The 61,656-nt window shown below is 42.4% G+C and overlaps 1 protein-coding gene across 6 annotated transcripts; it reads right to left on the reverse strand.

The window, feature by feature from the left end:
* Positions 1-4,907: 4,907 nt before the first annotated feature.
* On the reverse strand, positions 4,908-45,538 carry LOC135216898 (zinc finger protein 62 homolog). Of its 6 annotated transcripts, none has more exons than XR_010314957.1 (3): positions 45,272-45,538; positions 7,317-10,262; positions 4,908-7,285 (listed from the first exon to the last, which is right to left on the reverse strand). XR_010314957.1 is itself a non-coding variant. In XM_064252435.1 (2 exons), exon 2 carries the CDS (start codon positions 10,222-10,224, stop codon positions 8,356-8,358), a length of 1,869 nt encoding a protein of 622 aa, XP_064108505.1. In that variant the 5' UTR covers positions 10,225-10,262; positions 45,281-45,538; the 3' UTR covers positions 4,908-8,355. The 6 variants fall into 6 exon arrangements, 4 of the variants coding, with proteins under 4 accessions (XP_064108505.1, XP_064108502.1, XP_064108504.1 ...); XR_010314956.1 differs by having other exon boundaries at positions 4,908-6,048; positions 6,114-10,262; XM_064252435.1 differs by having other exon boundaries at positions 4,908-10,262; positions 45,281-45,538.
* Between the last annotated feature and the right edge of the window lie 16,118 nt (positions 45,539-61,656).

Here is a 61,656-nt window from a genome sequence, read left to right on the forward strand (position 1 = left end):
TCAGGATCTTGATGTGCCTTGCGTCTGCCATAGCAGAACTTCCCTCGCAAGGAGAAAAAGGGGGATCTGGAGTGAGTTCCTCCCTGATTCTTTAGATATGCAAGGGCTGTGGTACTGTCTGAGTTGACTTGAACGACCTTGCCTGACAGTTTGTCTTCGAAGAACTGCAGCGACAGGAATATCGCTGCCAGTTCCTTTACATTGATGTGCCAGGCTACCTGTTCCCCTCTCCAGGAGCCTGACACTTCCTCCCCCCCCTAGTGTTGCTCCCCAACCGGAAATGGAAGCATCTGAGAACAACACTAGGTCGGGGCTCAGAAGATTTAGGGAGAAGCCCTCTCGCAACTTCTGAGGGTCGAGCCACCATCTTAAGTGGTCTTTTTACTTTGTTTGAGATCCTTAGGATCGCATTCAGGTCCTCCTTCGACTTCCATTCTTCCGCAAGGAAAAAATTGAAGAGGCCTGAGGTGCAGTCTCCCAGCGAGACAAACTTTTCTAGCGAGGAAATGGTGCCCAGCAGACTCATCCACTCCCTCACCGAACAAGCTTCTCTCTCTAGGAAGGCTGCGACTTTCTCTAAACCCAGCCGCTGACGTTCCTGGGATGGAAACGCCCGAAAAGCCACTGAATCCATCTGAATCCCAGATACACGATGGACTGCTGTCAGGGTCAGATGCGACTTTTCGGAGTTGACCAAAAGACCCAGAGACTTTGCTAGGGCTAACGTCAACTGAAGGTCCTTCAGACATTTCCGCCTCGACGATGCTCTGATCAGCCAATCGTCGAGGTAGAGGGATATCCTGATCCCTGAAGAATGGAGCCACTTCGCTACATTCCTCATTATCATTGTAAAAACCATCGAGGCCGTGCTGAGACCGAAACAAAGGGCTCTGAATGCCAAACCCTATGTTGTCTAAGACAAATCTCAGGTACTTCCTTGAAAGAGGGTGGACGGGGACGTGAAAGTACGCGTCCTGCAGGTCCAGAGACACCATCCAGTCGCCAGGTCTCAAGGCTCCTAGCACCGACTGAGGAGTCCCCATTTTGAACTTGATCTTTTCCACAAAAAAGATTGAGCCTGCTCACATCCAGGACTGGGCGCCAACCCGACAGACTGCTTCGGCACCAGGAAAATCCTGTTGTAGAAGCCCCGGCGTGACCCCAGGTCCAAGACTTGCTCCACCGCTCTTTTTTCGACCATCTGGTCTAAAAGATCAAAAAGGATACTTTTTCTCTCTCCCTGATAAGACGGAGAGAAGGTCTCTTGGGAGTTGATGTTAAAGGAGGAGGATGTAAAAAGGGGATCTTGTACCCCTGCTCTACGATCTTGAAAGTCCAAGGATCCGCCCCTCTCTGCCTCCATGCCTCCGCAAAGAACTTCAGCCTGGCCCCGACTGGCGTCTGAAGGACAAGATCTTCATTTGGTGGATTTCGGTTTAAATGAAGCTCTTCCTCTCGAAAAACCTCTCCCTCGAGGAGCTGCTCTCAGTGGGGGGGTTGCCCCGCGAAAGGGTTTGACTTTCTTCTGGGGGTTTACTGAATGAAGATGTGAAGGGAACTGCTGGGCGTCTTGAAGACTGTACCAAGAGGTCCTGGGTCACCTTCCTCCTGCAAACTCGTTGCAAGATCCTTTACCATAGCCTGGGGGAAGAGATGGTCCGAAAGAGGCGCAAAGAGCAATTCCGCTTTCTGAGCGAGAAAACCGACTTCGCGGTAAAATTACATAAAAGAGCTCTTTTCTTTAGGAAAGCCGTTCCAAAATGAGAAACTAGCTCGTCCGAACCATCCCTGACGGCCTCCTGTCCATACATGACAACACGCTGGACAGCTCCCCCAGACTGAGAGAATCAGGACTTCTAGACTGAAGGTCCAAAACTCCCAAGCACCAGTCTAAGAAATTAAAGACACTCAAAGTGCGAAGCAGTCCCTTCAAGTGGTGGTCCGTCTCCACAGGAGTCCAGGACCACCTTAGCAGACGATAAGAGGGACCTCCTCTGAGCGTCCACTAAACTGGAGAGAAGTCCCCAAGAGCGGACGAAGGAACCTTTACTCCCACGTCCTCCTTGGTTTCATACCAAATTCCTCCTTTCCCGGAGAGTCTAGAGGGAGGAAGGGCGAAAGTGGTCTTGCCCTGGTCCTTCCTTCGAGACATAAAATCTTGTAGCTTCTTGAAAGCCCTCTTGTCGAAAGCGACGTCTTCTTTCGACGAACTCAGGGTCTTAACAGACTTAGAAGACGAAAGTTGAGAGGGAGGAGACCTAGGGGCTGCCGGCCTGAAAACTTATCCCGAAGGATGAACGTAACAGCATTCACAAGAACCTTATAGGTCCGAGGACAGCTGAAGCTACAGGAGGTTCTTCTTCGACTGAACTCCCTGGACTACTAAGTTCCCTTCCTCCTAAGAGGAACTGGAGAACGTCATCCGGAGAGGGCGTAACGTCCAGCAGTCTCAGGCCTGAACAAAGACTTCCGTTGATTGGAAGTACCCGCTTCAGGTACGGAATCGCCCTTACGACGATCCTTTGAAGGACGGACATCCTGCGAACGTAGCGCGTCCTTTGAAGCAACGGGAACTGTCTTACCAGACACGTCCCTACGAGAGGAAGCGCGAGCTTCCTGACGAGAGGCGCCAAAAGCGTCCTGCTTAGCCAAGCAAGCGTCCTGCTGAGCGTCCTGCCTCGTTCGAAAAGCGTCCTGCTTCGAACGGCGAGCATCCTGCCGAGCGTCCTCAAAAGCGTCCTGCCGAGAACGCAAAGCGTCCTGCCGAGCGTCCTCAAAAGCACCCTGCCGAGAGCGCAAAGCGTCCTGCTTCGAACGCCGAGCGTCCTCCACAGCGTGAGCGAAAGATCTACTCGGAGAACGAGAACAGTGACGATCCGGAGGTGGAGAGAGAGACGAATGAGACCAGAGAGAATGAGACTGCTTTGTCCTCTTGAGGGGCAGCCTAACGTCCTTTCTACGCTTAGGCTCGACTGCTGCTGGGCGAGTCCTTTGAGCCATAAGAGACGTAATCTGGTCCTGAAGGGAAACAAGGATATCCTTCGTAGGTGACGAAGGAGCAGAAGAAGGAGCAGGACTGACCCTGCGAGAAGGCGAGGGGCGAGGGGACGCCTCCTTCCTTCTAGCAGGTACAGCTACCTGCATCTCAGGTGAACACGCCTGTGCCCGGAAACCAACGTCCTCGTCGGTAGAGACACTACCTCTCTTCTGAGGAGGAAAAGCGTCATACGCGTCCTCTGACGAAAGTGGCGACATAGCACGGGAAGCGTCCTCAAAACGAAGTCCTTTTCAACGGACGCGAGTCTCTCCGAGCGCTCCACCCCTTGCGCGGGGAGGACGCTTCGGAGGACGAAAAGCAATCCTTCAGGATGCGCGCTCCTTGGCAGCCTGGGACTTAGCAACAAGGCCTGCCGAAGGGACGCCAGATCGGTGGGGAGCCCCCGTAACCCTCTTGCGGCTTTCGACATACCCACTCCCTGAGTCCTGGGAGTCCGATAGAGGTCTAGGCCTAGAGGCACTATCACAAACTTTCACAGGGCCAGTTTCTAAGGCCAACACTTTCGATTCAAGAGCGCGAATAGACTCAAGAATCAGAGAAAGGGTGTTACCTTCTCCAGACACAGCACTGGGGCCCGAAGGCAACAAAACAGGATTAGGTTGAACAAAATCTACCGGTGTTAGAGGAGGAGAAATGTTACATTCCTTACCTTTTGTAGAACTGCTCTTGGAGGAAGACCTCCTGACTCTATCGCGCTCCAATTTATGTCGATAGGTCTCATACATCTTCCATTTATCATCTGACAAATCCTTGCATTCATTGCACCGATCATCAACCAAGCAAACATGCCCCCTGCATTCCATACAAACTGTGTGAGGATCAACTGAAGGTTTAAGAAGCCTCACCTTACATTCACTCTTCACACACACTCTGAAACTCCCTGTACTTGATCCCGACATCATGTACACAGAAAAGCCAATCCAAAATCAAAAACCAATCCACTATTACGCGTGCCAATCCAACAATCCAGAAGTCGATACCAAAAGTCAATCCAGATAATTTAAAGCGAGATAAATCAAAAATCCTAGACGGAGGTACTGTAAACAGTTGTTTCCAGCACCGGCGACAGAAAAAATATGAACAGAAAATGGGAATGGTTCCTGATATCCGCCTCCCAGCGGCGGGAATGGGTACTACCACCTGGCCGCCCACTACGTGTGCCGCGAGTTTTGAAATTCTGTCGGACGTCAGAAAATACAGCTATATATATATATCTGACAGGTAAGTTTCATGAACAAATCTTGTTTTTTAGAGCAGTGCATAACTATAAACTTGAGAGCCTTTATTTTCCTATTCAACTGAACAAATTATCTACATACTCTGAAATGCAGGTAAATGTGGGTTGTTTAATGATTAAAGCTAGTAAATAAAATCTTTACAATACTGTGGATTATATAACATGCAAAAAAAATTCAACTACAAAAACGAAAGAATTTTTGTAGGTCAATAAGTAATCATTCAGGTGAACAATGTTAGAATACCCAAATTTTTGGAAACTAAAACCAATTTACGCTGAGGTTAACCTAACCACATCAATAAGGGAGGAGTGGATTCTGGACTCAATTTACAAAATATTATCAGATGAATTGATGTGTTGATCATAACCACTTTTGCTATTTTCTTGGATTCTTCTGAATTTTTAGAACCAAGCAGTCATATCATGACAAATAGTGCTATTGAAAGTTTTCATAGATGACAACTGCACACACACAAAAATGCCAAGCACACTTTAAAGTGCATGTTATTGTATATTTACAAAAAATATCTATTCCACAAGTGGTACAGAATATCTTTTATTAAAAATATCAAAGCAAACAATGTGAACATAAAAGTAAAAAAAATACAATGCTGTACATAAATATTTATTTTACACAATTATCCAAAATACAAAATTATAAAATATATTACACAGTAGAGAAACCATTTCTAACAATAAGCAATCTTCCCACACCATACACACAAAAAATTACTGTAGAATACCTCTCAAGTCTCATAAAACTTCTCTTTTGCATCTTTCAGTTATAACAAAACTGTTCCTTGGGAGAGTAAGAAGCCACTTCTACCAAGTACACAAATACTTGGTGAGAACAGGAGCCTGTTGAATGAATACACTCCACAAAATAAAGGCATTGTGTTCATATAACAGCCATACCATTCCATTACTCAAACTAGTGCTATTGTTCCAGTCAAGAATTTCTATACTAAATCACAACTTCAAAAGGAGTGGGGCAAGAATTTTAACCTTAAAAATTCTGAAAATTTCATTCTCAATAGGTATTATTGAAAGTACGTAATAACAAACAACAAAAAGGATTTCACATTCCCTTCTGTTTTACAATTGATTAACCTGCTGAAACCCTTCATACAATAGCATAACACACTTCACCTCAACAGTGTTGTTCTTCATCAACCAAAAAAAAGCATGGAAGAAACTGAATGCCTTGGTGCATTGAATAACATTGTGGTGCTACCAATTTAACAAATGGGCAAATCTGACACTTAACTAAACTATGAAAACCCCACAAAATGGAATGATGATATTATGGGGTGCACTGAAAACCACGTAGCATAGAAAAATACTTCTAGTAAACAAAATTTTTGGAAACTTTTAAGGCAAATCTCTAAACAAACATACCCTACAGCGTAACTGCACAAAAAGTTTCTCTGAAGACCCATGAATCACAAGGTTGCATTAGAGGATTAATTCCAAGATCTTAATGCTTGTTAACTGTAACAATGAGATCACTGAACAAATAATCTTCAGTGTCCGTAAATTAATGATTCCATTTCCAAAAAATTATTCAACTTAATATATAATGATTACATCACCATAGAAGTTGCTACCTTTCCTATACAACACTTTACAGTCATCAAGATGGTTAGAAAGTATCAAAGAACCACAAATGTCATGATCCTATGGTAACCTACTGAGCCATAGTTCAATTAACTTAATATTTCCTCAGAGAACAGACTAAACCTTTCCATTGCACCTAAGTCAGTACTTTTTAGCATTCCTGGAGAGGAGCAACTTTAATTAAAAACCTTTTCATTGCACCTAAGTCAGTACTTTTTAGCATTCCTGGAGAGGAGCAACTTTAATTAAAAGGGAAATTAGAGACCTTCAAAGTGAGATATTCACCAATTTACTCACTTCTCACTACTGTGGACAGGTCTGATCCTAGTCATAAGGGCAAGCCAACAAGAAACTTATTTAATGCAAAGGTTTATACTCAACAATGCTTTTTAATTTCCATAAAGCTTCTTTAAGCTTGAATGAAAATAGACGTTAGTAAGCAAACCAAGGGTGTAAGATTGCACAAGTGTACTACATGCTTACAGATACTAATATTGCCCTGGCCCTATTTCTGAAGCTGGCAGAAATGCCACACCTGCCAAGTTAATCTGCCTCAGCATTGCAAAGTATAGCTAGAATTAGGCTCTTTTAAGTACTACTATTAACTTGGATGGCATCATCTTTGCAAAACTAATTTGGATGACGTGAGGAAAACAAAGTAGTACTGTGCTGTACTGAATCTGAATCAGTCATGGATGATTATCTTGCTTTTATTTAAATGACAGCGAATTACTGAATCACCAGTTACATCTTGGAATCTAGTCCCTATTCTCACAGGGCTTATGCAAAGGACATATTCTTAAATGAAATTTAAGCTGGGACTGATGTTGAATAAATATCAGAAAGCTTTATAGCTGGAGACCAAAGGGATGCTGCAAAGAACAGCATGCCCTTTAGGGCTCCCTGTGGTTGAAGTCAGTGAGCACAACCAATGAAGAGCTGCAGCCCATGAAACTTGAACCATGGCTCAGTGGTGGCCTGTCCTGTTTTTGCCACACACACAATCACAGCTAACTTTTAACCTTAGATTAAAAGAAAAACTATTGAAGCTAGAGGGGTGCGATGGTGTTTGATGATTGGAGTCTGGATGACCAACATTCCAATATTCAGCCCTCTAGTTTCAGTAGTGTTTAAGATCTGTGGGCTGACATACAGTGGGCAGAAAAAATCTGGACAGCCAAAGCCCTCACAAGTTCTCTTTTTACAGAAAACTAAAATTGATAAAGGTATACTACTACTAGTGAGTGAGATGTATACAATAGCAAGCTTAACTGGAGCGACCCGGACAGTCCCGGTTGATGTGAGAACTTTCATTTTTTAATTTACTGACAGTGAAGTTTTTCAACGGGACTGAAATATTAATCTTGTAATACCTTTACAAAAAACTTATTAATCTTGTAATACCTTTACAAAAAAAAAAAAAAAAAAAACTTGTCTGTCTGAGACACTGGCAACAAGGTTTTGCAGATTAAATGTACACATGAAGCTGATGTATATCCCTAAACAGAGGACCTGGATTGAATGCAGTATGGCTTTCCTAAGCTGTCTTAAAATACTTTACACCAGGAGAGCAAGATGGTTCACTAATGGTAACAAAGCAGGATAGTACCAGTGCTTTTTGAGAAGCATTGAAGGCCAACAGGCCAAGAAGCTCCCTCCTTCATGAACCAAAGGACTGCAGATATTGTGTCTGTGTACTTCATTTTAAATGCAGATAGGTAACCAACATACACCTATATGTCAGATCCAAATTGCCTACTGTACTCAAAACCACCAGCACTAACAGATCTTTTCACAGGTTCAAGGTAGAATTGAGGAAGTCTTCATGAAACATCATAAGGTGAGAAAAGGTGGTGACCTTTGTAAGAACTTCTATATGTAATGGTGTCAAATTATTTTTTTGTCCAACACAGTTCCTAATGTTATAACTGTCATGAGAATGGAGATACATCAAAATTTAGAAGAGAATATAAAGGAGAATAAATCCAAAAGTGGAATGCAGCCTATGGATTAAGGTTTTCAATCTGATATAAATAGATTACTGCTCCATTTAATGCTAAAAATGAGGTAAAAGTGGCACTTTTTTGTGAAGCAGATTCTGCAAGAAAAATTATGCTACTGTCAAAAAAGACAGACAAACCTTGCAAATCTTAACGATTAAGGGTAGGTCACTAAAGGGAAACCAAACTAGACTTGCATTTTATGCTATGCTTGCTCAAAGAAGCTTCAAGTAAGAGAAACCAAGAATTAAACTCTTTTGGATAAGAGGATCAAAGGCCATACAGCCTATAAATTCAACTATAATTGACACTCAAATTTTTACATTACCTTTATGCTGCCCATTAAACTATTATGTGCACCAAAATATTTATATTACCTCTACGCTACAAATTATTGAACTACAATACTGTATAAAAAAAATTATGTGTTCTCAATAGCAATATCAATCTATAGTTACTACAGGGGCAACAGAGGTTGGTCGTAATGTCCCAAATCCTTTTTCCTTGTTTTCTCTTATTTTACTACTATTGTGCATATTCTTTGTCCGATCTGTTTCTAAAACAACAACATCCAAGTCTAAAGAATTTATTATATCTACATCACTGCATCTCTCAGGAACATTATTCATTGGATAACTTTTTCTGAGAAATGACCCTGCCTGAGAATTTTTTCCTTCAACAGCTGTGCTACCCAAATCCTGGTTAGATTTCTCTAATGTTCTTGAGTTAACATTCTCCTTTTGTTCATTTCCAACCAGACTAACATCAGTTTTTGGGCATACATCATTGTCATCTACTTGCACATTACACTCATCCCTTTTACTTTCAGAAACTTCAACACCTATGCCCCATTTCTCTGTATTTTCAATAGATGACCCATCTAAATTCTTCTCTTTAGGCATGTGGGACTTTTGAATGTGGCGATTCAAATGGCTCTGAGTTAAATATGACTTCTTACACAATTCACAAGAGTATGGCCTATCTTGATGTAAACTTAAATGAATTTTTACATAGTCTTTAGCAAGTTTCTTGAAGCAGATTGGACAGGAATACGGACTCTTTGAGTTATTGTCCTGGTCAGGTAAAGGGCAATTTTTTGTTACCGAAACATTTTCAGAGGCTGTTGAAGAACTCTGCAAGGTAATGGGCCTAGGGTTCATATTACTGCACACTGATAAGTTGACACTACTGCAGTCCACATTATTTCTGAAAGCTACTTTTTCTCCTGTGCCACTTGCACACTTTGTAAAATCACTAGGTAAAAGGCTTGACTTATTTCTTACTGACTCTTCTCTTTGAATGTTTGATACGACTTGTCCACAATCTACTTGGCTACCGACTAAGTTTCCAGCATCTTCTGATGCATTTTCCTTTATTTCACTGCCAGATGAGTTACACTTGCTTTTGAATCCTTGCTGCCCGTGCAACTTTTCAATGTGTCGCTTCAAATTACCACGTAATTTGAATATTTTGCTGCAAATTTCACATTTATGGAATTTTTCTGCTTCTTTAGAATTTGAATGCTTTGTTCGATTTCCCTTTGCTTCTTTAGAATTTGAATGCTTTGTCCAATTTCCCTTTGCTTCTTTAGAATTTGAATGCTTTGTCCGATTTCCCTTTGAAGTCACTTGTGAATCTACAGGATTTGAACTTTTCAAAGGTATCGTATGTTTGGCATCTGAAATCTGCTGTCCACTACCAATCACCAAAAATGCTATAAAATTACCTGAACTTTTCAATGGATTTCCATATAAATCCCTACCCGTAACTGAGCATCTAACAGCACTACCTGATGATACTAAAGTATTTGAATTAGGAGGAAAACAAGAATCTTGTTGGCTTAAAGTCTTGCTCACCATCAACTGTGAATCAGCAACTTCATTTTCTAAATCTCTATGTTCTAAATCTCTATGTTTACTTATTGTATTAGAATGATTTAACAGATGTACCCTCAAAAGATCATTATTCTCAAGGACTTTTCCACACTCATAGCACATATATGAAGGCTTTCCTGAAAACGCTGTCATTATGTTTTCATTCACTTTCTCTTTTGGAACGTCCGTACATTCCACACCACCATGCCTTGAGTTTCTGGGGAATTTATTTTTACTTAAAGATTTTTTATCACAAGTACTGTTCTCTTTTCTTTTCAAATTGGTTTTATCCCTGAATCTTGCATTATCCTTATTTTTCTTAAATATTTCCAATCCATCTTGATCCACTGTTGTGGATGAGGGGAGAATTTCAGTAAGCTTCTCTTCCAAAACAAGTACATCGCATTCTTCCGATTCTCCTCTATTACTAAGCTGCATAATTATATCCTGCCTCAAATGCTCAACTTCATGGGAATCTGAAAATTTAAAGTTTACTGTTAAAAGTACTCTAATACAAGCCATATAACTAAAATGTAGACTGATACATATACCTTTTGAAATAATGTACAAAGTTTACTGAATTTGTCTTAGAACTTTTAAGCAGTTTTCCAGAGTATACAAACCACTAATATGATGTGTTGTATCTGGAGACACAACCTGCATATAAAAAATGACAAATTTTCTAAGACAGTTTGTATTTTTCATAGCTACAAACCTGAGGTCTTAACAATAGGATAATTTCTAGCGCCTAGCTGAATCCGGTAAAGAAGTAGATGAAAGCAAGGAATCTTGTGGTATCTGGCAACGCATGCGTAGATCAGGTGAAGAGTGGTCAAACGCCGAACATCTACGCCAGTCTTCCCAACTCAGGATGACTTAACAAAAAGAGGGGTGGCTAGAGGCAGGCAGTATAACTTTAAGACCTCAGGTTTGTAGCTATGAAAAATACAAATTGTCGAAGAAAATTTGTAATTTGTTCATACGCGAACAAACCCTCAGTCTTAACAATAGGATAGACTCATACTTGGAGGGAGGTATAAGACATCCTAGACCGGCTGGGGGCCTACCCGCCAGTCCAGCTCTCAAAAGAAATAGTTCTTAGAGGGACTGAAGCCCGTTGAGCTAGATACACTAAAATCTAACCACTCAGAACCTGAGAGACATACAATGATATATGGGATAACCATTGTATAAGGAACCAAAGAAAAACTGTCTGTCCAAAAAACAAACCAGGGCACTAGGGTTTGTAGTACTCCCAACTCCTCCTTGCCCAGGAGCGGAGCCTATGCTACTAAATAGTGGGTAAGATATTGAATACTGCACGACCACACTACCAGTATGACTACCCCACTCACCTGTATCAGACCAGTCCAGCAAATGACGTGTCAATTCCTTAAACCGCCCGAAGGAAGAAAGAAAGGAACAAGAGAAAGAAGGAGGCCAGCCAACTCACTCATTCTCTCATCCACACAATCATCTTAGGTAAGATACAAAGGTGCCCCGTTAAGGGCAACTATGAGTTACACAACCTGTTGGGCAGCCACCACAGGACCCAGAGAAAATGTGTCCATAGATCTGTGGGCAACATCCTCAAGATAGAAAGAGGTGAACGTGGACTGGCTTAACCAAGTACCAGCGCTCAGCACTCTATGTACAGCCAAGTTCTTTTTGAAAGCCAGAGAGGGACCAATACCCCTAACGTCATGTGCTCTAGCCTGCAAAGACGTGGCGATGGAATCATCAAGCGTCAAGTATGCCTGTCTGATGACTTCCCGTATCCAAAAAGAGATAGTATTCTTAGACCCCTCTTTCTTCGTACGGCCTGTACTGACAAAGAGCCTGCGGCAGCCTGGTCTAAGGTGCTGAGTCCTTTAAGATAGTAACGCAGGGCCCGGACCGGGCACAACAAAAGCTCTTGAGCATCACCACCCACAAAGTCAGTCAGTGATGGAATGGAAAACGAAGCAAACCTGTCATCATGCACCGAGGGATTTTGGGTCTTGGCCACGAACTCTGGGAAAAATTCGAAGGACACTGACTTCCAACCCCTGGTGTGCTTCACCTCATAACTCAGACCGTGGAGCTCTCCTATCCTTTTGGAAGATGCCAAAGCCAAAAGGAAAACTGTCTTAAGCGTCAGGTTCCTGTCAGATGAGCGGTGCAAGGGCTCATATGGGCTCTTAGTCAAGCTCTTAAGCACCAAGGAAACATCCCACGTTGGGGGCTTGAGCTCTTTAGAAGACGACTGCTCAAACCCCTTAACTAGCAGGGAAAGTTCCAAGGAAGAGGAGACGTCGATACCCTTCAGGCGTAACACCAAACTCTGAGCCGCCCCGTAGCCTCTCATAGCAGACACAGACAATCGTTTTTCGTCTCTGAGGAAGGTTAAAAAGTCTGCTATTCGCTGAATAGAGGTCGCGAGTGGAGAAAAATTATATTGTTATAATACAATAAAGCTTTGTACATACTTACCCAGCAGATATATACTTAGCTATACGTAGTCTCCGACGTCCCGACAGAATTCAAAACTCGCGGCACACGCGACAGGTAGGTCAGGTGATCAGTCCATTCCCGCCGCTGGGTGGCGGGACTAGGAACCATTCCCGTTTTCTGATCAGATTTTCTCTTCCACCTGTCTCCTAAGGGGAGGCTGGGCGGGCCATTAATCGTATATATCTGCCGGGTAAGTATGTACAAAACTTTATTGTATTATAACAATATCATTTTTGTACATGCAACTTCCCCGGCAGATATATACATAGCTGATTGGCACCCTTGGAGGAGGGCAAGAGACAGCTACATACTCAATAAATATAAATATAAAAAACAGGAAAACAACATATGTTGTAGGTATAATAATAAACAACCTTGGTTCCTACCTGAGAGGGCAGAAGACTTCATGGATACTGTCTATGAGTCTGCTTGCCTCAAGAGCTTCAGAGAGGATGAGACCTGTGACAGATAGCCCTTTTGGATCATGCCAATGGGGGCTTGCCCACTTACTTGACAGAACCTTGTCTTGGATCGTGCCAATGGGGGCTGACCCACTTACATGGCAGAGCCTTCACCTGTATCGTATCAACGGGGGCTAACCCTCTTACATGACAGAGCTTAGGCACTTAAGATACTACAAGGAGCACAACAACCAATCCCGACCACCTGACCACACTGACCATGTTAGAAACTACGATTTGAAAGGGGTCCACCTCCAGTACCCTCTTCCAATCGACCTAAAAAACACATCACAAACCATTAAAAACCCAACATTACTATACTAAAAAGGATTGGCTTCAGCTCCCTGTCCCAGCAACGAATCCGCAGATATGTACGCTCCAATTGAGAAACATTTATCATAAGTTACTCGAATGTCTCTTAAATGTGATGCAAAAACCGAGTTGCATCTCCAATAAGTTGACTCGACGAGAGTTTGTCGAGACAAATTCTTGTGGAAAGCCAACAAGGTAGCGATGGCTCTCACCTCATGAGCTTTAACTCTTAGGAGCTCAAGGTGCTCTTCCTCACAGGCTAAGTGGGCTTTTTTGATCACATCCTAGATAAAAAAAAAAAAGCCTGAGCATTTTTAGAGATGGATCTTTTAGGATCTCTAACAGAGCACCATAAACTTTCCTTATTACCCCCCAGTTTTCTCTTCCTCTCCAGGTAAAACTTAAGGATCCTGACTGGACACAGAGTCCTCTCTTGTTCTCTTCCTGTCAGTGAAGACAGTCCCTTAACCTCGAAAGTCCTCGGCCAAGGTTTCGAAGGGTTTTCATTCTTCGCAAGAAAAAGGGGCTTGAAGGAACAGAAAGCTGAGTCGTTCCTGAAGCCAACAGTATCTTCTAATGCTTGGAGTTTGCTTATCCTCTTGGCTGAGGCTAAAGCGAAGATAAATAACGACTTCCTTGTCAGATCTCTGAACGAAGCTGTATGTGGAGGTTCAAATCTGGGGGACATCAAATATCTTAGGACCACATCCAGGTTCCAACTGGGTGGCCTAATATTCTTAGTCTTCGAAGTCTCGAAGGACCTAATTAAATCATGGAGATCTTTGTCCTCTGCAATATTTAGGCCTCTATGCCTGAAGACTGAAGAAAGCATGCTTCTAGTATAGCCTTTAATTGTGGAGACGGTCAGGTTACATTTCTCTCTCAAGTAAAGGAGGAAATCGGCTATGTTTGTCACAAAGGTACTGGAAGAGGATATCTTATGAGCTTTGCTCCATCTGTGAAACACCTCCCACTTCGACTGGTAGACTCGAACAGTAGATGGTCTTCTTGCTCTTGCAATTGCCTTTGCAACTCCTCAAGAAAAAACCCTCGCTCTGACAAGTCCTTCGATAGTCTGAAGGCAGTCAGACTGAGAGCGGGGAGGTTTTTGTGGTATCTGTCGAAGTGGGGCTGTTTGAGAAGATCACTCCTGAGTGGGAGCGATCTCGGAAAGTCTGTCATCCATTCCAGTACCTCTGTGTACCAGTTTTGAGCTGGCCAGAACGGGGCGATGAGAATCAGTTTGGCTCCTTCTGCTGCTGCAAACTTTCTCATCACTTCCCCTAGAATCTTGAATGGTGGAAAAGCATACCCGTCTAGTCCGGACCAACTGAGAAGGAGACCGTCTACTGCTACCGCCCTTGGGTCTGAGATTGGGGAGCAGTAGTTTTCCAGCCATGTTCCAATGTGTGGCGAACAGGTCTACGTTTGGTCTTCCCCAGAGGTTCCAAAGTCTGTTGCAGACCTCTGGATGCAGGGTCCATTCCGTAGGAAGTACTTGCTCCTTCCTGCTCAGAAGATCGGCCCTCACATTCCTTTCTCCTTGTATAAACATTGTTAGGAGAGTGATGTTTCACTCTTTGGCCCAAAGCAGTAACACTCTTGCTTTCTCGTAAAGGGAGAACGAGCGAGTTCCTCCCTGCTTCTTGATGTATGCTAAGGCTGTGGTGTTGTCGGAATTGATCTGCAACACCGATCCTGAGATCTGAGCCTCGAAGTGCAGGAGTGCCAGCCAGATGAACTGCTGCCAACTCCTTTAGGTTGATGTGCCAGGACACCTGTTCCCCTTTCCAGGTGCCTGACACTTCTCTCGCGCCCAGAGTGTCTCCCCAGCCCGACTCTGAGGCGTCAGAAAATAACACTAGGCAAGGGCTCGGAGTATGAAGGGACACGCCTTCGTTGAGCCTGTGGAGGTTCAGCCACCAACGTAGATCTTCCTTTATCCTCCCAGAGACAAGGAAGGAGTCTGACAACTTTTGGGACTTCTGATCCCAATTCTCCTTTAGGTAAAATTGCAGAGGCCTTAGATGAAGCCTTACTAGAGAAATGAACTGTTCCATCGAGGAAAGGGTCCCCAGAAGACTCATCCAGTCCCTCACGGAACATTGTTCTTTCTCTAGGAAGGTTGCTACTTTTTCCAAGCAGCGGTCTTGTCTTTCCTGGGACGGAAACACTTGAAAACCCCGAGAATCCTTCCGAATCCCCAGATAGACGATGCTTTACTGGGGAATCATCTGGGATTTCCCGAGGTTTACTAAGAGTCCTAAGGACTGGGTCAACTTCAGGGTCAAAATCAAGTCCTCCAGACAGCGGACTTCCGACTGGGCCCGAATCAGCCAGTCGTCTAGGTACAATGATATCCGAACTCCTTTCAGATGTAGCCAATGCGCTACATTTCTCATCAAACCTGTGAACACTAGCAGGGCTGTTGAAAGCCCGAAGCAGAGAGCCCGAAACTGAAATATTTTCCCTCGAACCACAAACCCCAGGTATTTTCTGGACGAAGGGTGGATTGGCACGTGGAAATAAGCATCCTGAAGGTCCAGGGACACCATCCAGTCCCCTGGACGAAGGACTGCTAAAACAGAGGATGTCGTTTCCATTGTGAACTTTGACACTAACAAGTTCAGAGCGCTCATGTCCAAGACCGGTCTCCACCCTCCTGAGCTTTTTGGTACCAAAAACAGGCGGTTGTAAAACCCCGGGGAATGGAGCTCTTCTACTTCTATTGCCTCTTTGTCCAGCATTTGGCTCACCAGATGTTGAAGGGCTTGGTTCTTGATCGGGTCCTTGTATTTCGCTGTTAACTCCATTGGAGTTGTCGTCAAGGGAGGTTTTTCCCTGAAGGGGATCAGATATCCTTTCTTGAGGATGGAGAGGGACCAGGCATCGGCCCCTTTCTGTGCCCAGACTTTGTGGAACTTTAAAAGTCTGGCAACCACTTTCGTCTGGAGGAATGCTGTTTCACTGGCTCTTAGCGAAAGGTCTTCTTGAAGACCTTCCTCTCTTCTCCAATTGTCTGCTCCTAAGAGAGGATCTAGGGGCGGACCTTCCCCGAAAGGGCTGTTGGAAGGGAGCCTTTTCCCTATTGGTCACCGGGACCGCAGGCTTCAGTCTTTTAGCCGATTGAGCCAGAAGATCTTGCGTGGCTTTCTCGGATAAGGACCTTGAAATATCCTTAACTATTTCTTGCGGAAAGAGGTGACACGACGGGCGAGTATAAAAGAGCGGATCTCTGAAGAGGAGATACAGACTGGTTAAGAAGGAGCTGTACACCGCTCTCTTCTTAAGAATACCGGATCCAAAGAGGGAGGCAATCTCGGTGGACCCATCCATCACTGCTTTGTCTAGACACGACAATACACTGGCCAGTTCCTCCGTGTTGACGAATTCCGGATCCTGTGCCTTCTTGGCTAGAGCTCCTAGAGCCCAATCCATGAAGTTAAATACTTCGAGGGTACGAAAAAGGCCCTTGAGGAGATGGTCCATTTCACACATCCCCCAAGAGGCCTTCGTGGACAGTAGAGAGCGTCTCCTTGAAGAGTCTACCAGAGCGGAGAAATCTGCATCATCAGATGAAGGGAGTCCCAAGCCCATGGGCTCTTTGGTATCGTACCACATGCCTGGTTTTCCAGCAAGCTTAAAGGTGGGCAGGAAAACACCGTCTTTCCTGCTTCTTTCCTGGAAAGAAGCCAGCTCTCTAGACTTTTAATCGCCTTTTTCACGAAGGAGGGGGACTTCGACAGCTTAGTGCTGGACAGCAAAGATCCTGGGGAAGGAGGGTCTGCCGGGCGAAGAGAATCTCAGAATACTTGCAGGAGGAGAGAAGCTAGTCTCTTGTAATCAGAGATCCCCGCGTCCTTAGGGGATTCTTCCTCAGACACTTCTTCCAAAGCCGCTGTTGGAGTGGAGGGCTTCCCAGGAGAAAGACCCTTAGGAGGAGAAAAGCTTTTCCCCCTAACCAAAGTCTTAGCAGGAGAACAGTCTCTTCCCAACAAGAGCTCTGTTAGAAGTCGAACCAGTATCCACTTGTTGGAGATTAGCAGGAGTAAGGCACCTGTTACCATCTTTGGTTCTGAAAGGGTCCTGGCGCTTCTCAGAGTCCTGGCGCTTGCGTCCTTGAAAGTGCGCCTGCCAGGAGTAGGGCGCCCACTGAGATCAGGGCTCATGAACGGCTCCTGGCGCCTGCCAGGAGAGGCACTTGCATCACAGTGGGGGAGCCTAGAAGGCGACATGCGCCTGAAAGGAGAGTGGCGGTCGTCTTGATCTCGGCGCCATGCAGGAGAGGCACTTGCGTCCTTCAGAGGGAGCCTGGAAGGGGAAATGTGCCTGCCAAGATCCTGGCGCCTACTAGGAGAGGCGCTTGAGTCCCTTTTAGGGTGTCTGGAAGGCCTACTCTCTCCTTTATCCCTACTAGGATCGGGGAGCCTCTTAAGACTCTAGGTGCTTGCAAGGAGAGGAGTGTCCGTCCCTTGAAGAGCGTCTGGAAGGAGAACGAAGCCTGCTACTTCCAGAGAAAAGTCGTTCTTGGCGTCTGTACAGAGAGGGGCTCTCGCCTCTCCCAGGTAGTCTGGAAGAAAGAATTCGCTCACTGGAAGCCCGGGAAGCAACAGAGAAAATCTGATTAGAAAACGGGAATGGACTGATCACCTGACCTACCTGTCGCGTGTGCCGCAAGTTTTGAATTCTGTCGGGACGTCGGAGACTATAGCTAAGTATATCTCTGCCGGGGAAGATGCATATACAAAAACCCCGTTTACGACACCAATCACAGTAGATCGCCCATTTGCCTTGGTAAACTGCGGAGGTTGACTTCCTACGACTGCTGGACATGTGCCCAGCTGACTTCTGAGAAAAGCCTAGAAGGTCGCTTAGAGGATGAGATGTGCTTCCGATCAGAAGAGGGCCTGACAGGAGAAGACGTACGTCCATGATGAGCGGAGGCATAAGAAGTAGAAGGTTTTGCTGGTGAAGAATACCTTTCAGGAGAAGGGCGTTTGCTTGAGCTAGAGCGAAGACTAGCAGCCGCTCTCTTAACCGAGCTCTTGATAGGAAGGGAGACATACTTCTTCCGAGAAGTGCCCTTCGAAAGCACACCTACCAGGGCGGACAACTGCTCCTGGAGGCCAACCAGAACTTTCTTCGTCTTCGAAGAAACTCCTTCTGGAGAGGAGTCAGGAGATCTTGGAGCTCTCTTCTTCTGAACAGGTGAATACTCTGGGAAAGGCTCAGGGCTGGAGTCCAACGCGTCTCCTACAGGAGGCTTCCAGGTTCTCTTGAGAGGACGAGACTTGGACAAGGAACTCCACCCACGTCTAGGCGAAGACGAATCTGAGTCCGTAAAGCACTTCCGTAGGACGCTTTTACAATAGCTATCCTTGGCAGCCTGGGAAGAGTCTACAGGTTCTGCCGAAGGGACGCCTGACCGTTGGGGCTCTACATCCCCCTTGCGGCTCTCGACATTCCTCCTCCCCTGGTCATGGGAGTTTGGAAGCGGTCTAGGCCTAGGGCAATGCGGAGTCGGTCAGACGCCCCCTCCACTGCACTGGGGACACTGCCCACATCATTGCACAAATCACTGCTCTTACCTTTGTCCTTCATTGCTTGCAGTTGTGATTGCAAGCTACGAATCGAGGCTCTCATTGCAGCCATCTCCGCAGACGAATCCACGATTTCGCTGCGGGGGGAAGGGGCTGAAACCATACTAGGAGCAGGAGAAATTAAAGAAGAGTTAGGAGCTACTTCCTGCTCAATAGAGCAGGATCTACTAGAGCTTCTGATGGAAGCCTTCCTGACTCTATCTTTCTCCAGCTTTCTGATATATACAGCCAAATTCTTCCATTCTATTTCAGTCAGACTTTCACACTCTACACAGGTGTTAGCTACTGAAAAAACATTCCCCCTACATTTAACACAAACAGTGTGAGGATCTACCGAAGCTTTCGGTAGTCTCACCTTACATTCCTCTTTCACACAAACCCTAAACACAGGTGTAACGTCAGACATTCTTAAGAACAATCCAAATCAAAATCCAAAACCGGTCCACAAAAAGCGTATGCCAAAGCTAAAGATCAAATACGTCACCAAAGGTCAACCAGAGAATCCTCAGCAAGCGAGAAAGAATTTCTATGCAGGAGGAACCAACAACGATGTTGTCGGTACCGGCGACAGAGAAAATCTGATTAGAAAACGGGAATGGTTCCTAGTCCCGCCACCCAGCGGCGGGAGTGGACTGATCACCTGACCTATCTGTCGCGTGTGCCGCGAGTTTTGAATTCTGTCGGGACGTCGGAGACTATAGCTAAGTATATATCTGCCGGGGAAGATGCATGTACAAAAACCCCGTTTACGACACCAATCACAGTAGATCGCCCATTTGCCTTGGTAAACTGCGGAGGTTGACTTCCTAAGACTGCTGGACATGTGCCCAGCTGACTTCTGAGAAAAGCCTCTCTCTCAGAGGAGATAGTTGATAGCCTCCAACCATGAAGAGACAGGGATTCTACTGACTGGTGGAACCTTTCTGCATGGGGCTGACACAGGAGATGCGTCTTCTGCCAATACCAAGGGATCTGGGACCACTGAACAGAACACTTCCAGCTTCCTGTTGTAACGTGTCGCGAAAAGGTCCAGCATGGGTCTCCCACAAATCTGGAAAAGCCTGTCCGCCACCACTTGATGAAAGGACCACTCTGTACCTAAGATCTGATCCCGGCGACTGAGTTTGTCTGTGACCACGTTTCATTTCCCTGGGATATACCTGGCTGAAAGCTCTACCGAATTGCTGATTGCCCACTGGTGAAGCTCGACAGTCAAGGCATGAAGCTGCTGAGAAACTAGGCCTCCCTGTTTGTTCACGTAGGCTACCACCGTGGTGTTGTCTGACATGAGAACGACAGTGACCCTCTACCATCCCCCGAAACTCCTTCAGACCCAGGAAAGCCGCCTTCAACTCCAAGACGTTGATATGCTACTGCTTGTCCTCTAAACCCCAAACACCTGAAGCGATGAGGCCGCCTAAGTGCGCGCCCCAACCTGGAGGGAGGCATCCGAGAACAGAAGGAAGTCCGGAGGGAGAGAGCGCAGAGGGACGCCCTTCAATAGATTCTGGTCGTCCAACCACCAATGCCGGAGACCAGAATTCCCCCAGTCTCCATTGCAGAGACCGAAGATGAAGACGCCCATGAGGGACCAGCTTCTCCAGGGAAGATAGCACTCCCAGAAGAACCTGCCACTGATGAGCTGCACCACAGCCTGCAACTTCTCTAATTTCTGATCTGACGGGAAAGCTCTCGCCACTGTCGTATCGATGACCATGACCAGGTAGAGAATCCTTTGAGTGGGTACTAGGTTTGACTTTTCCTGGTTGACTAAAATGCCCAGGTCCAGGCAGAACTGAAGAAGACGATCCCTGTCTTGCAGCAGCTTTTCCCTGAAAACTGCCAAGACCAACCAATCATCGAGGTACCTCAGCAAACGGATCCCCTGAGCATGGGCCCAACTTGACACGAGAAAGAAGACCCTTGTGAACACTTGAGGGGCTGTGGTCAACCCAAAGCACAAGACTTTGAACTCGAAGATTTTGCTCGCCAGAGAGAAGCGAAGGAACAGGGATGAACAGGGATTTGGAAGTATGCTTCCTTCAAGTCTATCGACAGCATGAAGTTGCCTTCCCTCACAGCTGCCAACACCGAGCGCGAGGTCTCCATCTTGAACCGTGTCTTTCTGATGAAGCGATTCATGGTGGATAAGTCGATCACAGGCCTCCATCCTCCCGATGCCTTGGGCACCAAGATGATGTGACTGTAAAACCCCGGGGATGGACACACTACTTCCGCTATCACATCCTTGTCCAGCATCTTCTGCACCTCCTCCTGAAGAGCCAAGAACTTCAGAGAATCTGGTGGATACGTCTTCCAGAAGTCGAATGGCAACAGGTATCCCGCCCGAAGGACATCTACCACCCACTTCTCTGCCCCGTAACACTGCCACTTGGCCCAATGGCCAGCCAGGCATCCCCCCCCACCCATGGCGCAGGAGAGGGAGAGGCGCCCAACCTACCGACGGCCCCCTTGACCTCTGCTCCTAGGGCCTCTTCTTGGTTTAAAGGAACGAGAGCAAAAGGGGCGTTGGTCCTGAAACTTGGGCAGTAACGAATGGGAAGGCCCCGCCAAACTAGAGGTCCTCAATGGCCTACCAGGGGACGATCTCCTCGATTGCTGCTGGACCGGGGGAGGAGGGTTGGCCAAACTTCTCCGAGGGCAGGGCTCTGATCGAGACACAGCCTGGTGCATCAGACAGTCCTTGGTGTCAGCCCGATGTCGGTCTATCGCATTGTCGAGTTCGGTCTGTGGAAACAAAAATTGCGACAGCCGCGTCCTTCCTAAGCTGAAGAAGATTAGCCCATAAATTGGCACTGAGGTGAGCCAAATAAGAAAACGCCTTGCCCCCGGACTGCAAAAGACTGGCAAGCGAGGCGGCACTCACCAACCCATCAGGGGACCTGTCAGAAGCTATCTTGGCAACCACCACAGACCAGAGGTCCAACCAAGAAACCGTCTGCAACATGGAAGAGAAGAGAATGATGATTAAACCTCGCCCTTCTCGGGAACCGAAAACCTCCCGAAGAAGATGGGGCTACGTTACAAATAATACCCTGGCGACCTCCCGATACTTCCATCGACGAATCAATGGAAGAAAAGGAAGGAGAAGCAAGGGCAATGCTACTATGGGAGTTGACTACTGCGGAAGACAAAACATCGGGAATAGGAGTAAAGCCCTCCCAAGAAGGAAGAGTGGAGACTCTTCGACGTTCCCTCTTACCATAAAACTTCCTCCACTGCTCCAAAGGCCATGCCCGACATTCCGTACAAGGATTCGTAATCGTACAAAAATTGGAACGGCACCTACTGCAAGTGATGTGAGGTGAGGATCCGTCGCTGACGAAGCCAAGAAACGAGAGCACAGAAATCCAAGGGGGACATCTCCCTTGGAACCTCTGACAATAACTACATCAGATCTGGGAACCACTCCACTTGAGGCCATAGAGGGGTTACCAAAGTCATCCTGAGACCCTGTGGAATGGAATGGAATGGAATATGAAGTTTAGGCTTGAAGCCAAGCACTGGAATCCATAGGGATTATTCAGCGCTTTAATGAAACTGGTTTGACATGAATATTTGTTGATGATTTTATAAACTAAATAATACAAGCGATTTTAAAAATTATGATAAAAACGGATATCCGTCAATAAAAATTATAACTTCGCATTTCGTGAATGCAAACAAGAGTAAAAAACTTATATATACATGTACCATACACATACTCATATTCATATAAGTATGCTTATATAAACAACTTTAGTGTATACACTACACTTTGCAACGTACTGGGCGGTCAATATTAAATTTCATTAAAAAGATTAATGTCTCTAAGGAATCCAACAATTCTATTAACAGCTACATCCGGACCAAGCAGTTCTACTATATCCCTGCCCACTAACCCATGTCTCTGTCGTGCCGCAGAATACTTATGGCAATGGCATATAATGTGTTCCACAGTAGAGGAGAGTACACTGCATACAGACTGGTGCAGGTACCCCCTCCAACAGGAATCGGTGGGTCAATCGAGTATGGCCCAATTCTTAGACGACATAATACAGTTTCTACCCTACGATTTTGTTGGAAACCAGAGGGCCAATGTTCAATACTTTGTCGGATCTTCTTGTACTTTTTATTGTTGTCAGATAGGGAGATGACCAACGTGCTTGCCATTTATTTTTAACATATGACGAATAGTCCATTTCATGTCAGTGGAAGGAATATGGTGGAAGAGAATGCCTTCTTTATTAATGACATCTCTTGCTTCATGGTCAGCAAGTTCATTACCAGCAATACCCACATGGGAAGGAACCCAGCAAAACTGGACAGATTTGAATTTGGAGGCAAGCCTATATAACCATTCTTGAATACGTTGAACAATTGGATGTTTAGGGTTATACTGCTGAATGGCCATGAGTGCACTATAGAATCTGAGTAAATGGTGAAATTATTACCCTGTAGAGTAGAAGCAATCTCCAGAGATTTGGCTAATGCAGTCAATTCAGCTGTAAAAATGGATGCATTATTTGAAAGTCTGCCCACATACGAGTTATTACTATGAACAACAGCACAACCAACACCACTTGATGTCTTTGATCCATCAGTGAAAAGTTTAACAGAACCCGAATGCTTTCGGTCATGATCAAGAAAACAAGCCTTCACTTTTTCTCGGACATTAACAGATTTTTTAACAACAGTTTTTTTTGTTTTTACAGACCGATGGTTCTGGGGTCAACCAAGGAGGCAGCTTAGAGCAATGTATTGCCTTAATTTTTTGGTCTTTAATAGGCACACTGTCAGCTGCAGCATTAATTCTCACATGAAAAGGCTTGGATGCTCTAGCATTTGCAAACTGCTGTGAATCGTTTTGGTTAAGGATAGATGCTGCCGGGTTTTCTGGGGAACCTCTTAGTTTGAACATATACCGCAGTCCCAGTTCCTCTCGACGTAAGTCTAGAGGGAGCTCTTCTGTGTCGGTATATAAGCTTTCAACTGGAGATGTTTTGAATGCTCCAGAAACATATTCTCAGACCAGCATGATGAACTACATCCAACTCCTTAAGCTTGCTTGCACTTGCTGAAGAGTAGACTTGGCAACCATACTCAAGCTTTGATTTACATAAAGAGTCATATAACCGTAAAAGTGACCTCTTATCAGCACCCCAATTAAAACCTGAAACTACTTTTAAAATGTTAAGGGACTTCCTTCACCTTAATTTTCAAAGAGTCAATATGACTAACCCATGTTGTTTCTTATCAAAAATCATTCCTAAAAACTTCACCTCCTCCTCATATGGTATTAGTGTGTCTTTCAACCTAATATTTGGGATGGTTTCCTTTCGGGTACACCTAGTAAAACGAACTGCCACAGTTTTACTAGGGGCGAATCGAAAGCCATTGTCATCAGCCCAATTGCTGATTGCATTAACTGACTTTTGCAGAAAATTACAAGCTGCAACAGCATCATAACTAGTGACATAAATAGCAAGGTCATCTACAAACAAAGATGTCTTTACTGGAGGAGACACACATTCAACAATGCTATTTATAGCCACAGCAAATAAAGTGACACTCAACACACTGCCTTGTGGGACACCCTCCTCTAGCTCAAAAGCATTAGACAAGGTGTTTCCAATTCTTACTTTAATGAGTCTTTCACTTAGAAATGACCTGATGAAATTAATTTAACATATTACCTCCGTATTCCCATGTCATGAAGCTGCTAATTATACCAAAACGCCAAGTAGTGTCATAAGCTTTTTCAAGGTCGAAGAAGACTCCTATAGTCTGACAGCGTTTTGAGAAACCTTGCTGAATTTGGGTTGATAATCTTATTAGTGGGTCCACAGTGGAACGATTTCTCCTGAATCCCAAATTGGACAGATGATAACAAACCATTTTTTTCTAGATGCCACATCAATCTAGAATTCACCATTTTCTCAAACAATTTGCATACACAACTTGTAAGAGATATTGGCCGATAGCTTGTAGGAAGATGAGGATCTTTCAATGGTTTCTTTATGGCGAACAATGATTGCAATCTTCCAAGAAGGGGGGAGAGTACCAGTTTCCCATATTTGTTAAAAATTTTAAGAAGATAAGATTTAGCCGATTCTGGGAGATTTTTCAGCATGCTGTAAAGAATGTTATCATTCCCAGGGGATGCTGATACAGATGATGACAGGGCATCCCTTAATCCCTCAAAGTTAATTTGGAATTATAATTCACCATTTCCAGAATTTAAATTAAGGGAAATGGCTGAATTCCTAATATTCTGGAACCGAGTTGAATAGTTCCTGGAACTCGATACTTTGGAGAAATGCTCACCCAGTTTTCAGCAACTTCATAGGCTTGGTGACAAGGTCTCCATTGATTTTCAAACAGGGTGTTGGTGTTGGAACATACTTGCCACTTAGCTTTCTAATCTTTTTCCAGATCAATCTGGTTGGGGTCTTGGAATTTATGCCATTTATATAAAAAAGCCAGGATTCTCTTTTTACTTTTTTTAAAATATTTTCGTTGTTTTGCCATAGCTCGTTGGTAAATAGATTTTGCTGTTGCAGACTGACTGGGATTTTATAACGCCTGTAACATTTCCTGGTAATTTTCCTCAAATTACCACAGGTTTTTATCCCACCAAGGGACAGCAGGTCTGTGTGGGTTTCCCTTTGGTTTTAGGTATTGAATTTTCAGCACTATTCAATATTTCGGAGGCAAAGTACTCATAAGCCTTTATATGGCATTTGACGGATTCAAATTCCTGGGAATGGTTAATGCCTTCTTGAAATTTTACCCAATCTGCTTCCTTTTCCTTCCATTTGCTAGGACAAATCGAGGGGGCATTTCTCACAAACTTAAGATGAATGGGAAAGTGATCACTGTCATGTAGATACTCATCTACAGACCAATTAAAATCAAGATAGAGAGAAGAAGAGCAAATACTTAAGTCTATAGCAGATGAACCACCTGTGTAGAGATTATGGTATGTCATAGTACCATCATTAAAAAGTGTAAGATCATTATTATTAACAATGTCATCAATGATCCTACCCTCTGTGTCTAAAAAAAATCTCCACCCCAAAGTGTATTATGAGAATTAAAATCACCAAGTAGAAAAAAGGAAAAAAGGAGGGGTAGTTGATTGATTAATCCTTGAATGTCCCCAAGAGTGAACCTACATCTTGGGGGAAGGTAAAGAGAGCAGATTGTGATTTCACGGTCAAAAGTAGCCCGGATAGCAATTGCTTGAAGCTGGTGTTCAGGGGAACCATAAATGTTGCAATGCTTTAGTAATAACTTATTGCAACACCTCCATGGGCGCGATCCCCATCAGTGGGGTTCATTTTGTAGATTTCATAATTTACACCTGGATTGTATACTGAATCCCCAATTTAGTTTCTTGAAGACATACAACCCCTGGGTTATGCTCACTCATAATACCTTTAATATTTCTGAACGAGTCCTTAGTCCTTTACATTCCATTGTAAAATGTCACCAGATTGAATTTTAGTGCTAGGATCTACCAAGGGAAATTCTATATTGATCTATACTAGTTTTTTTGTTTATTTTCTTATGGGACTTTATAAGAGAATTTCTTTAGATAGTCTTGAGATATGTGGCTTATGATTATGTTTTTTATTATTTTTTGATATGGAGGATAGTGGACTTCCACTACTATTTTTCTTTTTATCCAAGGAACTTGATTCCTTGGTTGTTTCAGGGGCAGGAGCATCTTCATTTTTGTTATATTTTTTATGGGGTTTGGATATCTCCACCTTTTGAGCAGGTGGAGGAGAGGATGAAGGAGTTCTCTCTCTCTTTGGCCTTCTAGTTTTTTTCTTGTTCCATTACATCATGGGTTTCTTGCTGAAGAGATGGAATAGACACAGGGAGGATTTCATCATCTGGAGAGGAGTCTATAACAGCAGGCACATCTTTTTTGGATAGGGGTGCTTCAACCCTAGCCGGCCTGTCATCTAGATCAGATGACTGGGTTTCAATAGTTCTAGGTTTTACTGCAGGTAGAGGTGCTTTAGTTTTCATGGGGGCTACAGAATTTAGAGCCATAGCATAGGTCTTTGTCTGACCAATTAACTTCCTGGCGTAACTAATACTTATATGTTCAGCATTAGCTTTACATATAGCTGCCTCTTCATGTTTATATTGGCTGCACTTTTTATTGAATGGGGTATGATTCTCTTCACAGTTATACATTTTGGATGTTTCGAACAAGGACATGTTCAGGAGCCGAGCAATTATTACAAACTTTATCGTTTCTACAGAATCTGGATGGATGGCCATATTGAAAACAGTTGTAGCACTGCAGAGGTTTGGATAAAAATGGTTTGACTTTGACCCTTTCGTTTCCAAATTGATGTAAGATGGTACATCAAGAGTCCTCAAATGTTAAAATAACCATATTTGCCTTTGGAACCTTTTTTATCTTCCATACAGAAGTTGGACTGATTTCTAATATTTCTCTTTCTGTCAGTTCACAAAGGTCTCTATCAAATACCACTCCTTTACCATAACTAAAATTCATGTGTGGTCTAATTTCTTTTATCATATCATCTTTCTCGAAATTCTTCATTGTCAGCATGTATGACTGTGTCTTTGATTTAGCATGAATTAGGACACTGCCTTTGCCAAACCTTGAGATGTTCCCCATGTCAATACAGCCAACCTTTTTTTGGATGTATCTGCCAAATTTGTAGTAATTATAATTTTCCTCCCTAGCAGTTACTACCAACCACATTGGAGGTTTTGGTGTTCTTTCAAAAGTGTTGTCGTCATTCAAATTTGCTGAGCCACTTGTACCCATTGTGATGGTCTGTAAATATCCATATTTTTAGGGGCCCTGTCAGTCAGTGCTCCTTGACAATCTTTTTCTTTTTACAAATTGTTATGTTATTGATACTGCTGCTGGCTTTGAGTGCAGCTTCATGTTTTTCAAAAGTCAGCCATGCCTCCCATTTTTTCTCACTTTCATCGTAGTTCATCCTCAATTCTTCTATTTTGCCATAACTACCAAACGAAGCAGAGAGCGTCTCATAGTCACATTCCAAGGATATGTGCTTTACATGCAACACCCTCAAACTACTCCACTGTGTTCCCACAAATGGTTTCTTTTCAATTTGTGATGACTACCCTGAGAGGTAGTACCACCACTGGATCATTCCATATCCACGGTCAAGTTCATGTCACGGGTCGTCATCAGTGCCAAATCATCATCAAAAGGACCAGGGGTACTAGAATCCTTGTGGTTACTAGTCATAAAAGCTTTATTTTAAAAAAAAGAGAAAAATTAAACCTGAAAATATTAAAAAATATCATCAGCCTTTCATAAAGTTTATTCATTTCCACCAAGGCCAACAAGTGAGAGCCGACTCCCAAATGTCCGCGTCCTACCCTACCCCACTGGGGATGGCACAACATGGTTGAGAGTGGCGCAAGTGTAAGCCAAACCCGCTTGCTAGGACTGAGAATATTCAAGAATACAATCATCCCCACCCTAACCATGTTATGGGCAAACCGGAAAGAATGCCGAGAGTCCTATCCCCAGGACTAGACCCCCCTGGAATCCGTGGTCCAGCCCTGAAGAATAGTTCCGCCCTTGAGTTATCAATCTGATATCTCTCAGGTCCGAACATTATTGGGTAGTTGATGATCCTACCACAGCTCCCACTATTTAGCTTCAGATATAAACCCAATCCCAGCTATGATATCTTTTCCCATTCATCAGGTCCAATAAATTTTACTGAAGGTGGAAAATTCCACAATATTACTCCAAATGAAAATATACAAAAAAATATGAGACTCTTGGACTCAAACCCAGGAACTAATTCCTGGGGTTCAAGAGCCCCCTCACCACGTCAAGGTGGTCCCATATCGAGGGGGCTGAGACCCTGTGAACTCATCAGCCTGTTCAGAACTAAACAGATCAAACAAAACGGAGGGAAGGCATACACCTCCATGTTGACCCAGGGATGTTGGAATGCGTCCTCCGCCAATGCTAAAGGATCTGGGACCACTGACAGAAAATCTCCAGCTTCTTGTTGAAGCAAGTCGCAAAAGGGTCCAACTTGTTGAAGCAAGTCGCAAAAGGGTCCAACTTGTTGAAGCAAGTCGCAAAAGGGTCCAACATGGGTCTACCCAAAACCTGGAAAAGCTTGTCTTCTACCACTTGATGAAACAACCACTCAGTGTTAGGATTTGATCCCGACGACTGAGTTTAACTGCGACTAAATTCAGTTGCCTGGGATATACCTGGTTGAGAGCTCTACCAAACTGCTGACCGCCCAATGGTGAACCTCGACGGTCAAGGCGTGAAGTTGACAAGAAACCAGGCGTCCCTGTTAGTTCAAATAGGTTACCACCATGGCGTTGTCCGACATGAGAACGACAGAATGACATTCTACCTTCTCCCAAAACTTCTTCAGACACAGGAAGGTTACCTTCAACTACAAGACGTTGATATGTTGCTGCTTGTCCTCCAAACGCCTGAAGCAATGAGGTCGCCGACATAAGGCCGCCCAACCTGTGAGGGAGGTGTCTGAGAACAGAAGGAAGACTGGTGGAAGAGAACACAGAGAGACACCTTTCGAAGGATTCTGGTCGTCCAACCACCAACGAAGGTCTTATCTCACTTCCCGAGACAGAGGGAACATTAACAGGGGTGAGTCCCCTGCCAGGGGACCAGAATTCTCCCAGTTTCCATTGCAGAGACCGAAGAAGAAGACGCCCATGAGGGACCAGCTTCTTCAGGGAAGACAACACTCCTAGAAGAACCTGCCAATGATGAGCTGACTGATGTGGTTCCGACAGGAAGTTGCATGCCCCCACCCGCAACTTCTCCAATCTCTGGTCCAACGGGAAAACTTTTTCCACCGCCATATCGATGACCATGCCCAAGCAGAGAATCCCTTAACTGAGTAGGAGGTTCGATATTCCTGGTTGACCATGATGCCCAGTTCCAGACAGAACCGAAGTAGACGATCCTTGTCCTGCAGCAGCTTTGACCTGGAACTGCCAAGACCAAGTAACCGTCGAGGTAGTTCAGCAAACAGATTCCCTGAGCATGGGTCCAACTAGACACGAGAGAAGACCCTTGTGAACACTTGATGGGCTGTTGTCAGCTCAAAGCACAGGACTTTGAACTTGAAGACCTTGTTCCCAAGAGAGAAGCGAAGGAATTTCCTGGATGTCGGATGAACAGGGATTTGGAAGTATGCATCCCTTAAGTGTATCAACAGCATGAAGTCATCTTCCCTCACAGCTGCCAGCACCAAACACGGGGTCTCCTTCTTGAATCGTGGCTTCCTGATGAAGTGATTCAAGGTGGAGAAGTCGATCACAGGTCTCCATCCTCCCGACGCCTTGAGTACCAAGATGTGACAGTAAAATGGAGACAGCCACACCACTTCCTCTATCGCATTTTGTCCAGCATCTTCTGCACCTCCTCTCGAAGAGCCAAGAACCTCAGAGAATCTGGAGGATATGCCTTCATGAGCTGTGGCTTGTCCAACAGAGGGGGAGAGAAATCGAATGGCAGTACGTACCCTATCCAAAGGGTATCTATCGCCCACTTCTCTGCCACTTGGCCCAATGGCTTGCTAGGCAACCCCCCCTTGGCCCAGGAGAGGCGCCTAACCTACCGAGGGCCCCATACCTTTGACCCTTGGGCCCCATCTTGGCCTAAAGGAACAGGAACGAAAGGGACGCTGATCCTCTGACCAAGGGAGTCGAACGGGAAGGTCCTGCCGAACTCAAATTCCTCGATGGCCTACCAAGCGATGGTCTTCTTGACTACTGCTGGACAGGGGGAGGAGGAGCCGGATGTCTCCGAGGACGGAAATGGCCTGGGGCACTAGTCTGTCTTTGGTGTCAGCACGACGCTGGCCTACCGCATTCTAATCAGCGGAAGGATAGCCCATAAACTAACACTGAGGTGAGCCATATACGAAAACGTTTCCCTTGCCTCCGGACTGCAACAGATTGGCAAGAGAGGAAGCAGTCACCAACTCTTCTGGGGACCTGTCAAGAGCTATCATGGCAATCACCACAAACCAGAAGTCCAGCCAAGAAACTGTGAGCAGCATGGAGGCTGCCATAGATTCCAATGCTGAGGCATCCTGTGGAGACAAGGACGGAGCCACCGGCTACACCTGCTCCAAAGACAATCCCAGCTTCAGGTGAACGACATCTGGGTTAAGGTAGCGCGACATCAAAAAAGTAGTTTGTAGCATAATACTTTCTTGCCCCGTGAGAGGTGGGAGTAGTAACTTGGCAGAGCCTTTAGAGCGAAGCGAACCGTCACAGTCCGAAACAGAGGCGTTAACCCGAGGGAAGCTGGAGAGGATTGGGATCCTAAGTAGCTCCCACCAAGGCTTCCAAGCAAGAAGGAGGGAAGACGACTGAACCTGAGACTTACTTTACAAATTGTTGAACCCACGCATGAGATCAACAACTTCCGAAGAGGAAGGCAAAAACTCTTGCGTGTCTCCCTCCTGCTCTGGCAACGGAGAAGGATCAGCAGCCAAACAGCCCGAAACACCAACTAACCTGTCTGGGTTGGGTCAATGCGTCGGCTCCCGAGACAAACCCACTATAACAATAGGAACATCACTACGTTCTCCTCCAACAGATGATTCATTAACATGTCCGTGAATGGTCACAGGCATGGCCGACTTATGAACGTGAGGTGGAGAGGAATCCTGAACACTCGAGATCGAAGAAGAATCCTCAGGAATCGAATTCTAAGAAGCATCAGTGCGAGGGGCAGGTCAAACACTCCTGCTGCAGCAACTTCAAGCTCACCCCCTTCGACCTATATACAGGTGCCTTGAGATCTTTACGGCGACGAATAGACCTTGGAGAAGTAGCACTTGCATCAAGTGCATGGACAGGGGAGGTTGCAACACGCTTGTGATGTGCATGGACAGGGGAGGTTGCAACATATTCGAGATGTGCACGGACGGGGGAAGTTGCAACATACCCATGATTCAATGCAGGAGACGAAGCAGCCGCTGCAGAATACACGCAGGGGACAAAGCAGCCGCTGCAGAATACACAATGGAAGATACACTACACTCTCAGGGGAGGTTGCAACACTCGAGACGTGCACGGACGGGGGAAGTTGCAACACACCCGCAAATCGATGCAGGATGAATCCACCAATCTTGAGAACACGTCCTCGTAGTTCCTCCCTCGTAGGTGAAGAAAGAGCAAAATCCTTAGCCTTTCAATGCTTGATATGCCAATGTGGCGCAGAGGGGGAAGAGGGAGAAGATACCACTGGGTCCGCAAGCGATCTCTTCGCAGGAGGGAAGGACGAAGCAACACGTTTCTTTCCAATGCTCCCAACCGACAAGGCAGCCAACTTAACATCCAGAACAGTCCAACCTCTTAAGCACTGCCTGGCCTATAACCTCAAACTGATCTGCAAGAGAAGGCTCCCATGACATGGAAGGAAGGAGTAGCGAACGGGGCGGCAGAGATGATGTCATGACAGAGAGAGGCAGAGCTCAGATGATGACTAGGAGTGACATCATCGTTGGGAGTGACGTCACAAGCGGTGATGACGTCACGGTCTCCCCTAATCAGATGCCACTGGCGGAGGAATACACAACGATGGATCCCGTGACATCACAGCTTCCCTCTGACTCGAAGAAGTGGCAACTGTCACTGGCGGAGCAATAAAAGATGGCTGACTTCGACTACCCACGAAGACGAGGCCGGGAGAAGGGGGGATGGCCTGGCCAGCCTGAGGAGGAGGGGGGTAGCGAGCCTCCTAAAAGCGCGCAAGCAACCCCTCCAGGACGGGGACCCCCTAGTCTTCCAATCACCGCCATCTTGGACACCACCAACTCTGGAAGAAATGAGAATGATGAAAAAATAAAGCCTCCCCATCCTGGGAATCAAAATAATTCCCATAGAAGAATGGGCGACATACAAACATCAGCCTGGTGGCCTCCCCATACTCCCAGCGATGAATCAAAGGAAGAAATGGGAGGAGACACAGGAACTAGTCTACGTACTATGGGGGTTGATGGTGCAGGAGACGAGCATCAGGAAGGGGTGAGAAACCTACCCATGAAGGAAGTGTCAAACCCTCCAATGTTCTCTATAGCCATAAATTTACTTCCACTGCTCTAAGGCCATGCCCGGCATCCCATGCAAGGATTTAAGTACAAAAATTAGAACGGCACCTACTGCACGACGTTGCGGTCAGCCAGTGCCGAAGCCAAAGATGAGAACACAGAAAACCTGGAATTCCAGGACACACACGTTGACAAGGCCGAGAAGGAGCAGAAGCAGCCATAATATCTCCCAAACACACACGAAACGCAAGCGAAACGGGCAATGAACTGGGTAAAGGCCAAGAGAGGTAAACACTGCTCTCGCCCAGGCGGTCAAAGAAAGACTTAGGCGTGATCGTAGGTGAAGCCTTCACCCGATATACGCATGCATGCCAGATATCACAAGATTTCTTGCTTTCATCTGTTTTTTTTAAGCGGATTCAGCTAGGAGCTAGAAATGATCCTATTGTTAAGAACGAAGGTTTGTTCGCGTATGAACAAAAATTTTCTATAAGGTAGTCTGAGTAAGGAACTTGCAGACGCCCTCTGAGGGGAAGCCCTAGGTTTTATTGACCAAATGTCTGGAGTCACAAGGGCAAAGGACATCAATAGATAGAGAAAAATGAGACTGTAGGCCAGAACAGAGTCACAGTCACTTCCCAAGAATATTTCACTCCTTACTAAAAAACTAAACCCCGATAATTATGTTTCAATGTGCTCTGGAAGAAAAACGGGGGCTGCCCAGTCCCATTCAACCCTTGGAAGCCCACATGGCTCTTCTCTCAGCCACAGGAGACCACCCAACAAAATTCTACTCCCCAGGGTGTTTCAAGCCCATAAGAAACCGGATGTCTCTTGTTAAGTATTGTTCATAAGGTCTCATATAATTATAACAGTGATAAAATCAATGCAACCCATTTTAGGTCATTTGTCCTTCCTTTACTGGAGTACTGTTCTCTGGTGTAAATATCTGCTTCTGCTTGGGATTTATCTCTTTTAGATAGACTGGTTCGTGGTGATAGGTTTCTGTCTCCTAACAGTAGCAGTTATGACTTGGACCGTCAACAGATGGTCTCTCATCACTTTTTCGTAAGTTGTATGCTAACATTTTTTTCAGTCACAACTGATCCCTGATCCCCTTTTCCTACTGAGAGCAACCAGATTCACTGAACAGCAACACCAATAGACAGTAAACATGCCTTGCTGTCGAACTTCTCAGTTCCAGGTCCTTTATTCCTTACACTGTTGGACTGTGCAACAGCCTCCTATTGGATGTTGTGTGACTGGAACTTCAGAAGCATAGATGGCACCCAGATGCCAAAAGCACCAGCTTGACAAGAGGGTCACAACAGTTCAATGTCAGGCAGAAAGTGATGGTGTTATTACTAATAGAGGCAAACAACCTGAAGGCGCAACGAAGAGGGCCATATGAAGTCAAGGAGTAGGTTAATCACATGGACTACAAGGATGATACTAGTACAGAACTCAAAGACTGCAGGAAAACATTCTGTCCATCTATAATAAGAATGAAACACCAACAGCTATATTCATAATAGTAGAAACTTTTCCCAATCATTTGATTTTTATTTTTCTTTAATGGAACAAATACTTTTATGCACAGTATTGTTTAGTTTTTGCTCAAGAAATAGTTACATTTCTCGTTGCCAAGAAAAATCTACTTAAAATTTACATAAGCTCTGGATTTTCACTGCTTTACTTTTTTGTATACAATCATAATTCTTAACTGAAAATTGGAACTTAAGTTTCTGTATTAATGTTGTATTGGAATTTTAGAAAGAAGTTGAAAAAAATTACTTTGATTATCTTGAAATTTAAAACTTATAAATATAGATTTCATCTTTATAGCACCAGGATTACACTGATACAGCTTTCAAAATTGAATATTGATTAGTGTCACAAATGGAGACTGAGTATTTTCCATATGACTTCATCAATTATCATTAGTTGGTGGACAAAGCTATTTAGCATTTCAAAACATGCATATAGTATACCTACTAAATTTCAAATCAGTCTATTAATATTTTGCTAGATGACACCAAATTTGCCAATGTACATACAGTATTCCTTTTTATTCTTACCATTAAATACCAGTAAAATTATTGTTGTTTGTTATATTATCCCTATTAGTAAGATACTATCCATTAATCCTTGTAAACCATTTACTTTGAAGGATTAACAATGAAAATATATTCAAAACATAATTGTATTTCCCAACAGATCCCAAGATTATTTTTAATTGTCCTGAAATCCCAGGATCCAAAATCAGGACTCAAACTGTAAACCCTAATTGTGACTTTACCTATGATGAGCTTGCTTCACTTCTCATCTCAACCACCAGTACAGACTAGTGGATACTGGCTATTAAGTATTAGGCTATTAATAATATTATCATACCCACATATGAAGATTACGTATATGGGATGGCAACGTTGGAGATGACAAATATTTTGCCATACCGTTGTCAAATTTTATTGTGTGTCAGTTTGACCTATGAATAAGGAAAGATAACAATTAGTTCTGCCTCTAGAGAGTAAAACAGCACTGTAAATTTACGGTGGAAAGAAAGATACATAACATCAACAAATAACTATACATACAAATTAATGTATAAAAACTACAGCAGATAGATTTAACATTTGTATTTCTACTTATATCACACACTGTCCTTGGTAAATGCGCCTAGGATAATTTACCAATCTTTAAAGACTGCTGAGAAAATTGGCTGTCAATGCAGCATGACCATAATGGAGTTATCATATTTGCAAAACTTTATGCCTTAACTGTAGAAGAATATATGTACCCTCAAAATTAAATATTTCTGTTGCTGCATAAAGTATGTATTGTATATAGTAAATGGTGCATAAATCATTTGACAGTCTTGACAGACATCCAATAAAACACATTTTAAAGACTGCAGGATTTCCCATTAGACTGTATAGGTTGCATGTTGCAAATTGGTTTGGCTACTATTTGGCTGTCCAATCTTCCCACTCTTTATGATATGGGGGAAGGCATGACCTAGCACCCTAGGTTAGGGCAAAACCTTATTATTTACTTAAATTTACAATGGCCTACATTGGGTTGGGTGGGGGGGTCTAGAAGGGTGAGGTCTTCAGCCAGATGAAGACCTGGTGCCCTAAGTTATGTTACATTATGTAAAGTTAGATCTCAACACTATTTCAATTTGCAGTGCCCTATATTAGGTTAAGATGTGGGTTGGTGAAGGTGGGAGGGAGGAGGTCCCCTCAGCTAGGTAAGGCCAGTGCTCTAGGTTAGGTTGGGTTAAATAGTACATCTTCCTACCTATTTCATTTTTGTGTCATTCACATAACAGCCAATTTTTCCTACTGCGGGTTTTCTTTTCCTTTTGCGGGTTCCCACAAACTGTAGAATAATGAGAGGAGGGAGTTCCAGTATCTCTAAAGCTACTCATTTGCTAAGTAAATAATTGTCAGAAACATTTAAAGCACATTTGCAACTCTAGGGCATAATCATGGTTAAAAGTAAAAATTTATTTTGCAATTTTATGTTTAACCCCATAGACCTATTGCCTTGAAGCTTAAGTAAAACTGAAGACTACTACCGACACCTCGTTCAGGCCAGTCACCAACCAGGATACTATATACTACGGCCATAACATAGCCTAAAGCTTTTATTTTAGGGTAAACAACAGCCGACGATCCATCGTCATTACGCTGGGCAGGCCTTATTCACTCGATACTTAATTGGTGAAACAAGAATACATTACAACTTTAAGCATACCATTCAAAAGACTGAAGTTTCGTCAACATAATGTGATATATGAAAGCCCCTACAAACTAAAATAAGCATGCGAGCTCTTCGTAAAATGTTATTGTTATAATACAATTAAGTTTGTTCATACTTACCTGGCAGATATATATATAGCTGTATTTTCTGAAGTCCGACAGAATTTAAAAATTCGCGGCACACGCAGTGGGCGGCCAGGTGGTAGTACCCATTCCCGCCGTGGGAGGCGGATATCAGGAACTATTCCCATTTTCTATTCATATTTTATCAGTGCCACTGTCCTGAGGGGAGGTGGGTGGGCACTTTAATTATATATATCTGCCAGGTAAGTATGAACAAACTTAATTGTATTATAACAATAACATTTTGTTCATGAAACTTACCTGACAGATATATATATAGCTGAATCCCACCTTCGGATGGTGGGAAGAGACAGAATAGGATTTTTTGGGAAACTAAATTAAGTAGATGATATACATCTTGGTTTCTCACCTGTTAGCATAGCCGACTTCGTGATTACTGTCACCAAAGTCTGCTTCTGCGTTACTAGAGTTGCCAGCGAGGTAGAGACCTGTAATGCTGGTGCGCTCTAGATGATCTGTCAACGGGGGCGTGACCACAATGTGACTAGACCATATGACCATACTTCTGAGGGCACCGAAGCTAAAACCACCACCTGACCTAACCTATCAAAGTTAGTTCCATAACTTCTAGGCTAAAGAAAAGGAACGCGCCTCAAGCGACCAACCCTTCAAAGTTAAAAGCACACCTATCCCTTTTCTATAGGATAGGATTCGTGTTGCTTCCTGCCCCCAATAATATATCTACGGAAATGTATGGTCCTAGCGACTTACAGATCTCAAATGTCGTCTTCACATCCCGTCGGGAGTGTGAAGCGAACACAGAGTTGCTTCGCTAAAGCGTGGCACTCAGGATGTTACTGAGTGTCATGCTCTGTTGAAATGCTTCCGAGGCCGCGCCCTCACCTCTTGAGCATTCATATTAAGAAAAAATCTCAAATCTTTATGCAAACATAATGAATGAGACCTCTTAAAAGAACTCCTTGGCTATAATGCCAGGGTGTTCTTGGACATGAACCAGTCTGGTCTTTTATGGAACACCGCAGACTGTCGGGAGTGTGAAGCGAACACAGAGTTGCTTAGCTAAAGCGTGGCACTCAGGATGTTACTGAGTGTCATGTTCTGTTGAAATGCTTCCGAGGCCGCGCCCTCACCTCTTGAGCATATTCTACAATAGTTAGGACTTCTAGCTTATCTCATACTTCAGACGGAAAGATAGAACCATAAGGAAATTCACAGAGGTCGAGTTGGAGGAATAGTCATTTCCCTTCACTTACTCCAGAAACGGCCTCCTCCGATTGAACACTGAAAATAGGCAGCACTGCTTTGCCTTGGCCAAGAGACTGCCATCTCTTGAAGATCTTATCGCTATGTACCGTTGAAGACGAAGGTAGATATTGAATGCAACCTACGTCTTCACAGAAGAATCGAGAGAAGGATTCTCAAGATTCTGAACCTGTGCTTACAAATGACTGAAAACGCTAACCGCTATTTCATTGCTGTCCGGTGAGAAGTCGTAGTTGCAATGAAAGCGGGGCGTTCTTCAGTAATGAAAACACAGGGGAAAGCCGCCTGAAGAACTGCTTCTCATGGGCTGAACATTTGGAAGTAGAGCTGTCAGGTCGGAGAGTAGGCGATGTCTTTATGACATATCTGTTATATTTACTAAGCGAGTGTCTACCGAAAGTTCCGGTAGCCTCACCTTACCATGCAGACAACAAAGTCTGAAACTAGGCTAACTAGCTTCAGACATCAAATGCAATGAAAAAATTTACGATAGCGTATGCCTAGCCACAAATCCAAGTTAATAATCGAAAGAATAATTAGGATACTTAAGTGGCTAATGAAGTTTTCAAAATCCTAGGCGGAGGTCTGTAAACAGTTGTTTACCGACCGGCGACAGAAAAAATATGAATAGAAAATGGGAATAGTTCCTGATATCCGCCTCCCACGGCGGGAATGGGTACTACCACCTGGCCGCCCACTGCGTGTGCCGCGAATTTTTAAATTCTGTCAGACTTCAGAAAATACAGCTATATATATATCTGTCAGGTAAGTTTCATGAACAAAATATGTTTTCAAGGCAGTTTTGAAATCCAATATGACGGCAATCACGTGGCTGGCCATTCTAACCACAGACAATCCACCATCTTTCCCAGCCTTCCCAGCACTCATTTAAACAATGTTAAGTGTATATATGTAACGTTTATTGATCTTACTCGAGATTGCAGTTGTAATCAGCACAATAAAACAACATTTTGTTGCCTATATTAGTGAAAGTATGAAACTTGTTATTCCCGGGATCATGGTTTGAACTGAATTCATTTTTACCTTGTAATCGGTGGTTTTATCCTTACTGCCATCACAACTGAAACTCCACAGTGCTTATTTGATTGTAATTATACACATTATTGGTCTTAATCCACTCCAAATTGCACTTAACCCTCTTACGCCGATTGGACGTATTAAACGTCGAGTCAAAATGTCTCCCGTATGCCGATTGGACGTATCATACGTCGGCTCAAAAAGTTTTTTTTTAAAATTCGCGGAAAAATACTTATAGGCCTACCAGCCGAAAACTTTTGTATCACGCGCCTTGGGGGATGCTGGGAGTTCACGGATCAAGGCGTTGTTTTGTTTACAATCGCTACGCAGGCGCGCAAGCGCGAATTTCTTTCTTATCGCACTAAAAAGTATCAGTGACACATCTCGGAAATTATTTCGTCACTTTGACATAATTATTGCACCATTTTAAATTATCCTTTACATGAAGTATTATATATGAAAATGTGCGCAATTTCATGTAAAATACAACAAAAAAATACTCATGATTGTAGCTTTTATCAGTTTTGAAATATTTTCATATAAATAACGATAAGTGCAAAAATTTCAACCTTCGGTCAACTTTGACTCTACAGAAATGGTCGAGAAACGCAATTGTAAGCTAAAATTCTTATATTATAGTAATATTCAATCATTTGCATTCATTTTGCAACAAATTAGACGTCTCTAGCACAATATTTCGATTTATGGTGAATTTATGAAAAAACTTTTTCCTTACGTTCGTGCGATAACTCTTCCGATAAATTTTTTCGTGCGATTGTCCTAATGTTTTTGCACCCTTTTAAATTTGCCGTTACATAAAGTTTTATATATGGAAATGTGCGCAATTTCATGCACAATACAACAAAAACAACCCATGGTTGTAGCTTTTATCAGTTTTGAAATATTTTCATATAAATAACGTTAAATGCAAAAATTTCAACTTTCGGTCAACTTTGACTCTACCGAAATGGTCGAAAAACGCAATTGTAAGCTAAAACTCTTATATTCTAGTAATATTCAATCATTTACCTTCATTTTGCAACGACTTGGAAGTCTCTAGCACAATATTTCGATTTATGGTGAATTTATGAAAAAAAAAACATTACGTTCGCGCGGTAACTCTTCCGAAAAAATCAGAATTTTTTTGTGCGATTGTCGAAATGTTTGCACCATTTAAAATTAGCTGTTACATAAAGTTTTATATATGAAAAATGCGCAATTTCATGTAGAATACAACTAAAAATGATTGAAGGTTGTAGCTTTTCTCTTTTTTCGAAATATTTGCATATAAATCACGATATAGAAAAAAAACCAACGTTCGGTCAAATTTGACTCTACCGAAATAGTTGAAAAACGCAATTGTAAGCTAAAACTCTTACGGCCTAGTAATATTCCGTCATTTTTCTTCATTTTGAAACAAATTTGAAGTCTCTAAAACAATATTGTGATTTATGGTGAATTTTTGAAAAATATATTTACCTTCACTCCGCGCGCCGATTCGCGGCCGCAAGTCTCCGAAATACGTACATGGCATTATCCTAATATTTGCTCCTTTTCATATTAGCCTTTTTATAGAGTTTCATATATCAAAATGTGCGCAAATTCATGAAGAATACAATAAAAAATATTTGAAGGTTGTAGCTTTTTCCATCTTCGAAATATGTGCATATAAAAAAATATATATATTAAAATTTCGACATTCGGTCAAATTTAACTCGTCCGAAATGGTCGAAATCTGCAATTCTAATCTAAAACTCTTACAGTATCGCAATATTCAATCATTTGTCTTAATTTTGAAACAAATTGGAAGTCTCTAGAACATTATTTAGAATTACGGTGAATTTTTGAAAATAACATTTTTTTACGTCCGCTCGTTACGAATTCGTACATCATTTTGTGATAATATTTTTCCGGTGTTGCTTTTATTGTTTTACTATGTATTATATATCAAAAGGATTGCAATTTAGTGTACAAAACAACGAGAAAAAAAAAGTAACTCGTTAGCTTTGACCGTTTTTTGCACAGCGTGATTTGAATACAATTATCTAAGAACTTTTTTTTTTCGCTACCATATATCGCATTATTTACATATGATAATGATATTATTTTTCATTTCTGATGATTGCATACTAAACTTCAGGCAATGAAAAAAAAAATGAGCCAAAAATGAACTCTTAATCTTCAAAACTAAGCGCGCTGTGATTTTTTTTAAAAATTATTTTTTCCGGTTCCGCGCTCACTCCAAACCGGCGCCGGCATACAGGAGAGGTTTTGATTTTTAGGGCTTCGGCGTAAGAGGGTTAAACCACGTTGCTGTTCCTGGTTCCTAAGCACTCACTCCACAAACACAGTTACAAGCAGCAGACAACAACACTGTTTATGAGGCGCTAAGCTTTATTCCCTTAATTGTTTACTTTACTCATTATTTAGTTTAACTTTACTTTGTTACTTCAAAATATTTATTTAATTCATGTCTATTATCCATTTTTTGCAACCAAATTACCCCAAAAAATTACAGATATTTCTAAAGTAGATACAATCTAATGTTTTTAAACCTTGTCGTACATCTGTCTGGTGAAAACAAGAGCGGAGCCAACGACGGATAGTGGATTATAATTTTTTTTTCTTTTTGCTAGCACTTTTCATTAAGTTTGTATTAGTAATTTGATTTTTTTAATAACTGTATGCCAGAAATAAATGTAACCTTTAATGTTTGCATGCTAAGAATGGCAAAATCATCGTTGCCACATTAGTGGAGCTTCACACATACGCCAATGCATTATTACAAACTGTTTCCATAGTAATGCAATAATGATAAAATTGCTTTAATATTTATGTACATATATATACTTTCAATACATAGGCTAATTTCACCAATTTCCACGTTTTGTGTAAGTCTTATACCCAGTTTGGAGGGTGAACACATACCAATTGGCAGCAGAGAAGGGAAGGTGATGGAAGGAAGAAGGACAGGGGTGGCGTTGGAGGTGGGGGGAGAGGGTAAGTGGAGCTTTTTACTCCTGTGTTCGTATCCATTTCTGGATAATGGAGTTTTAGTCTCTTGAAACAAGGACAAGTGTCGTTATTCTTTACAATTAGTGATTCACGATACCATTATAAATTACAGCACCGCGTTTAATACACTATAGCAAAATCTCGTTCTAATAAAAGTGTTCGTTACAGAAATATTGCCAAAAACATGCTTGCACTGTCTCTGAAACCCATAGTAGGTATGCTGCTTCATTGTCAATCAAGTTTTTGTAATCAAGTATTTTTTACAATCTAGCTATTGCCTAAATTTGTATTTTTCTTAATCAAAACATATGCTCCTCAATGCTAACTTTCCTCGTTTAACGACTTTCTGGTCATTGCAAATTCGGCCCCATTAATTTCTTATGGTGCGAAAACAGACAGAGGCCCAGGGACCAAAAGCGATTGCGTCACACTACGGAGGTAATCCGGCAGTAAAATATCTTCATATATCCAAAAAGTAAATAATAACGATATATATATGCGCATTACGATTATAACAATTACTTGAATAACTGATAACAATCTGCATGAATAACTGGTAAACTGTTCTGCAAGAAAGTTGAGTATAGCAATTCATTTACAATAGGTAGGAAAGTCAAGATGTCGTGACATCATAATACAGGACTTGAAAAAACGTTCTAATTCCCAAAAATAATTACTTAAATTTGAGTCAGGAATAGAGTTACTTTTTCAATAACGAATATTTTCAAATTAATCATCATAAGTACATAAAATATTAATGTTTACAATTTATTTAAATAATTATCTAGTGCACGTTTTGTCGTCGTCTTCTGCCAAAACAGTAGTTTCCTTAAAAACGCCGTGGCCAGGGACCGTTTTCCGATTGTTGTGATGAAAGTGCCCCAGCGTCTATGGGTACAAGTGGTATGCGGATTTATCACAAGGAAATGGGAAGTTTGTTGACACAAGCAAATCCGCAAACATCGAGATGGCGTCAATCTTCTAAGTTATTTAATTGTAAGTAAAAATTTCGAAAGCGTTTTGGTGAAGTTTGCACTGTGTTGACCACCCTTTTCATTACCCTCTGTTTAAAGCTTTAAATTTGGCCTTAATTTCTAACTTTGGAGAAAATACTTACTTCGAAAGGAGAGTAGAGGTCTTTCGCTGCGTTCTCACCAACAACAACTCGCGACTAATGACCATCTCCGGTGTCAGGATGCGTTATAGGCTAAGTACTTTTTCGGAGGGTGTCCAGCCGTGACCGTCTGTGTGTTGGCCAGTCCATGCGGTTGTTTACCCTATATAGGTACATAGATACACTAATTTCACCTATTCCCCAGGTTTTGTGTAAGTCTTATACCCAGTTTGGAGGGTAAACACATACCAATTGACAACACTGATAAACAATTGAAGAGCGCAAAACGCCACAAAGAATGCCGTAGTCCCCTTGAATAAGTACTGGTTAGAGGTCGGGTTTACGATTGTTGTGATGAAAGTGCCTCAGCGTCTAGGGTACAAGTGGTGTGCGGATTTAGCGCAGGAAATGGGAAGTTTGTTGACACAAGCGACTCTGCAAACATCGAGATGGCATTAATCTTCTTAACTTTTTAATCATAAGTAATAATTTCAAAAGCGTTTTAGGGTAGTGTGCACTGCGGTGGCCACACTTTTCATTACCATCTGTTTATATCTTAAAATATGGCCTTAATTTCTAACTTTGGAGAAAATAATTAATTCGAAAGGAGAGTAGAGATCTTGAGCTCCTGCTATCACCACCTACAAGTCATGACTGATGAACATCTCCGCCGTCAAGACGTGTTTAAGTAATTTTTCGGAGGGTGGCCAATACCGCGATAGTTGGTGAGTTGGCCAGGCCACTCGTTTGTTTACCCTAGTTTATATTTCTTTTGTTCAAGTTTTCATATTCATCACCAAGGGGCTGATGCTAAACATAGTGCCCATACTGTGCATACTAAACAGGTACTACCTACTACCTAGGTAGTTACCAAACCAAAGGGGGGAAGACCTAAATAACTGCTTTGTGTCGGATGGTACTAGGGTAAAAAACCACATGGTACACGGGTGGACCATGTACGATCAACGTGTACAACCCCCAATAAAGTACATTAGCTATAACGCGTCCTGTCATCGGAGATGGGCATGAGACGCGACTTGTGTTGGTGAGAAACGGAGCTAAAGACCTCTACTCCGGTGTCAGGACGCGTTATAGGGTAAAAAAACCGCATGGTACAGGGGTGAACCATGTATGATCAATGTGTACAACCCCAAGAAAATTACATTATAATGCGTTATAATGAGTCCTGACATCGGAGAAGAGGTCTTTAGCTCCGTTTCTCACCAACAAGAAGTCGCGTCTGATGCCCATCTCCGATGTCAGGACGCGTTATAATGTACTTTTTTTGGGGTTGTACACGTTGATCGTAAATGGTTCACCCCTGTACCATGCGGTTTTTTACCCTATTTCCTTGGAAACTGAATTTTTCTGTAACATTTTGGTTGCTTATCAAGAATTTACTTTTACATTTGGTTATATTTGACCATTCCTAGCAGTCCATGCAGTTGTTACTTAGCCAGAAATACTCAAAAGGGGTTTGGTAGTAGGTCAGCCTAGGTTAGGTTCTTCAAAAATTTTAGATTGGGTAGCACACCAAATTTGAACTATATAGGTAACACATAAATCTGGGATAAATTATGGTAACAGATCTTGTGATACACGCTGTATAGGTAGTACATATAGGTAGCCACTTTAGGGAAGAGATGGTGCGATTTGACATAGGATAATAGTAAGGAGGGAACAGGAACCTGTTGTGATGGGTTACGTAATTATTAGGCTAGCCCCTGTGAACCCATGTTTCGGCTTCGTTTCTGTATCGCCAACCCATGAACTTATTTCCCACTGTAAAGAATATTCTATTATCCCAATAGATCTACTGGTTGTATACCCTTACTGGAAAATGAAATCTAGCCTATTACCTAGTTGCCCTTAATGGCTTTGGGTGCGTTCTGAGGACTTTTCGTTATCTAGGTATTTCGTCGTTTTATGGCTAGCTATTTAGCCTATGCCTGCTTACCTAGTAGTCTTTTAACGATACCAACATTTAAAACTGTTCAAATCACACCCAGAGCCATTGAGATAACCACATTCCGTAATACTGTTCAAATTTGTAAAACGTACCCGACTCATTGGGCAAGGCATTAGGCCGTTGAAATTGTAGGGTACAACCAGTCGGATGACGTCACTCGGTTACCTTCAAGTTCAAAAAGATGCAGACAATCAATTATCTCGTTCAAAGTTACCGTACAGGAATTACAGAGCCAATGTGACAACTTACGCAACTGACTTTGGCACACTGTCGCTGACCCGGGGGTTGAGTTTGAAATCGTATCGGACCGCTGGCCTGGGTGCAGAGAATCCGCACCGCGCTGGTATCAGCTGTTGCACAATTAGTTTTTTTTCTTCTTCTTCTTCTTTTCCCTTTATAACTGATTAGTTCTGACTCACTCTTAATACTTTATATATGTGGCTATCTCATTTTTTATTTACTTAGTGAGGGTGCGCAGCTTAACGGGACACTATAATCTATTGTCTAAAAAAAAAAAAAAAAAAAATGCGTCTTCAGAACAGTGAAACCAAGGTGCACAAAAATAGAGAAATCAGCTTTTCAATTTAATAATTTTAAATACTGTCTTAAAATATAGTTTAAATAACCTATTATCCTGTACAACGAATATGAACATGCTACAACTTGTTAAATTAACGATTGTCTTGTTTCGAAATATACAGTAATATGGGCAAAAAATATCTTAAGATAGGGTTCTTTCCGGAGTGCCATATACTTGTTACCTTTCTTCTTCTGATACGTGCACTACGTCATTGCGTTATGAGTGTCGTGTTGTTTTTTATTTTGAAGATTTTTGTTAACTTTGTTGCAAACGATTTTCATGAAGCGGCTAATTTTTCAAATTAAAAGGTTTCTCTCCGTGCTTTATGATTAGCAGAAAATTTTGCTGGCCAGTGCAGGCACTGCAGGGCAAATTTTTATTATAGTGACCTTCCACGGGGAAGGTAACTTAACCAACATTTGTCTCGCTCTGGCCAGCAAACTTTTCTGGTTATTATGGAGTTTAGAGAAAAAAACTCTTCTTTAAGTACAAGTGCTTTATGGAATTCGGTTGCAACAAAGCTCTTCAAAATAAAAAATAGCTCACGATACTTATAACATAAATGAAGTAGAAGAAGAAAAGTAACGATCATGAAAATCGTTAACTTCGACAAGTTGTAGCATGTTAGCATTTGTTGTCCAGTCTAAAACGTATGAAAACAGGTTATTCAACCATTGTGTTTTCAGAAACTGTCTTCAAAATAATTAAATTGAAAAGCTGATTTTTCAGGTGGATTTTTCAATTTCATAACTGATACATTACCATAGAAAATTATAATTTATTAATAATTTCTGATCTATATAATGACTTGATTATAGACAAATAACATGTCTATAACGAACAGAGATGCTAATGAGTTAATGTATGAAGTATAGATAAAAACCTGAAATGTTTTCATGACGATAATGCGAAAGAATTTTTAGTGGAGGAATATCGGTGACCAATCTACTACGTTTATGGTGAAGTGTTTGCAAATTATCTAAAAGAACTAAGCTAAAACTGACTGAGTGTTAATCGAACTAAGAAAGTTAAAAGAAAAAATAGTGACTATAATAGCTGTCCTTGCCTTTGATATCCATTAAAGATGACCACAGGGAATCAAGGGCTTCAACATCAAGAGGTCGACCTACAGCTGTTTTTTTTTATTTATTTATTTATTTTTTTTTTTTTTGTAACAGCTTCTGATAAAACTGAAAGAAGGAAGACAGCAGAGTTTAATGACAGTATCACCAGACAGACTACTTTACAACTTCCAGTACATTAAACAGAGGTTCACAGTGATGTATAAAAACAATTGGAAACTATGGCAGCATCACCAAAACATTATTCTCCGTATGAAGAAGCGCTATCCCTTATGATGGATTGATCACTAACAAAAAAATATAAATCGCAGGATTAGAGATGAGGGACCAAAAAGCTATTATGCTCTCCTTGCCCAGAAAATTAGAAAATTACAGACCTATTTGCTGAACTGAATTTACAAGATGCTTTAAATCACCCAACAAACATAACTTTGAGATTTATACCTATACAATGAGCCAAGAAGCATCCTGCATTTACAAAGGATATTTTGATATAAAAGATACGAGTTGATGGTTCAACAGGTCAACAAATTTACGAGCAAAAGACTTCATCAAAAAGAGATTTATCCAATAAAGTTGGTATTTTTATGACCTGCATTGTTCCATTGAAATTATAAATAACGCCATGAAAGAAATCCCTAAATTATACTTTGGGATTAACCTGTTCTATCTTCTACTTTCTATTATAGACCTTTAAAATTTTCGTTTGTAAATTTTATTGATACTTTGAGAGCAGACTGATTTTAGTGATTCCGCTAGAAATGTCTAGAACCTACGGTAGTTGTAAAAAAAAAAAATGTAATGTGTCCCATGAACTGTTGTTACTATTTAGTTTGTTTGTTTGTTTGTTTGGTGCTTTTACATTGCATGGAACCAGTGGTTATTCAGCAACGGGACCAACGGCTTTACGTGACTTCCGAACCACGTCGAGAGGGAACTTCTATCACCAGAAATACGCATCTCTCACTTCTCAATGGGATGGCCGAGAATCGAACCCGCGACCACCGAGGTAGGATGCTAATACCATACCAACCACGCCGCTGAGGCGCTGAAGTTTTACTATGGTTGTTAACAGAGTTTCAACTTCTGCACCTAATCATCATCATTTCAGTGCTGTGGCATTTGTTGCTTAAGTCCCAAATGTGTGAATAACTTCAATCGGGTTTTAAAAAGAAAGATCTCTGAAGATAACCTCGAGTATTGACTTTCAATTACACGCATGGATCAGATGTATGAAATGCCTCGTACATATAGCTTATCGAATTCCTGAAGTCAAGAAGTGGCAATTAAGGCCCCAAGAATAATAATAATAATAATAATAATAATAATAAAATCTTGTACAGAACCAAAATACAACAGAAAAATGAAATTGGTCTTGTTGTTGTTCTGGCCCTCAAATGATAGCAGTACTGCAAAGCGTTTATTTCAAAATGCAGAAGAGTTCCCTTGAATTACAGGTATAGATGTAACTTTAATTGAACGACTTCATACAATCACTGCTGTCGTATCTTCTGGGTAGGAAATTGTTCCAAATATATCTCAGAAACATTCACTAGAAACGGCAGAGCAATACGTAAAACATTAAAGTTGGTATTATTTCCCTCGGTCACTGCACAAGATTTTAATTCGTGGACCTGATGTTATTCAACAGTTCAAGATACCTACTGAATTACTTTCACAGGAGGCCCAAGAAACTCCAAAATAAAGAATTTAGAAGACACCATGAGGGGTTTAGCTGTAAACCTTCAAGAACAGAGACCAATAAAGATATAATAAGACTGCTGCGTTCTCCAGATTCTTACAAAAGTTCCCTGAGAAACAAACCAGAGAGGAATATGAGAACTCTTCCTGGTGATGCTTCAGTGCTTTTAAAACTTGACGATGCAGTAAAAAGTGATTTAGGTGAAGCTGACTATTATCGTAGCTAATTAGTTGTTATGCTTAACATGTAAGTGCAGTACAGTTGTAAGTAATATACGCTATATATATATATGCCTTACTTAATTTACAGTTGTTTGAAGTGACTGTTTAAAGTGAAAAATAAATTTCCTGGTAGATAAGATTGCGTATCATTTCCAGCTGTTTTACAAGAAATTGTAGAAAAAAGAAACTCTTAAAATACTATAAAGTAACCATAGTGCATACCTCCAATACGTTAGGGAAATAATTCGAAAACGTTAATTTTGTTTTTAAAAAGTTTGTGAGCCTTTTTGGTCAACTAGATCCTTGATAAGGAGCAATGACTTTCCTGAAAATCATGGTATTTAATCCTACTTTACTGGAATATTCGAGATGTCGAATTTGGTTAAAATTATTTTAGGTTTAACTCTTGACTGGTCGGGGGGCTATGGGCAGGGGTGGGGATGTGCTGCTGGCGGGATGATCCCTCCCCCCCTCACAAGGTAACCCAAATAAGAGAAATAATCTTGTAACATACTCCGCTGTCCATTTTCGACAACTCTTTAAAATGTCATCGAAATCCATCCGTGTATATATATATATATATATCTATATATATATGATATATATATAATTATATATATATGTGTGTGTGTGTGTGTGTGTGTGTGTGTGTGTGTGTGTGTGCCATATCACATTACCGTGATTCATATACAGTAATCGAGCTACAAATGCCCTTTAATATCTAATTCGCTCTACCTCTGAATTAATATATATTCATATATGTTAACCGAAAGGGAATTTTTTAGTCGATAAAAAATTTATCGCCTCATGGGCACGAACCATTGAACCAGCAACTTCAAGACGCACAGTGAAGCTTTAAACCACACTGCCACCGAAAAAATGTATTAGTTTATGCCGCCTCTCAACTACAAATACCTGTTGCTCTTAGGCGTTCGTTGTTTTGGAGTCTGCATCAACCCACCTTGGAGGAAGTAATTCAGAAGTCATTTTAACAAAATAACAACTATGTCTTCAATAAAACAACTAAAATTAAGTGAAGAATTACTTTTGTCCCCAAAAATAGCTAGATCGTCCCACACTATGCACCGATCTGTATGAGTTATGATATATCAGGAACATGTGTACTGTCACTTGTTTTTTGCATTGTATTGGGATTGTCCCGATTGAATTCAGCAACACCCAATCCCTGAAATAACGCGAAGCATACGCTACCCGCTTACCCTAACATGCAGTATGCACTCCTCTTGTGTGGATTTAAAGATATTGGTGTTGCTTGAAGAATCCTATGAAGATTCGCTTAACTTTATAAGGCTCGTAACTCCGTTTCTTGCATTGCATCAGAGGGAATTCTCAATACATTTTTTTCTCTCCGAAAAGCAGCTATTTCTGGAGCATAAACCTTCTTTATCGTATGCTGGTCTCAATGTCCAGGAAGCGTCTCTCTTTCTCCCGCCTCTCGCAAGCAGTAACTTACTTCACGTGTTAATATTGGAGGGAAAATTTATGGAGGGAAATTTGAATACTAAAAAAACATCAACTTGAATTACTATGGAGAATAGGGATAAGAGCATAGACTACACTTATACTTATTTAGTTGCTATATCCTCCCCCAGAAAAAAAAATGCAACTCAGTTGCACACTGACAGACTAATTTTTGTATATACACTTAAACTAGACACAAGCAACTTACTAAAAAAAAAAAAAAAAAATAGAACTTTCATTAACATATTACAACTTTAGCTCATGAGTCCACGACTTATGTCTGTACGTCCTACAACAGCGGCAGTACGACGAGGACGATGGACATTCATGATCTCGGGCTGATTCGAACTACGAGTATCATTTGGCCCACCAAGTACATCAACGTCATGAGCAGAATCGTTTTTTGGCCCACCAAGTACATCAAGGGCATGCGCAGAATCGTTTTCTGTTTGATTTAAATCGATATTTTGAAAACAAGGATTATGGGTGAGCGACAGCTCAAGAGGATACAAATGGTTAATAGAGTGGTGTACAACAACACCATCACCTCTCTTCAGTTTGACACTTCCAACCTTGCCATCGTGGCCCTTTATTACCTCTAGCACCCGACCTAATACCCAGTAAGGACGAGATTTATTCAGCAATTTAACTAGGACAATGTCGTCCATAGAAATCTTGTCGTTCCAATTGACTTGGTGTAGATCCTTGTATGACTCCCTCAAGCTCAACAAGTAGCTGACATACCAAAGCTTCTTAAAATGAGACAATATCTCATCTCTAATGACAACGCGTCCATAACGGTACCCCTCGAAGTGGGAACACTCTCCCATATGGGAGCTTCATTGAGTCTCAGTATAACATTACAATTTGAGTCGACTTTCAGAAAACAATTAGGGGTTATTGTTTCCAAATCATTATCAGAAGAACGATAGGTTAATGGCCTAGAATTTGCTGCATTTTGAACATCAGTAATGAGTGTCAACAGCTCAAAATATGACAACTTGGAACATCCAATAGTTTTGTACAAACAACTCTTCACAGTGCATATCAACCGCTCCCATGTGGCACCCACCCATGCAGAGTACATAGGAATTTTGACATGCTGCATATCAAAAGCCTCAAAACTTGCCAAATACTCATCCGACAAAAGAGCTCTCTGCAATATTTCTCCACTAGCGACAAATGACTTGGCATTGTCGCTATATAAGTGCGAAGGGATCCCATACACATTAGTAAATCGAGTGAATGCAATAACAAACTGAAGGGTGGACATATCAAGAACTAACTCTATGTGCACAGCACGGACATTTAAACATGTGAACAATAACATATACATTTTGACATTTTTTCCTTCTTCGTCTCTCACCCAAAGGTAACCAGTGAAGTCCGCACCTGTGTGTTGAAAGGGCTTGATTTAATCAGATTTACTCTGTGTTTTGGCAAATTCGTCATTCTAGGGTAATGGAAGAAAAGACTTGAATTTGCGACATTTAATCAAAATGTTCTTAATCTTGTCTCATCTTGGGAATCCAAAATCCACCAGTTCTAACATTGTTCAAGGTGGTCTGGATTTTTGTTTGTATGGTGTTTTTACGTTGCATGGAACCAGTGGTTATTCAGCAACGGGACCAACGGCTTTACGTGATTTCCGAACCACGTCGAGAATGAACTTCTATCACCAGAAATACATATCTCTCACTCCTCAATGGAATGGCCGAGAATCGAACCCGCGACCACCGAGGTGGGACGCAAACACCATACCAACCACACCACTGAGGCGCTTCAAGGTGGTCTGGAGACCAAGATGTTTACTTCTAAGGTGGAAAAATTGTACAAGAAGTTCAGTTACCTTATGTCCCTTACTCAACAGAATGGGATTTCGAACATCATATGACACACGTAAGGATTTGGTAATGCGTCCCCTAGACCTGATTAGTCCTGTGTCATCAAGGAACAAGTCTAGATTATTTACTAAATTAGGGAATTACTTAGGTTTATCACTATCAGGTAAGTTAAGGTAAGCCAACTCATTGGGGAAACATTCCCTTTGCATCTGATGTAAAAGATGAAGCCTTTCAATACTTTCAGGGTTCTTGCTACATTTCCTCATTTTGAATATTGCCTTGAACACCAGGGTAGTTACTCTTAAAACCCGGCGAAGATGAAAACCTTTGTACATCAATAACTGGTTCAGGAGAAATTTCTGAATTTATATGAAAGGGAGCATAACTACTGCTCCTTGGAGCCACGAGCCGCTTACTGGCATCAGACAAACACCCTAAGGCATGATCAGGGCACAATTTTCTAAACTCTGGTAGCCACATTGGTCCATGCTGCCAAAAAGACAATTGCTTCACAAACTCATTAAAGGACAACTCTCTAGTAAGAAGATCACAAGGATTATCTTCACTTTTTACATATCTGAATTGGATGGTTATACCGTAATCTTTTAACAAGGACTGTTTGAACATAGCAATATTCTTTACCCTATTACGAGTGAATACTCTTTTGACATTAATATTATCAGCAAGGAGCCATTGAAGAACAACTTGAGAATCTACTCCAATGGTGACATCCAAAAACTTAAAGTTGGAAAAAGAATCCAAAACAGTGGGAAGACTCTTTAGAGCATGACGAACTCCAAGTAACTCTAAGGTAGGAAGGGTCTTAGACTTAATAGGGGCAACTCTAGATTTAGCATAAAGCAGATTTGAATAGCCATCAGCTACACTGTAAACGGCAAAGCCATAACCCAATTTTTTAGCATCAGTAAATACTACAAGTGAATTAGAAGAGTCTTCATTAACACAAGACCTTGGAAAAAATACAGTTGACAAGGAATTTAGATCAGTGCAATGCTGGGACCACTTCTTCCGAGTCTCGTCTGAAATTACATCATCCCATTCAAGTTTAGCTGCCCATAATTCCCGCATTAGGAATTTACCCTTGTTTGACACAGGCAAATAAAGACCCGTAGGGTCGAACACTTTAGAAATTTGAGATAAGACATCCCGTTTAGTTTTAGCTGTCCCATCCAAGTGAAACTCACTCACTTGTAGGGTATCAAACTCTTAACATATACGTCATCCCTAGGACTTTCTCATACGAGTTCCCATGAGAAGCAAGATTACCTTGTTTTGTCATAACAGACTGCAACTCCTTACTATTAGAATTCCAATTTCTTAGTGTGAACCCACCCTCTTTCAACCTATTTTGGGTTTCCTGGTACACTTCCTTCAAGTATTCAAGATTATTGCCAGTGACTAGCATGTTATCTACATACATATTTTCTCTTTAGTATTTTGGAAAATTCATCACTAACATATTTCTCTGCATGATGCTTCAAAACATAATTCAGAATGAAAGGGCTTGCGTTAAAGCCAAATATGATGGTCTTGTAATGATAGGTGACTAATCTGTCTCCAACACGCATGAAAAAACAAAAGCAATTTTTATCAGCTTCCTTTGCTAGTCGTATTTGCAAGAAAGCTTGCTTAATGTCGCTCAACATCGTAAATTTGTTGGACCTGAAATAAATGGACAACTTAACAATGATCTTCATTAGATTTACACCAGCATATGTAGCCTCATTAAGAGGAGGAGCCTTATTCGTCTTCAAGGAACAATTGAAGACTGGACGAATTTTGGTAGTCGTATTGGCTTCTGTCTTGACTACAGGAAAATGAGGAATCCAGATGAATTTGTGATGATCATCTGGATGTACATTAATTTCTTCGATTATATCATCCCCAAGTTGCTGAAGAAACACTTCTTGATAAGAACCCAACTCCCTTTGTCCAGATCTTTTACGGCCTTATCTAGTACAGAAAGAGCAACCTTGTGATTAGAAGGAACTTTATTAATTACTTCATCCTTCCATGGAAGTTCACCATAATATTTTCCATCTCGTAAGGAAATGCCTTGCTTAAACTTATCAATCTGCAGAAGATTATAATCAGACTCTTTCTCTTCATTGCGACCTAGGGCATCAATATTAAATATTGCCTCAAGTCCCTGCTCTACTGAGCTATCAGGAAACAAGGACTCTAGAGGAGAAAAATATGTTTTCTTTGGAGACATAACAAAATTAACAGATGCCTGTAACACTTCTCCATCTGAAGAGGAATTATCAGAGGAACCACTCACCTTGGTTTCTACAACCTTAGCTGGCAACTGACCCATGGGAATTGCTTGGCCAAGATACAGAAAATTCAAAACATTTCCAAAGGGAATTAAACCCACTCTTGTGGAAAATGCAGCACCTTGCACACAACTTGTTAAAACAAATTCAGAAAAGCGTTGAATAATATCAACCCCTCTAGCCCCAAGATAGGCGTTTGTTCCTCATCCTCTGCTAGAGAGGGTTCGGCTAAATGATAGCCTTCTTTTAGAATGTTATTAATAGCAATGTGTAATTGGGATACATTAAGCTTAATGTTAAGATCAGAAGTAGCAAGCATGTGGACATAATTCTTACCTTGTCCTGGAATGTACGCTTTTAAAAGACATTCACTAAACTCACGTTCTGCACTACCTAGGAACGTATTTATCTCGTACTGAGTGGAGGAAACCCAAAGTCTCCTTTGAGATATTCAACCATATCCTTAGATAAATAACTTCTTTTACTTCCAGTGTCTAACAGACATCTGACTTTTCGAGAACGTTTGTCAACACCATAAAAGGTCAAGGTGAGGACTGGTAACAAATGACATTCCTCAAGAGAGGAACTATGTTGAGCATTAACACAAAAACTAGTAAAAGTACCACCGCTACTAGTATTTGGAGATAAAGCTGTTATGTGAGAATGTGACTTACATTGAAAACACTCAAAGGGCAATTTATTATCCTTACCAGGACAAGAGGATGCATTGTGTTTTAAGCTTGTACACAATTTACACATCTTGAGGGCAATACACCTTACTTGACGTTCAGCCAAGGACTGATGATTAACACAGCGTGACATACTGTGAGGACCTGAACACAATTTACCAGGCAGACTACCCTTTTTAGGTTTTGGTGACTCCTCAGGACTGGATTTTGAGCCAACATTTGACACAGAAGTACTAAAATTCTCCAAAGTTGAGGGAGATGAACTAGGGGAAAGACCACCCTTAGAGGGAGGCTGTAGATTTGAAAATTTTGTATTAAACCCAGGCAAATTGCCTTTATTGCTGGCATTGTTTTCCGCCTTAGCATTAGACACCTTGGGCTGTGATACTCTCACTAAGGTTTTAATAATTTCCCTGTAATTATCAAACATATGGTTAAGGGTAGGATAATTATTGTCAACTTTATGAATCAGCTCCTTCTTAACAGAAGTTGGTAACTTGGAAAAAACAATGTGGCTAATAAGCTTAAACCCTGCAGTATCTTCCTCTAACAGGTCAATATTGTATTGCTTTATGGATTATGGAATTTAGGGCATAGCCCAAGCGCTGGGATCTATAAGATCATTTAGCGCTGAAATGAAAGTATGGCTAGATGAAAAAATGAGAAATGAAATAAAAATGATAAACTGATGACAATCCTGCACTTGAACAGGACTGTACATAAGCAAAGGCCATTTTCCTCTCCCCCATGCATTCCGATCATCCAAAGTTATGAAAGATCGTTTTGGCCAGGGGCCTGTATTGCTTTAAATCGTGAATTATGGCACAACACTCATTAAAGTAAGTTCATAACCCATCAAAGGCAACATCAAATGAAAGAGAAGTAGACAACAAAACTTTAAATGATTCATCTATTATATAAGGTATATCTAGGAATTCTTCCGTAAAAAGATTTAGAGCTACTTCATAATTGTCATCATTTATAGAGAGATGACATAATCTTAAGGGCATAGCCCGACAAATAACTACGTAGGTAGGTTAACTTGTTTGCATCAGACAAACATCCGCAAGCATCAATACAATATGAGAACTGGGTAAGAAAATTCTTGAACTCCAGCTTGTCCTTGGAAGTACCATCAAAGATTTTGCACTCTAGCTTGGGAATTTTAACAGCCATAGAAGGCTGAGAGGATGCACTATTAGCTACAGTAGTGGAACCCTCAACTTTCTTTTCCAATAAGGTAAGCTCATCAAGAACAGAGTCATTATAATCCACTTGGGAGGTGATTTCAGACATTTTACTTTCTTCCTCACTCTCCTCATCACAGAGGGCATACAACTCTAATATGCTCTCATCCATCTCTCGGACTTTACTTTAGTACTTTAGAATTGTCTCTTTTCTAACCTTGAAATGAATCTTGAGGTCATCATCATCTAATTCCTTAAGTTTCTTCAGATTTGCTGATACACAAGCCTTATACACAGCTTGCTTCTTTACCAGTGGGGGTAATTTAACTTCAATGTCTTTCATCATCAACTAATCAGCTAAGGATACATATAGGCTATACAGTACACAGCAGAACGACCCCCTACAGTGATCTGTTCAATTACCTCATTAACCATGGGTGATAACTAGAACGAACTGCACACAGCACAACTACTTCACCACCCTCAGCTTAACATACTGCAAAAGCAAAGCAGATGTCTGACAGAATAAGGAAACGAATAGGTCAGGTAAGGCTTGTACCTAAGCGCAATATCAGAAAACAAGCCCAGCCACAACTCCCACTCAGAAGCAAAACACAACAAACAAATCGCGTTCAGCAGGAAAGATCACACAACACGTTACCTCCACCACTGACTTATGACACACCTACTAAGAAAAATGATATTGTTAGTTACAATAAAGTTTTCATACATACTTACCTGGCAGATATATACATAGCTAAGACTCCGTCGTCCCCGACAGAAATTCAAATTTCGCGCCACTCGCTACAGGTAGGTCAGGTGATCTACCGGCCTGCCCTGGGTGGCAGGACTAGGAACCATCCCTCTTTTCTATCATATTTTCTCTCTTCCACCTGTCTCCTGCGGGGAGGCTGGGTGGGCCTTTAATTGTATATATCTGCCAGGTAAGTATGTATGAAACTTTATTGTAACATAACAATATCATTTTTCATACAATCAACTTACCTGTCAGATATATCATAGCTGATTGGCACCCTTCGGTGGAGGGTAAGAGACAGCTACTATATGGAATAGACAGGTAAACAACATATGTTGTAGGTATAAATAAAACCTTGGTTCCTACCTGATAGGTGGTAGACTTGGTGGGTGTTTGCCCAGTAGTCTGCATCACCTCAAGAAACTTAGCGAGATATGTGATCTATGGCCAAGAGTTCTTGTGGGTCTGCCGATGGGGTCTTACCCACTTACTCAGCAGAGCCTAAAAGGACTTTGTCAATGGGTGCTGATCCACTTATATGACAATACACCTTATGAAGGAGCACACAACCAATCCCGACCACCTGATCCTAACCATGTGTTAGAACTAAGGATTGTTACGAGTTATCCCCGAACTCGTCACAACAACCGTAACTCAAAAACCACTACGCACACATACATAATTTTTCAAAAAAAATTATACTCAACTAATTGGATATGACGAGAATTCTCTTATGAACAACATAGACGGCCGCCCGTGCGAGCCTGAATCCTCCATTGTTCGAAGAGATTCTCGACCATATCCAAACAGAAGAACAGTATATACATTCTAAGGATTGGTGTCGGCTCCCGTACCCAGAATCGTATCTGCCGATACGATAGGACCTAGAGAAAAGCACTTCTCATACGTCACACGCACGTCTTTCAAGTAATGAGATGCAAATACCGAGTTGCATCTCCAATATGTCGTATCTAATATGTTTTTAAGTGACATATTCTTATAAAACGAGAGAGACGTCGCAACCGCTCGTACTTCATGAGCTTTTACTCTCAGAAGTTGCAATTGTTCGTCCGGACAGACCTTGTGAGCGTCCGTAATGACGTTCCTTACAAAGAACGCTAGAGCGTTCTTTGACATCAGTCTTGTGGGGTCTTTGACCGCGCACCAAAGACCTTGTCTAGAGCCTCCCAACTGACGTTTCCTCTGAAGATAGAACTTCAGAGCTCTAACAGGGCATAGAGACCTCTCTGCTTCTCTGCCTACGAGACTAGACATTCCTTTGATTTCGAATGACCTAGGCCAGGGATTCGTGGGATTCTCGTTTTTCGCTAAAAACAGAGTTTTAAACGAGCAAATCGCCGAGTCTTCCTTGAATCCTACTTTATCCTGCAGAGCTTGTAACTCACTAATTCTTTTTGCCGTTGCTAACGATAAAAGAAATAGGCATTTTCTAGTTACGTCTCTAAATGAGGCCTGATGAGGAGGTTCAAATCTATCCGAAGACAGATATTTGAGGACTACGTCCAAATTCCAGTTCGGAGGTACTGGCTCTTTAGACTTTGACGTCTCAAAAGATCTTATGAGATCGTGAAGATCTTTGTTATTTGCCAGATCTAAACCTCTGTTCCTGAATACAGCCGAGAGCATACTCCTGTATCCCTTTATTGTGGATACGGCTAGATGCGATTTTACTCTCAGGAATAGCAAGAAATCCGCAATTTCCGCTATAGAGGTAGAGGAGGAGGACAACTTCTTGGCTCTACACCACCTTCTAAAGACCTCCCACTTCGACTGGTATACCTTCGAAGTGGAGGTTCTGCGAGCTCTCGCGATCGCGCTTGCCACTTCGCGAGAAAAGCCTCTCGCTCTGACAAGTCTTTCGATAGTCGAAAGGCAGTCAGAGCGAGAGCGGGGAGGTTTTGATGGTACCTCTTGAAGTGTGGTTGTTTGAGAAGATCCGTCCTTCCTGGTAGGGATCTTGGAAAGTCTACGATCCACTCTACCACCTCCGTGAACCATTCCTGGGCCGGCCAAAAGGGGGCTATTAAAGTCATCCTCGTCTCTTTTGACGCCACAAACTTTTTCAATACTAACCCAGGATTTTGAATGGGGGAAAAGCGTACACGTCCACTCGAGACCAGTTTAGCAGGAAGGCGTCTACCATAATTGCTCTTGGGTCTTCCACGACCGAGCAAAAACACTGGGTAGCCTTTTTGAAATGTATGTTGCGAATAGATCCAGTGAGGAGTTCCCCACAGAGACCAGAGATCGCGACATACTTCCTCGTGCAGAGTCCATTCTGTATGAAGGACCTGGTTCCTCCTGCTGAGCCTGTCCGCCCTCACATTCCTTACTCCCTGTACGAATCTTGTCAGCAGGGAGATGTTCCTGTGAGACGTCCAAAGTAATAGGTCCCTCGTGAGTTCGTAAAGGAACGAGGAGTGAGTCCCCCTCCCTGTTTCCGAATGTAGGCAAGTGCGGTGGTGTTGTCCACGTTTACTTGTACTACCTTGTCTCTCACCAGAGGTTCTAGGCTCTTCAAAGCCAGGTGAACGGCGAAGAGCTCTTTGCAATTTATGTGCCAGGACACCTGTGCTGGTTCCCAGGTGCCTGACACTTCCTCCGAGCCTAATGTCGCTCCCCAACCCGTCTCCGACGCGTCGGAGAACAACACTAGGTCTGGGTTCTTTGATCTTAGAGAGACCCCTTTGTTCTCTTCCAGAGGCAGCAACCACCACTGTAGGTGTGCCTTTACCTCCACTGGAATGGGGAAAACGTCCGACAGTTGTCCGTTTTTCCAGCTCCAAGACTTCTTGAGGAAGAATTGAAGTGGACGGATATGAAGTCTTCCGAGAGGAAGAATTGTTCCAGCGAGGAAAGCGTCCCCAGAAGGCTCAACCATTCCCTCACTGACGTTTGCTGTTTCTCTAAGAAGAGAGAGATTATCCTCAAACCTTTTTCGGTTCTCTCTTGCGAAGGAAAAACTCGAAAACCCCGAGAATCCATCCGAATCCCCAGATAGACTAGGTCTTGTCTGGGGTCATCTGAGACTTCTCGAGGTTCACAAGCAATCCCAACGCCTTGGTCAAATCTAGAGTTAACTTTAGGTCCTCCAAACACTGTCTCTCCGATCTGGCCCTGATAAGCCAGTCGTCTAGGTACATCGAGACATTCACTCCTTTGAGATGAAGAAATCTCGCCACATTCCTCATCAGGCTTGTGAAGACCTGAGGAGCTGTGGACAGGCCGAAACACAAGGCTCTGAACTGAAAGATCCTTCCCCCCGTCATGAAACGGAGGTACTTCTTCGATGAAGGGTGGATCGGGACGTGAAAGTAGGCGTCTTGGAGATCTAGAGACACCATCCAATCTCCTTGTCGTAATGACGCTAGGACTGAAGCAGAAGTCTCCATGGAGAACTTCTCCTTCTGAACAAATTTGTTCAGAGCGCTGACGTCTAGTACTGGTCTCCAGCCTCCCGAGGCTTTCGCCACTAGAAAAAGGCGATTGTAAAACCCCGGGGAGTTTTGATCCAGTACTAGTTCTACTGCACTCTTGTCCCACATTTGTTCCACCATTGATCGAAGAGTATCCTCAGCACAGGTGATCCTTGTACTTGGCTTGATAGTTTCCCTTGGTATAGACGTTAGGGCGGAGTATTCAGGAAAGGGATACGATATCCCTTCCTTAAGATCTTTAGTGAAGACGCGTCTGCGTCTATCAGTGTCCAGGCTTCCACGAATTCCAGGAGCCTGGCACCTACTGGTGTTTGGAGGAGAAATGTTTCATTTGCCCTTTTTAAAGGGACGAAAGGCGGACCTACCTCTTCTCTCTGGAGCCTTCCTTCTTGCGGGAGGTCTGGAGATCGGACCACCTCGAAAGGGCTGCCTAGAAGTGCTAGGTTCTTTCTTGTCCGACACTAAAGCAGGTTTCTTCTTCGTAGCTGACTGCGTCAGAAGATCCTGTGTCGCCTTCTCAGTTAAAGAGTGAGCTACGTCCTTCACTAACTTAGAAGGAAACAAATAGTCCGAAAGAGGAGCATATAGCAGAGCTGCCCTCTGCGCATGCGAGACTGCCTTTGTTAAGAAGGCGCCATACACTGTCCTTTTCTTCAAAAGTCCTGCTCCAAATAATGCAGAGACTTCCAAAGATCCATCCTGTACTGCTTTGTCGATGCACGACAAAATGCATAACAGGGCTTCAGGTTCGATTCCCTGCGAATCGTGAGCTTTCTTGGACATCACCCCAAGGGACCAATCTAAGAAGTTGAATACTTCCAATACATGGAAAAGTCCCTTGAGGAGATGATCCAGTTCCGAAATACTCCAAGTTATGCGGGCAGAATTAAGACTAGGACGCCTTGAAGCGTCAACTAACGTTGAAAAGTCTGCCTCTGTAGTAGAAGGGAGAGCGATACCCATATCCTCCCCCGTCTTGTACCATATGCCTCTTTTCCCAGCTAACCTTGCTGGAGGCATGCAAAATACTGTCCTGGTTAAGTCTTTCTTCGACTTCATCCAGGCGTCTAAGGCGTGTAAAGCGCGCTTCATCGAGATGGTGGGCTTCATCTTCAGAAAAGACGAAGTCTTCTTCGCCTTCGCACTCGAAAAGAGCGAGCGCGGAGAAGGAGGAGCAGCCGGAGTCAACTCGTCTCCGTATTCCTCCAGAAGCATGGTTGTCAACACCTTATAGTTAGACAAGCCCTCTCTTCCAAGATCGTCATCCTCCGAGTTTCGTTCGAACTCGTGATAATCCTGAGTTTCTGTTCTCCTTTCAGAATGTTCCTCTTCTGG

Source organism: Macrobrachium nipponense, chromosome 6 (genome assembly GCF_015104395.2).
Source record: "Macrobrachium nipponense isolate FS-2020 chromosome 6, ASM1510439v2, whole genome shotgun sequence".
Classification (NCBI taxonomy): Eukaryota; Metazoa; Arthropoda; class Malacostraca; order Decapoda; family Palaemonidae; genus Macrobrachium; species Macrobrachium nipponense.

Bases quoted from the DNA above. Each gene is read 5' to 3' on its own strand.
- LOC135216898 (XM_064252435.1), bottom strand. From the start codon at position 10,224: ATGCAGCTTAGTAATAGAGGAGAATCGGAAGAATGCGATGTACTTGTT.